This window comes from Orcinus orca, chromosome 16 (assembly GCF_937001465.1).
Source record: "Orcinus orca chromosome 16, mOrcOrc1.1, whole genome shotgun sequence".
NCBI classification, from domain to species: domain Eukaryota; kingdom Metazoa; phylum Chordata; class Mammalia; order Artiodactyla; family Delphinidae; genus Orcinus; species Orcinus orca.
The window spans coordinates 80796879-80859669 of record NC_064574.1 but is presented as its reverse complement, the minus strand read 5'-3'; the positions used below and the strand labels follow the sequence as shown (position 1 = coordinate 80859669).

Below are 62791 nucleotides of genomic sequence, written 5' to 3'. Positions count from 1 at the left end.
AAAAAAACCCCAAACAAACAAACAAAAAAACATCACATAGTCTCCAAGTTGTCAAAGGTAAACAAAGCCAGACATTAAAGTGGTAAGGACAGATTTTAATCCATAATATACTATTGCCATAGGAAAAAGAGTCCAGCATAAAGTGAACTCTACTTCGAGTTGCGCAGAAGTGACATTTTAAAGGGAGAGTAAGGGTGTAGGCAAGAGGTCAGGCAAGGGCTCAGCAGTGTTGGGAAAGTGAAAAATTACAAAAACAGGTGAGTGGTCCACATGAAACCCATCTCGATTTGCTACCTGGCACTTATAAATTTAGGCTCCTACCCTCCATAAAGGCTAGGAGACAGGAGCCCTGTCTTCAGGTGTTGGCTGGAACAAAGAGTAAGGTCTTCTGACAGCCTTGAGTTTTCTTAGGCAAGCACTTTAAGGAGGGCTGGGGTCATCATAGGGATGGGGCCTTGAGCGGTTAGAAACTATGGTAGTATCTGTTCAAGTCTTTATAGTTCAGGGTTGAGGCTTAGTGAGGAGGGGGACTCAGAGGAGCCAGGCTAGAGTTTGGTCAAGGAGATAATGTTTGTCAAAGGAAAAAAGGAAAAACTACAGATACAGCCAAAGTGGCCTGACAATCATTCCCAACCTTAGTTCATTCATGCTTCTTGAGCTAAACTTACCCCTGTTATTGGAGTAGGTGAGCCTCCTTCCGAAGTTTGAATGCACTTACGTATGTGTGTGTGTGTGTGTGTGTGTGTGTGTGTGTGTATTCATAGGAGACATACATGTGTGCGTTTTAAGAAAGCTGTTTCTACTGGTTTCACTGAACAAGATGTTCCAAGAGTCTTGCCATGATGGTACTATTATGTTTTATTTGAACGTGGTAGCCTATAGTGTGATTTGTCCATAGTCATTCTAGTTTCCTACGGAGGGCAATTTGGGTTGTTTCCAATTTCTATCGGAAATGCGACAAACTGGATGGCAATAAACACTCTCAGGAATGCCTCCTTGAAGTGCTTCTTGAACACAGAGACGGAAAGGTGGAATTACTGGGTCCTCGAGCATGCATTTAAAATTTTAACAGATGCCACCAAATTGCCTTTCTTTAAAAAAAAAATTTATTTATTTGGCCGTGCCAGGTCTTAGTTGTGGCACATGGGATCTTCGGTGCGGCGTGTGGGATCTTTAGTTGTGGACTGTAGACCATTTAGTTTACTGCATTCAGGCTCTTAGTTGTGCCATGCCGGATCTAGTTCCCTGCCCAGGGTTCGAACCTGGGCCCCCTGCATTGGGAGCTCAGAGTCTTAACCGCTGGACCACGAGGTAAGTCCCCAAATTGCCTTTTTTTTTTTTTTTTTTTTTTTTTTTTTGTGGTACGCGGGCCTCTCACCGCTGCGGCCTCTCCCGCCGCGGAGCACAGGCTCCGGACGCGCAGGCCCAGCGGCCATGGCTCACGGGCCCAGCCGCTCCGCGGCACGCGGGATCCTCCCGGACCGGGGCACGAACCCGCGCCCCCCGCATCAGCAGGCGGACTCCCAACCACTGCGCCACGAGGGAAGCCCCCAAATTGCCTTTTTAAACAAGCACAACCCCCTTACACTCCCACCAGCTGGGTAAGAGTGTTTATTTTTCCACTTTTTCCAACACTGGATAGAATCAAAGTTCCTAATACTTGCTCATCTGCTGGTCCAAGCTAGTCATTTTGTTTGATTGTTTCCACTAGCCATCTGTGTTTCCTTTTCTGGGACCTGGCCCAAGTCCTCAGATATTGAAATGACTTCTGATGGAATTCTGCATTGTTCCCTGGTACTGGTGGTGGGGTCATAGCCCCAGAGTCATGCTAAGGGCAGGATGGAGACGGGGAAGAGTGAGTGGCAGAGGGAGTGAAGAAGAACAAGTTTTCATCTCTCCCCACCCCCTGCAGCTGGGAATGAAACTAAGGAGAGGCCCCAGAGTCCAGCGTCCAAGGTCTTGGCCAAGCGTATTCTCTGTCCAGTTTTTCTAGTTCTTGGCTGGGGGCAAGGGAAGGGCAGAGCAGGGCAATGTCCTGGGAACTGCTGTGAGTGGGCCAGGCAGGCTGCGGGTGGAGCTATTCCGGGCTGACACTTCCTGGGCTTGTCTTATCTTCTAGAAAGTCCTTTCTTCCTGCAGCAGTGCCAGATACAGGGAGAAGGGGGGAACAGCGGGGCAAAGGGCGGTACAAAGGTAAAGCTACCTATGCTCAGCCCTCACACCCAGCAGGGCAGATAACTTCCAGCTGGGTGCTACTGCGCACATCGTGCTGGCTGGCTCTGCACTGCTATACCCCGTGTGCTGGCGCTGGTCCTGCTTCCAGCCTGCTCTGCACCAGATCCATGCAGCTGCTCAGGGTCCTCTGCCTCCTCTGGATGCTCAAGGTCTCCCTGGGGGCCACAGGTGAGGGAGCGAGGTGGGGGAGGGCTGGGGAGACCCTCCTGATGTTCCAGGACAGGGGTGTGTGTGTGGGGCGGTGGCTCTGAGATCTAAGGGGAGGCTGAGGAGGGGCCTCTCAGAGCTCTTTGTGCAGGGAGAGCTGTAGGCAGGGGGAGGAGAGGGAAGCTGGGTCCAGCGGTGCTGCTCTACACCTGGGACCGAGTCCGCGCGTGCATCAAAAGGGTGGGATAACCTGTTTCTGAAAGAGTGCTCTTCCCACTTTGACTCAGTTTTCTGAGCCCCCTTCCTCTTGTTGCCCCTGCTCCCCAGCACTGATGCTTCCTCCGCCCTGGATTCTATCCCTCCCTTTACTTCCATCGGTTCAGCCCTCCTGAGGGTCCCTGGCTCTGCCCCTGGGGCCCCCTCCTCTCTCTGGGGAGTCTACACCTTTGGTCCCGGTGCCCCCTCCTCCAGTCCTGCCCCTAACTCTCCCACCCCGACCTAGCCTATGTTTCTGGGCACAGCTGTCATTGGCAGGGCTGTGCGGGGAGAGCCTGATGGCTCCCAAAGGGTGGTTCTGAGACCACCTGGTGTGGGGTCCTGCTCTTTCTCTCTCCCACCCCTTTGGAACCTCGGAATTCCTCTTCCCTTCCCTTCCCTCTGCCCCCCAGTGTCTGCTCCTGAACCCCAACCTTAGACCTTCCCAACATAGAGGTCCTCTGGTCCACCCTCTCACTTATCTCCAGGGCCACCTCCTGGCTATAAGGGCTCTGGGCCAGGAACCTTCATATTCCCCTCCCCTATCTCCCTGACACCCCAGCTAAGCTGAGTAGTGAAACCCCAGCTCTCAGAGCAAAGATGTGCTGAGTCTGAGTTGAGAAAGCTGCCCCCGAGTGGACAGAGGTCTGGGTGCTTCCTGCCAGCAGCTGCCGTGGCTGCCGGTCACCCTCAGCATTGTGAGATCTTTGACTCTCACTTGTATCACCTGTAAGATGGGGATGACAACATCTGTAGAGGGAGGGGCTCATATTTGTAAACTAATTAATTCCTTGGCCAAAATAGAATAGGTGATGGAAAATATAGCTATTTTTATTATTAACACTCACTGCTACACCTTAAGGTCTTCAGGACTCACGCCTGCCTGCCAAGGTATCTCTTTCTGGAAATTTCCTTTTCTGTCCTGTTCCTCAGCCTGTGTGTGATCCTCTCTCCTTGTCCTCAAACTCAATGAAGTCTGAGCTTCAATCTCTGCTTTTCCCTTTTTTATTCTCTTTGCAACTTTCTGCTCTCTGACCCCTCGTCTCCCAAAGTCCATGATGTGTCCCCACCCTCAGCCCAGGATTGGCTGGGTTCTCTCTCTCTCTCCAAAGAGGAGAGTCAGCCCAGACAGCAGTGGGTCACAGGGAGATGGGCAGAGGTGGGCCAGAGGGGGCGGGGGTGGTGCAGAGAACCGGAAGGGACAAGGACTTTGGGGTGTGTGAGGAAGAAGGAATGGGAGTACCGATGGGAGGAGACGGGACCTTCTGCTGAACCTGCGTGCTCAGCTCGGCCGTCCCAGGGCTGCAAGGTCAGTACTCAGACAGGTGGGCAAGGGATTAAGCGCGCCCCCAACCCAATGCCCCTTGGAGAGGCTGCCCAGGGGGGAAGACATATGTTGGCCTTTAGAACCTTGAAAGACCCCAGCCCCAAACTGCCTCTGATTTGGGAGGAACTGGTGGCACGTCCTACCTCTGTGGCATGTATCTGGAAAATGGGGTATGTGGTGTTATGGCAACAAAACGACCTACCAATGAATTCCTCTGTTCTACCGCCAATACAGGGGCTTCAGCCATGGCCACATCCACCTCTAATGCGCTTTTGCACGCGGCTCTCAGCAACTCCCCACACTCTCAAGGCCCAGCAAGGCGGCCACTGAGTACCTCTGAAATTTCTCCCACTCCAGATAGTAGGGAACACATACCTATGACTATCACCACCTCCCCCCACTTGAAATCCATTTCTGAAACGTTGCTCAAATCGCCAATCAATTCCAACACCTCAACAATCCCCATGTCCAAGTTTGTCTTCAAGGTTGAGACCACTCCACCAACCGTGATTGTCTATATGGGCACGACAGAGTGCATCAATCCAACGAACCTTGTAATCACTACCACTTACCCCACCACCTCCTGCATGACACAGACCCAAGTGTCCCTCACCAGCTCTTACACCACCACTCCTGTGACAGAGAAGCCACGGACAACCATTACCAGTACTTATCCCGTGACAACTACCAAGAGAGTCACTTCAGCCGTGACCAATTCTCCCAGTACCACCACTCCGGGGAAATCTCCCACAACCATGACCCCGCCCCCTTCCTTTGTCCCAACAACCCACACAACTCTAGACACTCCGATCTCCTCTGTGACTGGTACCACACAAAGGGCTATCCCTACCGCTGCAAGTACCCACACAACCCAGTCTCCGACCCCAACAATCGTGTCTACCTCTGCTACTACCCCTTCTCTAACTACTAGGAAAACCTTGTTAACAACACTCAGCACCCGTAGCACCTTGATTACAACCATCACTTCATTTCCAGACATGGTCAGTACCTTTCAGACATCCACAGCTATCACTCAAGCACCTACTTCAAATGATATATTAACAACACCTACAACACAAGTTGTATCTGTTGCCACCTCGAAAACAACAGTATTGCCCATCACCTCAACAACACAAATAACCAAAACTGCTACCACAAATACAGTAACGACACCCACATCAACGACACCTGCCACCTCAAAAACAACAGGATTGCCCGTCACCTCAACAACACAAATAACCAAGACTGCTACCACAAATACAGTAACGACACCCACATCAACGACACCTGCCACCTCGGAAACAACAGTATTGCCCATCACCTCAACAACACAAATAACCAAGACTGCTACCACAAATACACTAACGACACCCACATCAACGACACCTGCCACCTCGGAAACAACAGCATTGCCCATCGCCTCAACAACACAAATAACCAAGACTGCTACCACAGATACAGTAACGACACCCACATCAACGACACCTGCCACCTCGGAAACAACAGCATTGCCCATCGCCTCAACAACACAAATAACCAAGACTGCTACCACAGATACAGTAACGACACCCACATCAACGACACCTGCCACCTCGGAAACAACAGCATTGCCCATCGCCTCAACAACACAGATAACCAAGACTGCTACCACAGATACAGTAACGACACCCACATCAACGACACCTGCCACCTCGGAAACAACAGCATTGCCCATCGCCTCAACAACACAAATAACCAGGACTGCTACCACAGATACAGTAACGACACCCACATCAACGACACCTGCCACCTCGGAAACAACAGCATTGCCCATCGCCTCAACAACACAAATAACCAAGACTGCTACCACAGATACAGTAACGACACCCACATCAACGACACCTGCCACCTCGGAAACAACAGCATTGCCCATCGCCTCAACAACACAAATAACCAGGACTGCTACCACAGATACAGTAACGACACCCACATCAACGACACCTGCCACCTCGGAAACAACAGCATTGCCCATCGCCTCAACAACACAAATAACCAAGACTGCTACCACAGATACAGTAACGACACCCACATCAACGACACCTGCCACCTCGGAAACAACAGCATTGCCCATCGCCTCAACAACACAAATAACCAAGACTGCTACCACAGATACAGTAACGACACCCACATCAACGACACCTGCCACCTCGGAAACAACAGCATTGCCCATCGCCTCAACAACACAAATAACCAAGACTGCTACCACAGATACAGTAACGACACCCACATCAACGACACCTGCCACCTCGGAAACAACAGCATTGCCCATCGCCTCAACAACACAAATAACCAAAACTGCTACCACAGATACAGAAACGACACCCACATCAACGACACCTGCCACCTCGGAAACAACAGCATTGCCCATCGCCTCAACAACACAAATAACCAAGACTGCTACCACAGATACAGTAACGACACCCACATCAACGACACCTGCCACCTCGGAAACAACAGCATTGCCCATCGCCTCAACAACACAAATAAGCAAGACTGCTACCACAGATACAGTAACGACACCCACATCAACGACACCTGCCACCTCGGAAACAACAGCATTGCCCATCGCCTCAACAACACAAATAAGCAAGACTGCTACCACAGATACAGTAACGACACCCACATCAACGACACCTGCCACCTCGGAAACAACAGCATTGCCCATCGCCTCAACAACACAAATAACCAAGACTGCTACCACAGATACAGTAACGACACCCACATCAACGACACCTGCCACCTCAGAAACAACAGCATTGCCCATCGCCTCAACAACACAAATAACCAGGACTGATACCACAGATACAGTAACGACACCCACATCAACGACACCTGCCACCTCGGAAACAACAGCATTGCCCATCGCCTCAACAACACAAATAACCAAGACTGCTACCACAGATACAGTAACGACACCCACATCAACGACACCTGCCACCTCGGAAACAACAGCATTGCCCATCGCCTCAACAACACAAATAAGCAAGACTGCTACCACAGATACAGTAACGACACCCACATCAACGACACCTGCCACCTCGGAAACAACAGCATTGCCCATCGCCTCAACAACACAAATAACCAGGACTGCTACCACAGATACAGTAACGACACCCACATCAACGACACCTGCCACCTCGGAAACAACAGCATTGCCCATCGCCTCAACAACACAAATAACCAAGACTGCTACCACAGATACAGTAACGACACCCACATCAACGACACCTGCCACCTCGGAAACAACAGTATTGCCCATCGCCTCAACAACACAAATAACCAAGACTGCTACCACAGATACAGTAACGACACCCACATCAACGACACCTGCCACCTCGGAAACAATAGCATTGCCAATCGCCTCAACAACACAGATAACCAAGACTGCTACCACAGATACAGTAACGACACCCACATCAACGACACCTGCCACCTCGGAAACAACAGTATTGCCCATTGCCTCAACAACACAAATAACCAGGACTGCTACCACAGATACAGTAACGACACCCACATCAACGACACCTGCCACCTCGGAAACAACAGCATTGCCCATCGCCTCAACAACACAAATAACCAGGACTGCTACCACAGATACAGTAACGACACCCACATCAACGACACCTGCCACCTCGGAAACAACAGCATTGCCCATCGCCTCAACAACACAAATAACCAAGACTGCTACCACAGATAGAGTAACGACACCCATATCAATGACACCTGCCACCTCGGAAACAACAGCATTGCCCATCGCCTCAACAACACAAATAACCAAGACTGCTACCACAGATACAGTAACGACACCCACATCAACGACACCTGCCACCTCGGAAACAACAGCATTGCCCATCGCCTCAACAACACAAATAACCAAGACTGCTACCACAGATACAGTAACGACACCCACATCAACGACACCTGCCACCTCGGAAACAACAGCATTGCCCATCGCCTCAACAACACAAATAACCAAGACTGCTACCACAGATACAGTAACGACACCCACATCAACGACACCTGCCACCTCGGAAACAACAGCATTGCCCATCGCCTCAACAACACAGATAACCAAGACTGCTACCACAGATACAGTAACGACACCCACATCAACGACACCTGCCACCTCGGAAACAACAGCATCTCCCATCGCCTCAACAACACAGATAACCAAGACTGCTACCACAGATACAGTAACGACACCCACATCAACGACACCTGCCACCTCGGAAACAACAGCATTGCCCATCGCCTCAACAACACAAATAACCAGGACTGCTACCACAGATACAGTAACGACACCCACATCAACGACACCTGCCACCTCGGAAACAACAGCATTGCCCATCGCCTCAACAACACAAATAACCAAGACTGCTACCGCAGATACAGTAACGACACCCACATCAACGACACCTGCCACCTCGGAAACAACAGCATTGCCCATCGCCTCAACAACACAAATAACCAGGACTGCTACCACAGATACAGTAACGACACCCACATCAACGACACCTGCCACCTCGGAAACAACAGCATTGCCCATCGCCTCAACAACACAAATAACCAAGACTGCTACCACAGATACAGTAACGACACCCACATCAACGACACCTGCCACCTCGGAAACAACAGCATTGCCCATCGCCTCAACAACACAAATAACCAAGACTGCTACCACAGATACAGTAACGACACCCACATCAACGACACCTGCCACCTCGGAAACAACAGCATTGCCCATCGCCTCAACAACACAAATAACCAAGACTGCTACCACAGATACAGTAACGACACCCACATCAACGACACCTGCCACCTCGGAAACAACAGTATTGCCCATCGCCTCAACAACACAGATAACCAGGACTGCTACCACAGATACAGTAACGACACCCACATCAACGACACCTGCCACCTCGGAAACAACAGCATTGCCCATCGCCTCAACAACACAGATAACCAGGACTGCTACCACAGATACAGTAACGACACCCACATCAAAGACACCTGCCACCTCGGAAACAACAGCATTGCCCATCGCCTCAACAACACAAATAACCAAGACTGCTACCACAGATACAGTAACGACACCCACATCAACGACACCTGCCACCTCGGAAACAACAGCATTGCCCATCGCCTCAACAACACAGATAACCAAGACTGCTACCACAGATACAGTAACGACACCCACATCAACGACACCTGCCACCTCGGAAACAACAGCATTGCCCATCGCCTCAACAACACAGATAACCAAGACTGCTACCACAGATACAGTAACGACACCCACATCAACGACACCTGCCACCTCGGAAACAACAGCATTGCCCATCGCCTCAACAACACAGATAACCAAGACTGCTACCACAGATACAGTAACGACACCCACATCAACGACACCTGCCACCTCGGAAACAACAGTATTGCCCATTGCCTCAACAACACAAATAACCAGGACTGCTACCACAGATACAGTAACGACACCCACATCAACGACACCTGCCACCTCGGAAACAACAGCATTGCCCATCGCCTCAACAACACAAATAACCAGGACTGCTACCACAGATACAGTAACGACACCCACATCAACGACACCTGCCACCTCGGAAACAACAGCATTGCCCATCGCCTCAACAACACAAATAACCAGGACTGCTACCACAGATACAGTAACGACACCCACATCAACGACACCTGCCACCTCGGAAACAACAGCATTGCCCATCGCCTCAACAACACAAATAACCAAGACTGCTACCACAGATACAGTAACGACACCCACATCAACGACACCTGCCACCTCGGAAACAACAGCATTGCCCATCGCCTCAACAACACAAATAACCAAGACTGCTACCACAGATACAGTAACGACACCCACATCAACGACACCTGCTACCTCGGAAACAACAGCATTGCCCATCGCCTCAACAACACAAATAACCAAGACTGCTACCACAGATACAGTAACGACACCCACATCAACGACACCTGCCACCTCGGAAACAACAGCATTGCCCATCGCCTCAACAACACAGATAACCAAGACTGCTACCACAGATACAGTAACGACACCCACATCAACGACACCTGCCACCTCGGAAACAACAGCATTGCCCATCGCCTCAACAACACAGATAACCAAGACTGCTACCACAGATACAGTAACGACACCCACATCAACGACACCTGCCACCTCGGAAACAACAGCATTGCCCATCGCCTCAACAACACAAATAACCAGGACTGCTACCACAGATACAGTAACGACACCCACATCAACGACACCTGCCACCTCGGAAACAACAGCATTGCCCATCGCCTCAACAACACAAATAACCAAGACTGCTACCACAGATACAGTAACGACACCCACATCAACGACACCTGCCACCTCGGAAACAACAGCATTGCCCATCGCCTCAACAACACAAATAACCAAGACTGCTACCACAGATACAGTAACGACACCCACATCAACGACACCTGCCACCTCGGAAACAACAGCATTGCCCATCGCCTCAACAACACAAATAACCAAGACTGCTACCACAGATACAGTAACGACACCCACATCAACGACACCTGCCACCTCGGAAACAACAGCATTGCCCATCGCCTCAACAACACAAATAACCAAGACTGCTACCACAGATACAGTAACGACACCCACATCAACGACACCTGCCACCTCGGAAACAATAGCATTGCCCATCGCCTCAACAACACAAATAACCAAGACTGCTACCACAGATACAGTAACGACACCCACATCAACGACACCTGCCACCTCGGAAACAACAGTATTGCCCATCGCCTCAACAACACAGATAACCAGGACTGCTACCACAGATACAGTAACGACACCCACATCAACGACACCTGCCACCTCGGAAACAACAGCATTGCCCATCGCCTCAACAACACAAATAACCAGGACTGCTACCACAGATACAGTAACGACACCCACATCAACGACACCTGCCACCTCGGAAACAACAGCATTGCCCATCGCCTCAACAACACAAATAACCAAGACTGCTACCACAGATACAGTAACGACACCCACATCAACGACACCTGCCACCTCGGAAACAACAGCATTGCCCATCGCCTCAACAACACAGATAACCAAGACTGCTACCACAGATACAGTAACGACACCCACATCAACGACACCTGCCACCTCGGAAACAACAGCATTGCCCATCGCCTCAACAACACAGATAACCAAGACTGCTACCACAGATACAGTAACGACACCCACATCAACGACACCTGCCACCTCGGAAACAACAGCATTGCCCATCGCCTCAACAACACAGATAACCAAGACTGCTACCACAGATACAGTAACGACACCCACATCAACGACACCTGCCACCTCGGAAACAACAGCATTGCCCATCGCCTCAACAACACAGATAACCAAGACTGCTACCACAGATACAGTAACGACACCCACATCAACGACACCTGCCACCTCGGAAACAACAGCATTGCCCATCGCCTCAACAACACAAATAACCAAGACTGCTACCACAGATACAGTAACGACACCCACATCAACGACACCTGCCACCTCGGAAACAACAGCATTGCCCATCGCCTCAACAACACAAATAACCAAGACTGCTACCACAGATACAGTAACGACACCCACATCAACGACACCTGCCACCTCGGAAAGAACAGCATTGCCCATCGCCTCAACAACACAGATAACCAAGACTGCTACCACAGATACAGTAACGACACCCACATCAACGACACCTGCCACCTCGGAAACAACAGCATTGCCCATCGCCTCAACAACACAGATAACCAAGACTGCTACCACAGATACAGTAACGACACCCACATCAACGACACCTGCCACCTCGGAAACAACAGCATTGCCCATCGCCTCAACAACACAAATAACCAAGACTGCTACCACAGATACAGTAACGACACCCACATCAACGACACCTGCCACCTCGGAAACAACAGCATTGCCCATCGCCTCAACAACACAAATAACCAAGACTGCTACCACAGATACAGTAACGACACCCACATCAACGACACCTGCCACCTCGGAAACAACAGCATTGCCCATCGCCTCAACAACACAAATAACCAAGACTGCTACCACAGATACAGTAACGACACCCACATCAACGACACCTGCCACCTCGGAAACAACAGCATTGCCCATCGCCTCAACAACACAAATAAGCAAGACTGCTACCACAGATACAGTAACGACACCCACATCAACGACACCTGCCACCTCGGAAACAACAGCATTGCCCATCGCCTCAACAACACAAATAAGCAAGACTGCTACCACAGATACAGTAACGACACCCACATCAACGACACCTGCCACCTCGGAAACAACAGCATTGCCCATCGCCTCAACAACACAAATAACCAAGACTGCTACCACAGATACAGTAACGACACCCACATCAACGACACCTGCCACCTCGGAAACAACAGCATTGCCCATCGCCTCAACAACACAAATAACCAGGACTGCTACCACAGATACAGTAACGACACCCACATCAACGACACCTGCCACCTCGGAAACAACAGCATTGCCCATCGCCTCAACAACACAAATAACCAAGACTGCTACCACAGATACAGTAACGACACCCACATCAACGACACCTGCCACCTCGGAAACAACAGCATTGCCCATCGCCTCAACAACACAAATAACCAAGACTGCTACCACAGATACAGTAACGACACCCACATCAACGACACCTGCCACCTCGGAAACAACAGCATTGCCCATCGCCTCAACAACACAAATAACCAAGACTGCTACCACAGATACAGTAACGACACCCACATCAACGACACCTGCCACCTCGGAAACAACAGCATTGCCCATCGCCTCAACAACACAAATAACCAAGACTGCTACCACAGATACAGTAACGACACCCACATCAACGACACCTGCCACCTCGGAAACAACAGCATTGCCCATCGCCTCAACAACACAAATAACCAGGACTGCTACCACAGATACAGTAACGACACCCACATCAACGACACCTGCCACCTCGGAAACAACAGCATTGCCCATCGCCTCAACAACACAAATAACCAAGACTGCTACCACAGATACAGTAACGACACCCACATCAACGACACCTGCCACCTCGGAAACAACAGCATTGCCCATCGCCTCAACAACACAAATAAGCAAGACTGCTACCACAGATACAGTAACGACACCCACATCAACGACACCTGCCACCTCGGAAACAACAGCATTGTCCATCGCCTCAACAACACAAATAAGCAAGACTGCTACCACAGATACAGTAACGACACCCACATCAACGACACCTGCCACCTCGGAAACAACAGCATTGCCCATCGCCTCAACAACACAAATAACCAAGACTGCTACCACAGATACAGTAACGACACCCACATCAACGACACCTGCCACCTCGGAAACAACAGTATTGCCCATCGCCTCAACAACACAAATAACCAGGACTGCTACCACAGATACAGTAACGACACCCACATCAACGACACCTGCCACCTCGGAAAGAACAGCATTGCCCATCGCCTCAACAACACAAATAAGCAAGACTGCTACCACAGATACAGTAACGACACCCACATCAACGACACCTGCCACCTCGGAAACAACAGCATTGCCCATCGCCTCAACAACACAAATAACCAAGACTGCTACCACAGATACAGTAACGACACCCACATCAACGACACCTGCCACCTCGGAAAGAACAGCATTGCCCATCGCCTCAACAACACAAATAACCAAGACTGCTACCACAGATACAGTAACGACACCCACATCAACGACACCTGCCACCTCGGAAAGAACAGCATTGCCCATCGCCTCAACAACACAAATAACCAAGACTGCTACCACAGATACAGTAACGACACCCACATCAACGACACCTGCCACCTCGGAAACAACAGCATTGCCCATCGCCTCAACAACACAAATAACCAAGACTGCTACCACAGATACAGTAACGACACCCACATCAACGACACCTGCCACCTCGGAAACAACAGCATTGCCCATCGCCTCAACAACACAAATAACCAAGACTGCTACCACAGATACAGTAACGACACCCACATCAACGCCACCTGCCACCTCGGAAACAACAGCATTGCCCATCGCCTCAACAACACAAATAACCAAGACTGCTACCACAGATACAGTAACGACACCCACATCAACGACACCTGCCACCTCGGAAACAACAGCATTGCCCATCGCCTCAACAACACAAATAACCAAGACTGCTACCACAGATACAGTAACGACACCCACATCAACGACACCTGCCACCTCGGAAACAACAGCATTGCCCATCGCCTCAACAACACAAATAACCAAGACTGCTACCACAGATACAGTAACGACACCCACATCAACGACACCTGCCACCTCGGAAACAACAGTATTGCCCATCGCCTCAGCAACACAAATAACCAAGACTGCTACCACAGATACAATAACGACACCCACATCAACGACACCTGCCACCTCGGAGACAACAGTATTGCCCATCACCTCAACAACACAAATAACCAAGACTGCTACCACAAATACAGTAATGACACCCACATCAAGGACAACAGAAAGTAAGGCAGACATCTCGTCTTCAACCAATTCCTCTACAGGAAGAACAATGACACTAGCCAACATTGAGTCCCCATCCTTGAGTACCACTGGTCTATTGACCCCCACCACCGAACTCAGCTCCACACTCGCTCTTTCCAGCACCTCACCCCTCCACAGAAATATCATCCCATTTTCCCCTCCATCTTCCCCAACCACAGAGCCAGTCTCCACTTCGACTGCAAACACTAGCCCTATGTCCACCCTGATTACCACCATCCCCGCTACACACCCAACTTCCGGCCCTTCAACTCCCACTTCTCCTCCCACCAGGTCCACAACAGAAATCACCACTCCCACGCACACTGAAGCTCCTGTCACCTCGATCACAGCCACTTTTCCCATTCTAGCTTCAACCACAGAAGTAGCCCAGTCTGGGACCAAAAGCATGGTAACAGCACGCACCTCAATAACAGCTCTCAGTACTTCGAGTGTTTCTCCCTCAACACCTTTCCCTGAATTGATTACTTCTACTAGTGCAATAAGTACCCCTTTTAGTACCATCATCTTGTCTTCAATACCTGAAATAACAATATCATCTCTATCTTCCATCAGCACAAGTTCACTGGTCTCTACGACAAGTAAGTCTTTTCCTACCTCCTCTCATGTGTACAGTACAGACATCACAGGGTCTTCTCTCACTGCTTTTCCTACTTTTTCCTCATCTGAAACTGCAAGAACTTCTCTCACCACTTCTCCCCAAAATGGTAGCCGTCGTCTTACCCAAACCACCACCATGTTGACTCTTTCTTCCACTACCCAATGTCCAGAATCAATATCGGTTACAATAGTGTCTGCCTCTCCCACTACACCATGTATAGAAGTGGGTCCAAATCCTGAAGTTACTTCTACGCCCACCATCCCATTATCAGTTTTTACCTCTACTACTGAGAGGGCCACCTATCCCAGTTCCACCACCAGGACAACTGTGTTCCCTGCAAAAACGGACACTTCTACTTCCGTTTTCGAAACTGACCCCACTGACATGACTGATGCACCTAGTTCTATCAGCACTGGAACCATCCCCATTAACACGGATTTCACGAGCACACAAAGACCCACCAGTGGCACCTGGATCAGCACCAACTTTGTAACTACCCCACGTGTGCCCGGCTCCACTAGCCTCCCAGTTACCATGAAACCAAGTAGCAGCTTTTCAACTACCATGATGACTTCAAGCAAGCTGACGCCTCACACCTCACACATCACCAGCGCTCCAGGGATACCAGCGGCTACCACCAAGACTCTCTCCACCCTTACGTCACCCAGGACAACTTTGACCACGACTCAGATGACCACACAGTCTAGGTTGACCACCACCCCAGGTTGGATCTCCTGCCTCCATGTGGCCTCTCCTCCCTCTCCTGCTATATTCCCATGACCAAGGTCAATTCTGTCCTGAACTTCTTGTTTTCCTGTGCTCCCCAGGCACTTGTGACAATGGTGGCACCTGGATGCAGAGCCAGTGCTCCTGCCCCAGCACTTTCTCTGGCTCCCGCTGTGAGTTTGCCGCGGAACAAATAGATGTGGGTGAGTTGCTCTCTGCACTTTCTCTCGGGAGGTGCCACTGACTCTAATGGGCCCAATCATTTTGCTGAATCCCTTCATCCTTGCTTTCTGCCTCATGCTCTCCCCTACCCCATACCATGCCTAATCTCCACCCTCACCTCCAGGAGGTCGCTGGGACCACTTTCTTTCCTGGGACCTCCTCCCAGTCTGGGCTGCTTTGAGTTGTATTAGGTTCTAATTTCTGCTGTAACAAATTGCCACAAACTTAGCAGATGAACATTGCAAATTTATTATTGTACAATTCTGTACATTAGAAGTCTGACATGAGTCTCGCAGGGCTAAAATCAAGGTGTTGGCAGGGCTGGGTTCTTTCTGGAGGCCCTAGGAGAGAATCCATCTCTTTGCCCTTTCCAGGTTCACAAGTGGCCCACATTCCTTGTCTCAAGGCCCCCTCGCTCCATCTTCAATGACAACAGCTTTGCATCTCTGTGCCTGTTTTCCATACTCACATCTTCCTCTGACTGATTCTGACTTCTGCCTCCCTCTTCCACTGCTAAGGACCCTTGTGATAATACTCGGACCACCCAGATAGTCCACATTAATTTTCCCATAATGAGGTCAGCTGGTTAGTACCCTTAAATCCATCTGCCACTTTGATTCCTCCATGCCATATAGCATAAGATATTCCCAGGTTCTGGGGATTAGACATAGGCATCTTTGGGGGCCATTATTCTGCTTCCCATTGGGGCAGACGTGGGAGAGACTACAGGCCTGACTGCTGGACATCCTGACTTTCAGTGTTTCTCACATCTCAGGACAACTCATTCCAGAATTCCTGCCTCTCTCCCTCCTGCTGTTCAGTCAGTTCTCAGGGAACATGGAGAGGGGCCACAGGATTAGCCTCTGGGTCAGGGTGGTGGTGGTGATATCAGACAGGAGTGGATGGTGAAGTGACCAGAGCAGGGAATGTTGTGTGCAGACAAAGTGGACGCTGAAGTGGGCATGGAGGTTTCTGTCGACCAGAAGTTCTCCCCGGACCTTAATGACAACACTTCTAAGGCCTATAGGGATTTCACGGACACCTTCCGAGATCAGGTGAGGGGGAAGGGGAGGGAACTCAAAGGTCTGCCCCTGGAGTTGAGCTTGGGTCCCTGGGTACCCTCTGGTCTGGATGTTCAGATGTGAGCCCAGGATCCTTGGCATTTCAGATGAAGAAGGTCTACCAAAATGTGGAGGGGTTCAAGGAGGTGGTGATCCTTTCTCTGAGGTAGGAGACCCTTCTGGCACTGTGGAGACAGTGTCAAGTGGTGGGGGGGATGAACTAAGAAGTGCTGGAGAAGACATCCCTTGCTTTTGGAATCGTCAGATGTCATAAAGAGAGGGATGGAGTGAGGATGCAAACGAAGCACTCTGTAGAGGGTATTTTTCAGTAATTTTCTGGAGTCATTTCTCTGTAGGAGGGATGTCACCCCTACTCTCAAAGCATGTTGGAAGGTGAATAATTCAGTGGGACAAACAGGGAGGCGGTGCATGAGGGATGATGCCTGGTATCTGGTCTATAGCTGGTCTCTCTCTAGTTGGCACCTGGTCTGCTGGATGGGTCAGCAAGAGGGAGGCAGAGAGCCCAGGAGGGCCTGGTTTGATTATGGCTTGAGGCAATGCCAAGAGAATGTCAATCATTCCTTGTCCCACCTACTCAGGCTGATAAAGGCAGAGGTGCTGGACATAATGTGTCTGGAATCCCAGCTCAATGCCCACTTCCTGCCAACACCCATATAGTTGTGGTTGGTCTGGAAGTGCCCTTCTACGGACCTATGATGGCCTGGGCCTGGGCACCTTTTAAGGCTCCCTGCCCCCTTGCCCCCCCTCAGGAATGGCAGCATTGTTGTGGACTACCTGGTCCAGCTGGAGTTACCCTTCAGCCTCCAGCTGGAGAGCGAGTATGAGAATGTGAAAGTGGCCCTGAAGGAGGAGCTCCAGACTTTCAGCCAGAATAGCAGCTGCGGGAAGGACCAGGGTGAGCAGAAGCTGGGGGCCTTGGGCTGCAGGGAGGGGCCAGGGTCACAGCCACCGTCCCAGCCTGCTCCACAGGGTGAGCAGAAGCTGGGGGCCTTGGGCTGCAGGGAGGGGCCAGGGTCACAGCCACCGTCCCAGCCTGCTCCACAGGGTGAACAGAAGCTGGGGGCCTCGGGCTGCAGGGAGGGGCCAGGGTCACAGCCACCATCCCAGCCTGCTCCAGCGCAGACAGGGTCCTTCTGGGGTCAGGTGCCAGCCCTGTGGTACCTCTGGCAGGTTGGGAGAAGAGACACAGGTCCCCAGCCAACTGGGTCAAGGATGGGGCTAAGGAGGGGCTCACCAGAACCTGGGTGCTGTGGAAGAGACAGTTCTGCTCAAGGTTTCCAGGGTGGCTGAGGACCCCTGACTATTCAGGGGACATGAGGGAGTCCAAAGGGGTCTTCCCTTGTTGCCCATTCACACCTCCTCCATACTGACAGAGCCCTCTCTGCCCCTCCCTGTGCCTCCCCCCAATTCCACCTGTGCCTCTGTGTCTCCCCCACCCGCCCCCAGTCTTGTGTTTTAAGCCTGATTCCATCAAGGTGAACAACAACACCAGGACGGAGCTGTCCCTGGAAGGTGAGAGGTTGGGCAAAGGGCTAAGTGGCTCCAAGAGGCCATGACCCCTCCCACAAGGGACATCTGTCCACTGAAATTCCCTAGGGAGGATGGGGAGACCTTCTGGGGAGGCAAGTGATATGGACCCGGCAGTGCTGCCTGCCTGGCCCTTGTTAGTAGCTTCCACCTGAGGACCAGCAAAGAAGGTGAGGAGAGGGTGAGGGGCCTGCCCTTCCCTCATCTAATCCCAAGGTCTACCCCTCGACACCCCACCCTCGGAAATGTAGTCCTTCTCATTCATTTTCAGAGTCATTTCATAGCCTGGCCCCAGAGTAGAGTGGATGAAGTCTTTGCCTCTGCAACCCCCTTCCTATCCCCCAGCCATCTGTCGCCACGCTGCTGCCGTGGGCTACGAGGATTTCTACTTCCCCTTGGTGAAGGAGAACAAGCTCCTCTGTGTCACCAAATGCACGGCGGGCGTGGACGGCGCCATCGACTGTCGTCAGGGCCAGTGCGTTCTGCAGAGGAGCGGTCCTTATTGCCGGTGAGGCCCCGCCCACAGCCAGCTGAGCCAATCACCCGACCCCGCTCAGCCGGCGCCGCCAGAGGCCCCGCCCCCTGGCCCCCGGGTCACCCACCTGCTAGTACCTGCGTGGTCCAGGGGCACTAGCGGACCAAGCCCAGGAGGTGGTGAGGGCGTGTGACCTGTGACACGCTCCCCGCAGCTGCTTCTCCACGGACACGCACTGGTTCTTGGGCTCGCGCTGCGAGGTGACCATCTCCTGGAAGGCGCTTGTCGGAGGCCTGGCGGGGACCGCGGCGCTGCTGCTGCTGCTGCTGCTGGGGGCGCTGAGCGTCTTCGTCGCGCGCTCGTGGAGGAGGCGCGGCCAAGGCGGAGGCCTGTGAGTGCGCTGGAGGTGGAGGGCTGAGGGCCGCAAAGGGGTCCCAGACCGGGCGGCCCTGCCCTGACGATGCAGCGCCCGCCTGGCAGGTCCTGGGACGACAGGAAGTGGTTCGAGACCTGTGATGAGAACACCGTGAAGACTTTTTCTAACCTGGGCTTCGAGAATGACAGAACAGGTGAGTCCTGTCTCCTGGGGAAGGGAGACGGGGGCTTCCCTGGGTACCATTTTGGCCTGGGCAGGACAGGAGGACCTCTCTTGCCCAAGACAGGCATATACCTCTTGCCCCAGAGTTTGCTTCGTGGCTTCCGCGCCCCCTTCTAAGGCCCAGGTCGTGCACAGGCCGTCCCCGCAGGGCAGGCGCAGGGGCACAGGAGCCCCCTTGGCCCTGCCTTCCTGACGTTTCCTTCCCTCCTCTTTGCTCCCCACATCTTCCCTCTCCCCACCACCGCCCCCCCCCCCCCCGCCCGTTCTCTTTTCTCTCTATTTAAAGATGAAAACTTCTATGTGGCCTTGGAGAACGTGGACACTAATATGACGGTGAGGGGCAAGGTGGGGTGGCGGTAAGGAGTGCTCCCAGGTCCAGTTCCCGATGCCCCCCTTCTCAGGACAGGGGCCGGGCAGGGACAAGGAGGCAGTGACCTTCTAGCCGGCCTCTGCTGGGTGACTTCCTCTTCTCACTGCCTGTCTCACAAATTCTGTGGCAGCTGCACTTCCACAAACCTGAGGTGAACTTGACCTCTCTGTGAGCTCCACACTGCCTTCTCCACGCTGCCGCGGACAGTGCAGGGAACCATCTGCACTGCCTCTGAAGAGATGGCTGTGAACTCCTGCGGCTCAGTCTCCTGGTTTCCTTGGGCAGCATCAGACTCCCCCCTGACCCCTATCTTTCTCCCAACTTGTGTGAAACCCACCTGGAGACCCAGTTCAAATCCAGGCTCTTCCACTCTGGGACCTTGGGCAAGTCAGTCACTTCTCTGAATCTCGGTTTTGTCACCTGTAAAATGAGTGTGGCCGGGCTTCCCTGGTGGCACAGTGGTTGAGAGTCTGCCTGCCGATGCAGGGGACATGGGTTCGTGCCCCGGTCCGGGAGGATCCCACATGCCGCGGAGCGGCTGGGCCCGTGAGCCATGGCCGCTGAGCCTGCGCGTCCGGAGCCTGTGGGATTATTGTGAAAACCAGATGTGCTTGGTCAGACCTCTGTCCCAGTGCACCTTCCTGTGTCGGCCCTCATGCTTACATGGCTTCTCTGAGATCCCCAGTCCCCATGTCCTTCCCCAGGGCTCAGGCCTCCATTTCTCCTTTTCCTGGGCGCATGCCTACTGCCGGGTCCTCACCCTGTACATGCAACCAGCCTGCAGCCCGCCCCATCCTCCTACCCTCTCCTTATATAACTCCCCTTGCACCCCTTGCCCCCATCCCTTAAACTTTCTCCCCTCTGAACCCACTTCTTAAGTCACTTCTCCCCCACAGCCCAGTGCCCAGCCCTGCATCTCCCCCAGTTTCCGTACTTTCCCCTTCCCCATCCCTGTACCCTCAGCCCTAAATACCCCCCTGCCCCCCGCATCTCAGTGCCCCAGTCCTAAATCCTCCCTCCTCTTCTCCCCCCATCCCTAGCTAGGTACAGATGCCCTCTGCATCTTAGGACCCCCAGGTGGTGCTCCCTAGGCCAGGTCCCCCATTATGAGGCTCCATTCTTCCTGTTACCCCCAGGTCCCTGAGGATGAGAGGAAGTGGGGTCCTGAGGTGGGAGAGCTCCTCCAGCACCTCCTCCTCATTCCCCTAACTCTCCCTCCCCTCCCTCAGTGCTTCCCCCCATTCCTACCCCCTTCCCCACCCCTTCCTCCCTTCCTCTCCCTGGTCTCACCCCCATCCCTGCAATAACCTCTGGAGACAGAAGCCCCCAACCTCCTTTGCAGGAAGACCTCACTCACCTGGGGACAGGAAGTCTGCAAGTCTCCCGTTCTCCCAACTGAACATAATATAGCATTTATTGTAAAAGAAACTGCTCTGTGTCTTTCTTTTTCTCACACTCTGGTGCTTCCACTCGGTTGAGGAACAAGGATGTCAGGAGATGTAGGAGGGCCTGGAGCGCAGGTTTCTCCCAGCAAGGAATGAAGGGTTCCGTGGGCAGCTCTCAGGGACCATGACTGTCCTCAAAGGGAACGTCGAGATCGGAGGACCCATTTTCTCAGGGAATGGGTGGGAGCAGGTGGTGGGAGCCTGTTGGGTTTGTCATCTGTGCCCCTTGACGTTAAGAGCTTACGGCTGAGTCAGGGAGGTGGGTGACTCCAGCTGAGCCAGCTGTCATTGGCGCTGATAGGTGAGCCAGGCATCCCGAAAGACCTTGAGACTGCAAACCTGGGTGGCAGACACACTCACGCCAGGGCCTGCCACGCCGGGGGCTGGGGCCCTCTTGTTTCCACTTCTGTGGGCAGCAGCAGACTGTCGGACTGAGCTGAGGGTGGTCAGGGCTGGCAGAACGAGGTTCTCCGGGTGGGGGTGTCGGAACGACCCCCGGGACCTTTGTCCAGGACAGGAGAGAGACTGACAGTGGCCAGTGTGTGGGTAGAGACCAGGACCATGAAGCCTCAGGTGCGAGCGGAAGTCCCACCCAGGAGAAGCGCTGGTGGTCAGAGGGGGCCCGGGGGAAGGCACTGCCCTTCTTCAGAAGGGGCCCGCTCAAAGTGGGTGATGAGGAAGGAAGACCCGAAGGGGGGCCTCTTGGGAGTAAGGGCGGAGGGTCCTTCACTTGGCCTGGTCCCTCTGGCAGCTCCTTCTAGGGTTCTGTTGACTCTCCCTCCATAGTCACCGTCTCCCTGGGTTTCTTGGCCCTCGCATCTTGGCAACCATCGCGCACTCACGCCTCTGCTGCCTGTCCCTTCCTCCTGCCCTGCCCCTCCCATGACTCTGGCTTCCACACTATAGAGATCCCGCAGAGGGAGGTTCAGGTCTCTTAGAGAGGAGGAGGGTTGACCGGCTGCCCTTTGGCCAACTCCCCGTGTCACCCACCAACCCCATCGTCTCACCTCCACCCGGGGCCAGGCAGTGTCCTTCCTGAGGCAAAGGTCTCTGGGCTCCTTTATATGGTTGACCCCTCCCTGGGAGGCACTCGTTTCTTAGTTTCTTCTGATGTGCGAAGATCCTACACCCAGGGCCTCACTCTCAGGGAGATGCTGGCGACCTGGATCCTGTCAATGGCTCTCTGGCTCTGGGCGTCCGACGCTGCCACATCCACGACATCAGGTGAGTGAGATACAGCCCGAGCCCCGCGGTGGTCCCGGTGTGTGCCGGCCTCAGGCAGGGCTGCAGGTGGCTAGCCTCCCTTCTTCCTTCCCTCCCTCGCTTTTCAGGGGAGGGGGCTGCCCAAGGGCTGGACACCCAGGCCATGACCTCATCCCGCCTCTGGAAGCTAAAGGGGTCACCCCGGAGACCTGCGGGTGAGGAGGAAGAGGCCTGGACTGTGCTGTTGAGAGTTTGCACCAAGCCCCACCCCGGGGCTGAGTGGGAGCTGGAATCCACCCATTCTGTTCTCCAGGCTTCCCCCTGGGAAAACAGGGGGCTCTGCCTGCCCTCATCCTGGGGTCTGCCCCAGCCTAAGGGTCGGCTCTTTCCAAACCTCACAGAGACACTGCACAGGCTGCCAGCCCTGGCCAGGGAGAGCAGGAGTCCACGGGGTGTCCAGCAGCTTCCCTCCTTGCCTGGGGAGAGCCTCAGGGGTGCCAGGGACAGCCCCTCTGGTTAGAAATGGCTGAAAGGCTGAGGGAGAAACAGACTCTGTGGTCCGTGTTAAACCTTTTCACGGCCGTTTGTCTGGGAAGAGACTGGTTACAAGCTGAGTCCCATGGGTTCCCTCATGCGGAACAGACTTTCTGGTTCCCCCGAGACAGGGAAGTGCCCTTGGGAAGGGGTGGGCAGGGCAGATGCTGGGGTGAGGGGCATTGGGGGAGTGAGCCCAAGGTGCCAGGTGAAAGAGGCATCTCTTGAGTTGAAGGACATGCATGGTGTGTGATGAGCGGTGGCAAGTGGGTGGGTGGGTGGGAGGGTGGGAGCTGCGGCCGGGGGCCTTGGAGGTCTTCAGGGCGGCTGTGAGAGAAGCCACGCAGGAACTTAGGCCCCTAGGGGCCACCTCAGCTGACCATGCCTTAGTGTACTTCTTCCTCCCCTACCAAGACATGTTGGGGGCAGCAGCACTGGCTGGGAGAAGCCAAGGGGAGAGGAGCCAGGACTGGGGGTGTGAACTTCGTGGCTTTAGGGACATTATGAAAATATGTTAATTAAAGACATTTTAGCCTTAAGCTAATATACAGAGAAAAGGAAGCTATGGAAGGGGGTCAACCTTAGGAGGGGTCCTCCCATCCCTGCTCCCCAGGCAGATGCTGAGGAGGGGGATGGTGGGGATGACGATGACAGTGATGAAGGACCCAGAAATCAGCAAGGGTATTGCCTCTGTTTCTCCCGCCATGCCTTCGAGACAGCCACCCACACAAATTATTGCAAGGTGCTCATAATCGCATGGAAAAGACCATGTTGAATCCATTAGAACGCCAAGGAGTCAAAAGCATCTATCTTTGATAAATGCACAGAGCCATCAGGAGTGGGGAGTTCAGGCAAGTAGGGCCATTCTGGGGGACACCAGGTCTGATGATACCCCAAGCCCCCCAGCCCCCTACTCCCAGAAGGCTCTGCTATTTACAAAGCCATTTCAGAGCATGTAGCCTGTATGACTCATCAGGAAAATTATGAAAGGAAAGGAAGGCAGACAGGAAAGAGAGACTCAGAGAGGGTGAGTGACTTACCTGGGACCAGCATGACCCATGATTATATGATAATTAGCAGGACCTCACCCGTATGATACTAGGTTTGTGCTGCCCTGACCCCGCACTGGAGGCCCTCCGCCCTCTGCAATACCTCCATCCCACTGCGTGCATTCTGGGTCCTCTTCAGAAGTCAGATCAGAGACCGCTGGTGGCATATGTGGTTTTCTTTGTTTCTCATCTGCTCCCTCCTCTTGGTACCCCAGTTCACCAAGAGGACTGATGAAGTCTTGGACAACTGAACAGTGGGGAGAAGGAATGGCAGCCTGAGAAAGTAGAAAAACACTGCAGGGCTGTGCAGGGGAGTCGAGGTGTAGGAATGTCCCAAAGGTGAGGGGCATGTGCCCGGTGGGGAAAGCAGGTTGGTGAGGGAATACCTTTGGGTAACAGGAGCATCAAAACCAGGTGGAGGCTTTTAGACACCAGAGGACCTCCAAGGACAGAGCAGGGGTGGGTCACCCCTGCCAGGACAGATGCAAAGAGGGACGTTGGGAGCCATCCTGGCATGAGGCCATGGGGGTCCAGCTGGGAACCCAAGTTCCTTGGAAATAGAGAGGAAGGTCCCTCTTGATGATGGGCACCAAGATAGATGGTTCTAGAACCTGTGTGACTGGGGAGCAGGAGATTCTTTTTGGTGGTTGACAAAGGGCTCCAGGCAGGCCTGTTGAGCTTGGGCTGAGCATGGGATTTCTGGAGGGAGCTTTCCTAGAGGCCTGGGACTCAGGAAGGAGGATAAAGAGAGGGACATGGTCTAGAACTCTCCATTCTCCATGTGCTGCAAGGGCCGCAAAGACCACACAACACCAGGGATCAACTTGAGGATTGGAGTCTGTGTCCTGTTTTGTGTACATGAAGCTCCAGAGTGTTCCTAGGAAGGGTGGGGGAGAGGACTGCTCAGGATGGCAGCAGGGAACCTCAAGGGGTCAGAGTTCTGGAGTCTAGAAAGGTGAAAGTGGAAGTGGAAACGTCCGGTGTATAAAAGTGTGCTGGGGCTTCCCTGGTGGCGCAGTGGTTGAGAATCTGCCTGCTAATGCAGGGGACACGGGTTCGAGCCCTGGTCTGGGAAGATCCCACATGCCGCAGAGCAACTAGGCCCGTGAACCATACTGAGCCTGCACGTCTGGAGCCTGTGCTCCGCTACAAGAGAGGCCGCGATAGCGAGAGGCCTGCGCACCGCGATGAAGAGTGGCCCCCGCTTGCCGCAACTAGAGAGAGCCCTCGCACAGAAACGAAGACCCATGACAGCCAAATAAATAAACAAACGTGGGGTTTAAAAAAAAAAATAAAGTGTGGTGAAGGCCACAACAGACTTGTTCACAGTAGACAAAGGGGCAACCTTTGAAGCGTAGGTGACATAAATTTAGAGCAATTAAAAGGCAGTAGTTGTATTTTTTTGTTTTTTTTTTGTTTTTGCTGTTATGGATAAAGCCACTACAGGTCTTGTACACATTTTTGGATGGACACGTGCACTCATTTCTCTTGGATTTATAATTGGAAGTAGAATCACTGAGTCATAGGGGGGGCTTACGTTTAGTGTTTTACGCAGAGTAATAAACTTACTCATTCAGCAAACACAGGAGACCTGGCTCTTCCCAGGCAGGTACTCTGAACCAGGTAGGATGAATAAGGCCAGTTTATAGTCTTGTTTATTAGACAGAAACACGGGAACGGGGCAGAAAGAACCACAACCCAGGGCTGCTGCTGAGGCTCCGAGAGGGGCCCCGGTGGAGGAGGGTGAAGGGGGTACCACTCAGAGGCTGTCCGCCTGGGCTGATCTGGGAGCCTGTAGGGAGAGGTGACACTGGAGTTTGCTGGCTGACGGGGAGTCCAGGGAGGGAGTAGTAATAGATGCTCAAAGCCTTTAGACAATTTCAGAACTGACAAAGCCATACGTAGCTATGGACAGAACTGGAATAGTGACAAACAGATTCCCTGGGTACAACACATCAGGAAGCCACGCCTCCCGCTGTCTGGGTGTGACACTAATGATCAGAGCTGCTGGTGTTCACTGAGGGCCTACTATGTGCTAGACAGTGTTCTAACTGATATCTCAGTTAAATTTCCCAGCGACCCTGGGAAGAAGCACTGTTACTGATTTCTGTTTTATACATGGGGAAACTGAGGCATGGAGATGTTAACTAGTTCAAGGCTTCCCATCTATCAGGTGGAGGAGCCAGGATGGGAACCCCCGCTGTCAGGCTCCAGAGCCCACATTCTTTACCACTTGCTCTAACTGGGGGTGTCCGTGTGTGTTAGTTTCCTGAGGCCGCTACAACAAATTACGATAGACTTTGTGCTTCAAACAACAGAAATTTATTCTCTCATAGCTATGGAGGCCAGAAATCCGAAATAAGGTATCATCAGGGCCTGGTCCCTCCAGACGCTCTCATTGTCCCTTCCAGCTTCGGTGGTTCTTGGCGTTGCTTGGCTGTGTGGCATCACTCCAACCTCTGCATCTGTCTTCTCATAGCCTGCTTCCCTGTTTGTGTCAAGTCCCCCTTGCCTTTCTCTTATAAGGACACCAGTCATTGAATTTAGGGCCCACCCTAAATCCAGGATGATCTGATCTTGAGATCCTTAACTTAATTACATCTGCAAAGACCTTATTTCCAAATAAGGTCACCCTCAAGGGTATATGGGGATTAGGACTTGGACATATATTTTTGGGGGACATAATTCAACCCACTCTACCATGCTTCTACAGTAATCAGAGCAACAGCCCTTCAGGGAGGCAGTGAGCAGGGGCAGCGGCAGGTGGCACTGGCTGCTGGTGCTAGAAAGCCGGGAAGCCCATTCATTCGCCACAGGTGTGTGCAAGGCAGGGGGTGGGGGGCAGAGGCAAGGTGGCCCCGGCCTTGTCTCACCCCTAAGGTGACTCTGCCAGGTGGGAATGACCTTCCAGAAAAGGAGACAGGCCCAAGTCACTGAGGTTGTGTGTGGCAGGGCTGAAAGTACACCCAGGACTGAGTGACACAGCCTAGTGGCCCCCACATGGCTTCTCTTGTAGGATATTCTAGAACAGTGGTCCCCAACCTTTTTGGCACCAGGGACGGGTTTTGTGGAAGACAATTTTTCCACGGACAGGAGGTGGGGAGCGGGGGGTTGGTTCAGGCGGTATTGCAAGCAATGGGGAGCGACGGGGAGCGGCAGATGAAGTTTCGCTCGCCTGCCCGCGGCTTACCTTCTGCTGTGCGGCCCGGTTCCTAACAGGCTGCGGACTGGTGCCGGTCCACGGCCCGGGGGTTGGGGACCCCTGTTCTAGAATGAGAAGGGTGGTGAAGGCAGGCATCATTCATCCCCATTTTCCGGGGGAAATGGAAGTTCAGAGAGGTTAACTGCACAAGATCCCGTAGCCGGGTAGCACCTGCCCTCACAGGTGTGCCCCCCGCTCCACACCCCACCCTTCAGGGCTGCTCCCATGGACCCCGCTGAGCCACCACAAGCAGAAATGTGTTTTGGAGGTGGTAGGAGGGGACCGTCTCCTATCGAGGTGGCGATCTTCAGACTTGTCCCAAGGTGTTTTCGAGGGCTTTTCCCCAAGAATGCCACCAAGTGAAAAACTTGCTTGGCAAACCAGCCGCCTAACTCAAATGATTATCTTTTAAAGAAAGAAGCAATAAGAACTGTACACAGGACAAGAAAGTAAAATTTTACTTGTTTGGTAGGAGAGCTGGTATCTTGGATGGCTAGTGCAACACAGACATTAGATCATTTTTGTTAAAGCATTTTGATCACAAAGGTGTGGGGAATCCCAGCTTGGGAATTATTAGTGATTTTGCATGAGTTCTCCAAGGTACTGGGCACACCTAAGTTTTAATTTTTACAGCATATGCATTTATTATGTTTAGACATTATATCGTGAATGCCTATTTATGGTAGAACATTTAGAAAATATAGACAAACAAAAGGAGGAAAATCTCTCTTAAACTTACCACTCAGATAAACATTGCTAACATTTTGGTCTTTTTCTGAATAGATATTTAGATTTATTCTAGGGGCAGTTTCTGTTTCAATGGCTGATTAATATTCTATTTTATGGAATACGCTAGTCCTCTAACTGGTCTCCTATTCTTTTATTCTTGGACAGGTTTTCCCCAATCTTTCATAGATAATGATGCAATAAACCTTCTCGTAAAACATTTTTTAAAAAAATCTGCATCAGATTACTTTACTTTAGGGTCAGTAACTAGAAGTGGAATCATTAAAATGGTATGACTCTGCCACAATCCCTGATGCACATTTTCAAAATTATCCTTTAGAAATATGATACTAAGCTAACGTCCATCAGCATCTTATTCCCCAACCAATACCAGCTACGTTACTTAACATCACAGAGGGGGGTGCAATGTGATACGCTTACCAGTGAAGTTGACCATTCTCTTCTCATAGGCTTATTGGCCATGTACATTGTTTCTGTGGAGAATGTCTGTGTTTTTCCTTTGCTCAGCTTCCTGGTGGAACATCTTCTGACCCTGGAGGTTGACTTTGGGAAGGAGTTTGCTCAACTTCTCTGACGCATCCTTTGGGGATGACGTGACCACCGGAATCTCAGGCTGGGAAGGTTCTGAAGCTCTTCACAGGGCACTGTCTAGGGTGCCTTTTTCTTGTCCCTCCCAGAAATGAGTGAAAGCCTTGGGCATGGACGAGGCTGCTGCCGGGGAGGTGGGGGATATGGCAGAGCCCTTATCTTTTTTTTTTTTTTTTTTGCGGTACGCAGGCCTCTCACTGTTGTGGCCTCTCCCATTGCGGAGCACAGGCTCCGGACGCGCAGGCTCAGCGGCCATGGCTCACGGGCCCAGCCGCTCCGCGGCATGTGGGATCTTCCCGGACCGGAGCACGAACCCGTGTCCCCTGCATCGGCAGGCGGACTCTCAACCACTGCGCCACCAGGGAAGCCCCAGAGCCTTTATCTTGAGGGTCTCAGTTAGACAGTGAGCAGGAAAGAACAGCACCAGGGAGGAGAAGGGTGGTTAGGAGGCAGTGGTGTCTTAGGACCTGAAGGAGATGAGAAATTCCAGGAGGAACGGCAGCCTGGTGAAAAGGACAGGGATTTGGGCACTCAAGCTGGTCGGCAACTATAGCGAAGACGTGAGTGGCAGTAAAAGGGAGTAAATGGTGTGAATTCAGGAATAAAGACCAAAGACAGCCTGTCCAGAGGCCATGCCAACGAGTGTCCTGGCCTTCACTGGGGCCCCCGGCGTCCCACTATGTAACTGCCGTGGGCTCATCAGTCAATCTCCATGCCTCTGCCCTCACTGCCCTTCACTCCAGGGCTCTGCTCCTAAGGCACAGCTGTGATCATGGCCTTTTGCTGGATGTTCTCCACTGTTGCTGAGTCAAGTCCAGAGCTGGCTTCACACCCACCTTGCCAGCCTTCCTTCTGCCCCCTCTGGTCTCTCAGTATTTAGCTCTGCCCCAAACATGTACTCTGAGCTTCCACACATGCTGTTCCCCCCGCCTGAAACGTTTTCTTTGCTCTTCGCCACTCGAGAAACCCTTTTCTTGTGCTAAAAGTAAAACCTACCTTCAGATTGTGCTTGAATTCTACCTAACCAGCTGGGTGAACTTGGAAAGTATTTAACCCTTTCCTTGTGCTAAAAGTAAAAGCTACCCTCAGATTGAGCTTGAATTCTACCTTCCAGCTGGGTGAACTCAGAAAATATTTAACCCTTAGACCCTCAATTCAGGTGTGAAACAGGAATATTCATGTCTACCTCCCAGGGTTGCATTAAATAACTAAGAAGAAGTGTCAGGTAGACGTTCCAGTATTCATTCTCTCCTTTACTCAAGACGTGCTCATGGAGCAGCCACTCTGGTTCAGGCTGAACGGGGCAGAAATGTTCTCTATGTGCTCAGAGAGGGGCAAAGGGAATTACATACACAGTCATTGAGTTACAGTTGTGATATGGCTACACAGGAATTTGATAGGCCGCCAATAAATGTCACCTCTCCCCACCCCTATTTATTCTTTGTGACTCAGTTAGGGACACGATAATAAATTGCCTTTATATGCTTTCTCATTGTTTGACTTTCTCAGCAAAAATAGTCTACTTTTATAACTTAAAAAGTCCAGTAAAATTTGTAATGCCTAAGTCCACAAAACCCCTTCTTTTCAAAGAAGAAGGGAAAAAGACAGCTTCGATATTACTTTCTTTTCAAAGCCTTCTGAGAAAGGCAGAAGGGTGGTTCCCTCCCTCTCCCACCCTGTTGACTCCCACTGTCCCTTCAAATGGGCCTTGACTGCCCCCGAATTGCGCTGGGGGGCCAGGACACCCCGTGAGGGGTAGGGGCTCATTTGTCCGCCAGCCTGGGTTTACTCTGAGCCCTGCTACCCTCTGCTTTGGGTTGACCAGAGGCCCCATGTGTGGTCTCTCTCTCTCTCTCTCTCTCTGATCCTCTTCATACCCAAGCCCCAGGGAGGCCCCACCTCCACCCTTGGCAGCCTCTCAGCTCAGCCGCTTCTCTTCCCCATGCTGAATTAGGCAAAACCTAACTCCGTAGGCAGGAGAATTGGGCAAAACAAACATATCTACTGACTTAAAAACAACCAAGCAATCTTGTCAATTTTTTACATTACTTTAGAATTCCACAAATCATAGGCATTATGCCACCTTTGACCCGAACTGCCTTAATCAACGATTTGATATCACTCTTCCCCTAATGTTCTTTTTCTTTTAAAAATTTTTTTTTTATCTGCCTGCTCCTGGTCTTAGTTGCGGCATGCGGGATCTAGTTCCCTGACCAGGGATCGAACCTGGGACCCCTGCATTGGGACCATGGAGTCTTAGTCACTGGACCACCAGGGAAGTCTCTCCCTTAATGTTCTGATGGTAGCTCTGCAAAGCCAACGATCCAGAACTGTTGGTGTGAATGACATATCTTCGCTAATTGTCTACTACCCTGGCCTCCAGTCCTGGTCCAGCTCCTGGCCTCTCCCTGTGACTGTCTGCCTCTTTTAGGACCCTGTGAAAATGGGAGCATCTGGGAGGGCGGAGGGTGCCACTGCCTTGACGGCCTCCACAGTCCTCTCTGCCAGGGGCCAAAGTCCACCTTCCTGAGATGTGAGAAAGATGCAGCCCCAGGGCATCTTTGCAGAGGAGTGGGGGACCGACAGGAGGGACAGGAAGTCACATGCCCTGCCCTCTCAAGGAGGTTTCTATACACCATCCTGTGGAATTCCTAATAATCCCTAGATTTATGGCACAATTGTCACAAAGATTCTATCCATATTCCATCTTATTCGTCTTATAGGCAGGGTGAAGAGGAGCCAGAGATTATAGTCCCAACTTCCATAGGAAAATAGAGTCTCACATGTGCAGTCACATGTTCTTAGTGGCACAGAGAACACAGAAGAAGCCCTCCAGTCCCAGGGTGCAAGCCCAGCTCCCATTATCAGAGAGCTGCAGCCCATCGAGGGGGCTGTGGGACCAGGGTGGAGGAAGAGCTCATCTGGGCAGTCGCCGGGGTCACAGGACAGCCAGGTAGTGGTGGTAGTATTCCAGGTAGAGTGGCTAGCCTCTGTGTAAGTATATCTGGAGAGAAAGGACAGGGGATGAATTATCCACAGTAATGGGTGACTGCCTTAGCTCTCCTGTTCCTCCTGGGTCAGTGGGAAGTGCTGGGGTAGAGGAGGAATCTCACATGTAAAGGATTGTGAAGAGAGATTTGTCAGACTAAGTGTCAGTCACATGACGGAAGGTGAGTGTGTGGCCTGCAGATCACAGGATGTGAGGGGCAAAAGGAATGTGCAGGGGGTGTGTGAGTACTAATATCAGCTTGAATTTATGCAGGAGTGCCAAAGGAAATGAACATGTCTCTGGGTGCCTGGGAGGAATGTACAGGCAATATTGGGTAACAGTATACATATATATTTGATATGGAGGCATTCTTATTTAAGGTGTTTGCAGATGACACTGTGGGTTGAGAAAAATCATATACACGTATATATGTATATATATGTGTGTATGTATATATGTGCATATATATGAACATACAGATTTGTCAAAATCCACAGCCATACAACTAACAATTCAAGTCATAAATCACATTAACCCCCAGAATATTAGCTAGTGATACTTTGCCCTATAAATAAACTACTATACTCAACAGAAGAGACAAAGGTCTAGATCACCATTGGTAAATTATCCATATCTACAGATGCCCCTGACATAGGGGCATCCTATACCCCTGAAAAGGAAAGCCATGCTTCAGTGTCATAGGCTGACAAGCTATGTCCCAGGCAGCCTGGGACAGACTGCCATTAAACTCAGTAACAAAATCACATACCAAAGTATCATCTCTGAGTTTTCCCAATTCACTGTGTCATCTGCAAACACCTTAACCAAGAATGTCCACAAAACAAGTCCCGGTGATGGACCGTCAGCCATAATTACTACCGGGCAATCCACTTTTCCTACAATACTCTAAGAATTATCAGTTCCATCTGCCACCTTCCATACTACTGATAATATAAGAGCTTCATCACCTTCTGGTTCTGGTGAATCAACCACCACTCAAGTCTTTGGACAAACAGCCATGACATTCACTAAAGAAACAATTCTCTAGACACGTTTCAGATTTGTTAACAACAGTCCTCCGACCACCTATACCGAAAGTGATGGAAGAACTGCATCCCCTGCAAGTCCTCATCAACTGTCTACCACTTATTTTATTCCAGGAGAGACATCCACAACTTGCAATCCAAGTTCTGCTTCCAGCGAAAGCACTGTGAGTTCCACCACGACTTCCACTTGGTCAGAATCCACCATCTCTTCTGAGGGTTCCCACATCACAGGCCTTCAGAGTTCCACCACCACTTTGGGCTGGACTGAATCCACAGTCTCTACTGAGGGTTCCCCAACCACAGGGGATGGGAATTCCCCCACAAATTCTGGATGGTCTGAATCCACAGTCTCTTCTGAGGGTTCCCACACCAGAGGCTCTGGGAGTTCCACCACCACGTCTGGTTGGTCTGAATCCACACTCTCTTCTGAGGGTTCCCACACCAGAGGCCCTGGGAGTTCCACTACCACTTCTGGTGGGTCTGAATCCAAAGTCTCTTCTGAGGATTCCCCCACCACAGGCCCTTGGAGTTCCTCCGCCACTTCTGGTAGATCTGAATCCACAGTGTCTTCTGAGGGTTCCCACACCACAGGCCCTTGGAGCTTCACCACCACTCCTGGTTGGTCTGGATCCACAGCCTCCTCTGAGGGTTTCCTCACCACAGCCTCTGGGAGTTTCCCCACCAATTCTGGTTGGTCTGAATCCACTCTCTCTTCTGAGGCTTCCCCAACCACAGGCCTTCAGAGTTCCGCCACCAATTCTGGTTGGTCTGAATCCACAGTCTTTTCTGAGGGTTCCCACACCGCAGGTCTTCAGAATTCCACCACAACCTATGGTTGGTCTAAATCCAGAGTGTCTTCTGAGGGCTTCCCCACCACAGTTGATGGGAATTCCACCACCACTTCTGGTTGGTCTGAATCCACAGTCTCTTCTGAGGAGTCCCCCACCACAGGCCCTTGGAGTTCTGCCACCACTTCAGGTTGGTCTGATTCCACAGTCTCTTATGGGGGTTCCCAAACAACAGGCCCTTGGAGTTCCACCGCCACTTCTGGTTGGTCTGAATCTACAGTGTCTTCTGAGGGTTCCCACACCACAGGCCCTTGGAGTTTCACCACCACTTCTGGTTGGTCTGAATCCACTGTCTCCTCTGAGCATTTCCTCACCACAGCCTCTGGGAGTTCCCCCACAAATTCTGGTTGGTCTGAATCCACAGTCGCTTCTGAGTGTTCCCACACCACAGGCCCTCTGAGTTCCACCACAATATCTGGTTGGTCTAAATCCACAGTCTCTTCTGAAGTTTTCCTCACCACAGCCTCTGGGAGTTCCCCCACAAATTCTGGTTGGTCTGAATCCACAGTCTCTTCTGAGGGTTCCCCAATCACAGGCCCTGGGAGTTCCACCACCACTTTTGATGGGACTGAATTCTCAGCGTCTTCTGAGGGTTCCCACACCACAGCCACTGGGAGTTCCACCACCACTTCTAAATGGTCTGAATCCACAGTCTTTTCTGAGGGTTTCCACACCACAGTTGCTGGGATTTCTACAGCCCCATCAAGCAATGGAGAGACATTCACTGGCCCAGCTGGATCAAGACAGACTGCCACTGTTGTTACTCAGAAAACCACAGATCACAACACCATATCTGATTCTCCTCAGCTCATGGACTCACCTACAACAACAGTTTCTAAAGGGGATGGAAGTCTTGTGTCCACTTCACGTCCAGTTGAATCCATTACCACATCCAGTGGTGATGAACAAACACCGACATTTTATATTGAAACCACTGTGTCCACGACTCTCTCAGCGCCGTCAACACACACACTCTCCTCTTACTCCTCATCTTCTACACCTTTAAGTTCTGAGCAACTTTCTACCACCACCTCCAGCACTGGACACAACACAACAGCAATTACTGAAATGCCCTCGGCCCTCACAACAATTTCCGAATCATCTAAATCAACCATTTCGTCTGGAACTTCCTATCCTGGGCATTATGGTAGCGTTGCTTCCTCTTCAAGCTCCAGCCAGCTGTTTACCACCCCCTCTGTCTCTGCACAGACAACCACAGGCCTCACCAAGGAAACCACATTTTCTACCTCTACTCCTGATTCATCAAAACCTACAGGTACCTTGAACAGCACTGTTACTGAAGGGAATGAAATTTCTGCTTCCACATCAAGGCCTAGAGAATCCTTAATCACTTCTGGTGGTTATGGACACATGATCACATCTTCTCCTCCAGGATCCACTTTCTACACAACCTCCACAGAGGGGTCCACACCATCATTCTCTATCCCTTCTTTGCATAGTACATACAATGCAAGTCCTTCCGCATTAAGCCCCAGTGAGATCTCTACCCACATTGTGGTCTCAGAACCTATCACCATGACTGCCAAAGAGGAGTCAACTTCTGGCTTTTCTCCTCCTCTGTCCTCCACTTCACCTGGCTCCACTGGTGCTCCAGTCCCTGGTTTCAGTACCATTTCAACTCTGTGTCCCCCACTCGCTGGTACACACACAGCTGTGATGACAACCCACTCTCCAGCTATGACAACAAGTAAGTCTCCTCGTTTGTCACTCTATGGGTTCCTCCTGCTCATCTTCCCTTATCAGCTAATCAGTTTTGTACTCCTTGTGGTCTTGTTCCACACTTCCAGTGCCTTTTTGTTACCAATGTACATCATCCATGCAGATGATGTTGCTCCCTTTCGATTTGTAGGGCCCTTGTTTTCTTTGTGTGTCCTCTATTTTTTTTTAATTTATTTATTTTATTTTTGGCTGCTTTGGGTCTTTCCTGATGCACGCAGGCTTTCTCTAGCTGTGGCGAACCAGGGCTACTCTTCGCTGCGGTGTGTGGGCCTCTCCTGTCACGGAGCACGGGCTCTAGGCTCACGGGCTTCAGTAGCTGTGGCTCGCGGGCTCAGTAGTTGTGGCACACGGGCTTAGTTGCTCCACGGCACATGGGATCTTCCCAGACCAGGGCTCAAACTCGTGCCCCCTGCATTGGCAGGCGGACTCCCAACCACTGCGCCACCAGGGAAGCCCCTTTGTGTGTCCTCTTTTATCTCTTGCTTCCTTCCTCTCTGTTGTCCCTCTTCCTTTCCCTACTCTCTCCTGGGGGTTGAGGTGGTGACAAATGGATCTCGGTTGCTGCATGATCATCTGGTCCCATCCCCATCTTTCAATGCAGTGTCTGAATGATGGGACTTGGAACAGGAGTCAATGTTTTTGTGTTTTGGGCTTCCATGGTAACCTCTGTGAATGTTCTACCCCTTCTCAGGGCAGTGCTACAATGGGGCCACTTGGAACGGAGAAGAATGTGCCTGTACCCAAGGCTACTTTGGTTACCAGTGTCAGTCCCTCTTGGAATACTTATTCATAGGTAAAGACCTTTCCTGAGACTTGTAGATCATCCCCACATCCCTTAACCACTTAAAATAGGAGGGCAGCACTGGAAGGATCATTTGCTACCACTGCTTAATTGTGCAGGTAGAGGAGAAAATGTGACTTTCACCCAGACCAAAACGCAGGTAGAACATGGACCTTCTGCCTCCCCCTTCTGGGTCCTTTTCACTAGCTAACCTGCCTCTCTCATCAGGATGATCATCTAGAGGCCTCCATTTAGGTCTCACTTGGTTGTGATCCTGGCCACTAGCTCTTCCTGGTATACAGAGGCAAGGGGCAGAAGTTTCAGCTACTCCTACCTGCCTTTTGAGTTTCCATCCTCCCTCCTACACACTTCCTCTACTTCCCCAAAACCAATAGATGAAGAATTAACTAATCCTGCAAGGCATTACTGGGAGGTTGCTGTCTCATGCATAATGTGTCCTCTTCCCACAGAAGTCCCAGAAAAAATCAATGCCACTGTAGAACTGAGAGTGAAAGTAACTAACAGAAATTTCACAGAAGACCTAAATAACATATCCTCCCATACATACCTGAATTTTGTTCAACTATTCAAGAGTCAGGTAAGAGCAGAGGAAGCCTAGATTCACCAATGTGAGAGGGGATGCCAGGGCTCATCTTGACTTACTGTTCAGGGCTTCTCAGCTCTTGGGTCCCTTCAGCCTAAGTCCTGAGAGGGGGGCGGTTCCTCTGAGAGCCTCCTTCCTTGAGCCATACCCCTCCAACACATCCTGGAAGAGGGAACATCCCTCTGCCTTCCCTTCCTTCTTTCCTATGGGCTAATACAGGGGCTCCTTGGGGAAAGAGAACAGGGGCTGCTGCACACTCCAGGCTTCTATGAGCTCAGCTGTCTTGTTTCTTTCAGATGGATAAAGCTTACAGGAGCAAAGACTTTCCACAATACAGAGGCGTGATCATTAGGAAACTACTGTGAGTATGGGGGTGGAGAGATTTATAGACTATGGGAAGCTCCTTCTCTCTTGCCTGCTCTCCTGTCTCCTCCTATCATGAATGATTCGAGTATCAGTACCTGGCTGGGTCAAAAAGGTCCTCAGCTAGAAGGCAACACCTGAGGGCTCTGAGACCATGCATTCATTCATTCAGCACTCATCCAAGTAACAAACTAGTATTGAAAGCCTACCCTGTGCTAGGTGCTGCGAGCACAGTGGTTCTGGTCTTCATGGAGCTTAGAGTGGCAGAACACAGGTAGCAGAATGGCTGTGCAGTCTGTCTAGAATTATGGTAAGGGACACCCAAGGTGCAGTGGGAGAGGTCCTGAATGCAAGCTCAGTGAGATGGAGGGAAATCCTCCTGGAGGAAGTGACAGCTAAGCTGAGGCTTGAAGGATGAGGAGAAATGAGCCAAGTAGAAGGAAAGGAGGAGGAGAGTGTTACAAGAGGAAATCAATGACGATGGGCCTAGAGGTGAGAGAAAGGAGGGTAGATTCCAAGAACATAAAGCACACTTGGCTGCTTGAGGACAAAGGGGTCATGGTGGGAGAGGAGGTTAGAAAGGTAACCTGTGCCAAGCTATTTAGATGTGAAGCAATTGTGGCCCATTGGGATAGTATCCGATCTGCACTGCAGACAACTCAATTTGGCTACAGGGCTGAGAATGGGTGGACAGAGGAGGGAGATGATAGCAGCCTGGACCTCAGAGGTGATAATGAAGAAGAAAAGTATCCAGTGTGAAAGGTCTTTAGGGGGCAGGACCAGCAGATCATGGGAGTTTGATGGGTGTTTTGAGAAAAGGAGGAACGACACCAGATTTCTGGGCTTCTGGGAGTGCGGGGTGCCCTTTGCTGAAATGAGGAACACAAGGAAGAGCAGAATGGGAGACGAAGATGATGAGTTTGGCCTGGGGGCCCAGCCACGTGGAGTGGCTGAGTGATGGAGCAGCTGATGGTCAAACATGGGATAGGAAGGGTCTACAGTGGAGGCACTGGTGTTGGCATCCCTAGATAGACATCGCTGGAAGCCCTGGGAGTAGACCAGATGGCCGGGGCCGTCGTCACAGCACAGAAGCGAAGATGTACCAGGGAAGGAGCATGGGAAGCCCCAACATTGAAAGGATAGGCAGGAGAATCAGAACTCTGAGAGGAGAGTGCAAAGAAGCAGACAGAGGGGTGGGAAGGGAGCCTGGGGGTGTCAGGTCCCAACATGTCCAGGGCCCTTTGTGTTCCATAGCCTAGTGTCCTCCACCCCCACCCAGCATCAGAGCCATTGTCTCCATCTCCCTTCTGGCTCAGGATTTTGTTGTTTCAAGTCCTCCTGGGTCCTGCTCCTGACTTCTCTGTCACAATGGCTGTGACTAGTGATGGACCTTGTCTCAAGTTCTCTCTGCTGAGAGCATTGCTGACTGTCTAACAAGAAGCTTCTGGGTTGAAATCCAACGTTTCTAAAGCAGCTTCATGTTTCTTCATTTCTGAACGCTTACTTTTTTGGTTTTGTAAATATAATCCAATAGCTTCTACTTTACATTTTTTAATTAAAAATTTTTTCATTGTAGTAAAATACCCATAACATAAAGTCTGCCATTAATCACTGAATTCGCCATTTTGAGTGTACGGTTCAGCAGCATTAAGTCCATCCACATTGTTGTGCAACCACCACTGTCCTTCTCCAGAACTTTTTCATCTTCCCAAACTGAAGCTCTGTCGCCATTCAACAATAACTCCCAATTCCTCCTCATCCCACCCCTGGCAACTACCACGTTACCTTCTGTCTCTACAAATTTGATTACTCCAGGGACCTCATATTGCGACTCATAAATACTCATAGAGTAGTTGTTTTTTTGCAACTGGCTTATTTCACTTAGCATAATGTCCTCAAGGTTCATGCATGTTGTAGCGTGTCTCAAAATTTCCTTCCTTTTTGAGCCTGAATAATATTTCATTGTATGTACAGACTATATTTTGTTTATTCATTCATCCACTGATGGGCGCTTAAATTGCTTTCACCGTTTAGTTTTTATGAATAACACTGCGATGAACATGGGTGTACAAATATTTCTTCCTGCCTCTGCTTTCAATTCTTTGGGCTAGATGCCCAGAGGTGGAATTGCTGGACCATATGGTCATTCTGTTTTTAAGTTTTTGAGGAACCATCATACTGTTTTCCACAGTGGCCGCACCATTTTACATTCCCACCAACGATGCACGAGGGTTCAGTTTCTCCGCATCTTTGCCCAACAGCTTCCATTTTTAGGAATGAATTCCACCCATTGGCATATATTGTTATCACAGGTTTACTCTGTAGCCTCCCTCTAGGTTGTTACCTGCTGGAGGGAAGAGTCTCTATTCTGTCCTGCCTCTGGGACATATGGCTAATTGTTTCTCATCACCTCTCTTGCTTCTTGGGCCCTGCTTGCTGGGAGGGCGGGCAACACAGGGTAGCTGACGATTCCTAATTCCAGCAAAGGCAGCGTCGTGGTGGAACATGAAGTCGTCATGGAGGCAAACTTCACTTCAGAGTTTCAGGAGCTGTTTGCAAACCTCACTAAGATCATAAAGGCCAAGGTTATGAATGAGACCGGAAAGCTACCCAGTAATTCTGAAGCGTGCAAAAGTAAGCCCATCTAAAACCCCTTGATGTTGGTGGGGAAAGGATGGGAGGGGTCGCTTAGGGAGGTCTCAGCCCCATCCCCACACCTCACCTCTCTCCTCTCTTCCGGAGCTCCAGAGACCTCCCTCCCCAGCAGTCATGCCCGGATACCTTCCGCAGACTCTGTGCTGCGGCCAGCAGTCCCTCCCAGTCCCGGGCTGAGGTTGTCACCAGCCCTAATGTCCCCATCTGAGCAAGCTCACAGGCCCAGCTGCATCTGGGGATGGCCAAGATCCTACTAGCCTTGTTCCCAGCAAGGAGGAGGGGAAGGCTGGCTGCCCCCAGGGGGCAGAGGCGCCATATCTATTTTGTTCTTTCCCACCACCCTGGGCAGACATCTCATTCCTGTGCTACAATGAGAAGGACACCTTCGTGAATGAGACCGTGAAGCTCGGCTTTGACGTGCAAGGTAAGCAGCTCCGCAGAGTGTGGATGGTAAACCTGAGGGCTAGAGGGCGTGTTCACCAGGCTGACGCTTCCTGCCCGCCCCCCACCCCCAGGGCAATGCACTCAGAAAGTTGCGAAGGAATTCGCCCAATTCTACTACGTGGATGATCTGAATGGGAAGCTGGCCTGTGTGACCAAGTGCACCCTGGGGACGAAGTCGCAAATGAACTGTCACCACGGCAGGTGCCAGCTTCAGCGAAGTGGCCCCCGTTGCCTGTGAGCCTCTACCCTCTCTGGTGGCAGGGCCCCACTCTCCCCGACAGTCACCCAAGGCGGCAGGGTGGGAGTGGGCAGAGCTCGCAAGGCACCCCTCCCCCCTCCTCTACACCCCTCTTTCTTCTACCCAGGTCTCCCATCTTCCACCCCACCAGAGGGAGAGGGAGGTGCAGATTACAGACACAGGCATCGTAGCACTGAGCAAGCCCCTTCCTGAAAAAGTTCCAGTTACCAATTTCCAAATCTGTATCCATGGATCTCATCTCCATCTGTCATTCGTTTCCCTGACACCATCCCAGCCACCGTGCCATTATCACCTCCCGCTGTAGCTGGGACGCGACATTCGGGAGATCATAAATTAAAGTACAAAATATAAAACACGGTAACAGGCTGTCAAAGTGCCAACTACTTAGTGTTTAGATGGGTGAACATCACGTGTTTGGGACGAGGTACCGGCGCTCTCGGATTCTGAATTCCTGCTCCGCAGATCTGTGGTCCCTGCACACCCTCCCCGCCCCTTAGCCTTGAGAGTCAGGGAGAGCACCCAGCAACCGTCCTCAGAGGGAGAGCTGGTTTCCTGTGCTTTGATATTGATTTTTTTCTTTCGGGAGACTGGGTGGGTGAGGGATGCTGGTGGGCTGGCCTGAGCTTGTGTGTGTCCCCAGGTGCCTGAACTCGGACACGCACTGGCACTGGGGAGAAAGCTGTGAATTCAGCACCAGCAAGAGCATGGCGTATGGGATCGTAGGGGCCGTGGTGGTGCTACTGGTGGTCTCGGTGGTGGTCCTGGCCATCTCACTCAGCCAATCCCAGAGAAAACTGCACAGGTGAGCTTCTGGGGCTGGGGCGGGGCCTGGGGAGAGGGGACCACAGTCAGAATAACGTGAGGCTCTGCTCCTTCCAGCTGAGCAGTCAGCTGAGGCCCAGGGCAGCCTGCTGATCTGACAGGACATGTCTGTTTGGCAGAGAAATGGAAACAAAAACATATGTACTGAAATTGGATTATGTAATGAAATTACCTGGTGCTTCTTATCACCTTGGCTTCCCTAGAGCAACACCGTCACACTCGGACACTGGGAAAGACCGCCGTCGCTTTCCCCCAATTGTAAAATGCATAAGACCCACCTGAGAAGGTTGAGTAATGCTCAGCACAGCACCTGGCCGGCAATCGAAGGGAACTGCCCTGACTCTAGTCCAATGCCCCCATCTCACAGATAAGGACACTGAGGCCCACTGAGGCGTTGGGGGGGCCAGGCCGTGGTGACATCCCCAGGAATGCTTTTTGTTTTCTGCGGCTGTCGCTGGGGGAAGTCTCCTCCCTGACTCAGGGCTTGGCCAGGACAGCCCCTTCCGGAAGCCCGAGGTTCAGAGGCCTCTGAGCCCCCTCCCCCGCCTCTCTGCCATGAGCTGCTCACGGCATTTCTGTTGGCAGGCAAGAGAACAACCTGTCTCGAGACTGGCAAGAAGAAGATGTCCTTGTCAGCTTCCAGAGCGCCGGCGTCTGGGAAGGTAGATCTCGTCAGGGGCCAGGACGGGGCAGGCTGGAGGGCGTAGAAGTGCCAAAGTCGGGCTCAGTGGGGTTGTGGGTGACACGCGCGCACATCCTGCCAGGTCGCCCCACCTCTGCTGCAGAAGCCAGGCTCCTCTGCAGCCTCCTGACCCCGAGCCTCCACGGGCAGCCCCTGCTGGCCCTCCGGCCTTTTCTCGCTCCTCCCCGTCAAGTTCCGTGCACTCCAGTCTGTGGCCCATGCCTTTGCATAGACTGGGCTGCTTCCGGTGGTCTGAGTCTCTGCTCACCCGCATCCCACCCTGTTTCCAAAATCCGGTTCATAAGCTGCCCCTCCGTGGAGCTCCACGTGGGTTCAGCCTGCTCTGGCTCCCAGAGCTGCTCCCGGCCCTGCACCCAGCTGCGGTGGAAAACCCTTCCCAGTACTTCCTGACAAACATGATGGAGGGATTCCAGGGATGGCTGAGAGCCTGATCCTGCCCCCGGAGACCACCCCCAGCACACCAGACGCACACAGTTAATAGGATGATAGGGCCATGGCCAGGGCTTGACGGGGCATAGATATACCTGCACCAGCCCAGAGTGGGGCGGGGGTCAGACAAGACTGCGGAGGGGCATCCCCTAGGCTGAGAGCCAGGGCAGTGGTGGGGAGTAAGCCATGTGTTTCCTGCTCCCATGAACATACAGCCCAGTGGGCAGCGAGGCCTTGTCCCACGATGGGAAGGGAAAGGGCTTTCCCGGCAGGGGTCCCTACTTAAGAAAGGACATGGAGGTGGGAAAGAGCACAGTCTGTGGGGGTGTCTGACCCTCCAAGGGCGGATCAGTGGGACGGGAGAATGACAGGGCCAGGTCAAGGCTGGTCAGTGTGCCATGATGGGGGGACACACAGGAGGGGCTTTAAGGGAGGGGGACCAGACTTCGTTTTGAGCAGCTCACTCAGGAAGATCTAAGCGGGACAGCATGAAAGTGGGGAGTCCAGGGAGGGAGAAGCACAGTACCACAGGTGAGGGACGATGAGGCTGAGTGGGGGTGGCATAGACCGGGAGGCGTGGACAGCAGATGACATAGCTCAGATGCCAGTGAGTCAGGCAGGGCGTGTTGTTTGCAGGCTCTGGGCGGGGATGACGGGGCGCAGTGGGGAGAAGCAGCAGGTGGGTTGCGCTGGGCGGGGGTGGGAGGGCAGGGTACAGGGAGGGGGAGGCACCCCAGATCTGGCCAGTCCGAAGCCTGGGGACAGGCCTGCGGCCTGTGGGCAGCACTGGGGGTCAGCCTAGCCCACGGTGGGGAGACAGTGGGAGAGGAGGGCAGGTGGAGGGCCGCGTGGGGGATCTTGAAGGAAGCAGCAGGGGAATGTTCTGGAAGATGCCAGGAGGACCCGGAGCCTGGGGCCCGGAGGCCGAGGAGGAAGTCTGTCTGCAAGATGGGCACAGTGGGTGCTGGACACGTGCCAACTCAAACAAGAGATTCCAGTCGCAGCTGCTTTGTGTCTGCTGTGGCTACCGTTGCCATGAGGAAGTGTGCACGGTGACCGCAAGCAGTCCCGTCCTCCTGCCCCACCCAGACCAAGCGGCCCCTGGGCCTGGGGCCCCTGCTCACCAGCCACGACTTTTGACCCCAGAGCATGTCGGAGGGCTGCTGCTCTGGTGCCCTCCTGTTCCCACGTGACCCTGGGCCAGCTCCCCAGGTCCCCTCCCGAGCCTCAGACAAGCTGTGCTGCTGGGAGGACGGATGGGCAGTGGGAAGGGAGTTTAGGGCAGCTCTGGGGCTGACTCTTCAGAGCTGGTCCTTTTACTGGAAAAAAACCCTCCTCTGGGCGTCTTTGGCTTCCCCCAGGCTCACTCTCACCCCAGTACCTCTCCCTACAGGTCAGAATCTGCAGGGGGACACGTTTGGCCTTGAAAATGTCTACAGACACTTCCAGCCTTCCCTGCAGAATGTGGACCCCAGCACAGAGGTGACTCAGGAGCTACCCCCCCCAGCTAGGGGCTGCTCCCCTGTCCCCCACCCCCTGGGGCTGCCTGGGGAGGGCGGGGCACCCTCGGCCCAGAGGGCAGGTCGCTCCCCGGGGACGCAGCCATCACTACTGGCCCCTCAGCGGTACCTCCTCTCTCCCACCCCCCAGCTCCACATTCAGAGGCCCACGGTGGTGACAGCTGCTCAGTGAGGGGGACAGGGGCTCTCACCCCTCACCCAGATCTGGACGACGAGATAGCGGCTGACAGAGCCCTCCACAGGTCCCGGGGCCGCCAAGAGGAATCAGACGTCAGGGCCCAAGGACAGTCCTCTCAGGGCTGCTGGGTTTGCCCCATCCCCACTGTTGTGACCACACTCTGCTCCCTTGCCCTCCATCCAGGAGCCCCAAGGCATCTTGTTTGCTCTATGGTGACACCCACTCTGGAATTTCCTACCATAAAAGAGCAAGTCTTAGGGCTTCCCTGGTGGCGCAGTGGTTGAGAGTCCGCCTGCCGATGCAGGGGACATGGGTTCGTGCCCCGGTCCGGGAAGGTCCCACATGCCGCAGAGCGGCTGGGCCCGTGAGCCATGTCCGCTGAGCCTGCGCGTCCGGAGCCTGTGCTCCGCAACGGGAGAGGCCACAACAGTGAGAGGCCCGCGTACGGCAAAAAAGAAAAAAAAAGAGCAAGTCTTAAAGTGCAGAGTGTAGCCTGAGTGGTCTCCTCCCCTCCCCTGCAGGGCAGGGGCCTGGTTGCAGGCCTGCATGTCTGGGAGGGTCCTTCTCAAGAGAGCACTCCTTCCAAGGTTGGAGGCTCGGCCCCTTCCTGTGCCCCACATGTGGGGCAGTGAGCCCTTTGTCTGCTCCAAGCAGGGGCAGTGGCGGGCCCACCTCTGCCTGAGGTCTCTGCGGCCGAGAGTGGACCTAGGGCCCAGGGAGGGGGGGAGCCCCCAGAAAGGCCAAAGAGTGAGTGCTTTGCCCTGCTGATCTTGAGAGGGGCCTAGGTCACTCCAGATGACCAGAGGGGCTGTGCTTACCTGTGAACCCACAGACCCAAGAACTCTCAGTCATCCTGGAACTGGGCACTGTCCCAGCTGCGTCCATGACCTGCACCCTGTGACCTGGTGGGGTACCCATAGCGGCGGTAAAGCTGGCTTGAGAAGAGGGGAGAGGGGTCGCATTCCCTGGGGCTGGAGTCGAAAGCAGGGCACCCTTCTCCTCGGAGGCTCAGGCCCACCCTCTCCTCCACCTTCCACCTCCCTCCCGGGGTCCCATTAGCTCTTCCAGGCTGCTTCAGGCCCTGTGCCTGTCCCTTCAGAGCGATGGCAAATCTGATGGCCTGTGTGCCTATGTGCTGCCCAGCCAGGGAGGGGCTCCCCTTCCCTCTGCCCTTTGGCCTGGAACAGAGCTGAACCTCCAGTCATTAGTGAAGCTTCCACGCTTCCTCAGATGACCCCCAGCTCTCCGGTGTCTCGGGATCAAAGGGCTTGGGGCCCATTTATTTCTGGGATTTCTTGACCGACTTTCATTTCGCCAATTCCCGAAAGGGTGTAAGGCAGGTACGCTGCCTTCCAGACTCAGTCACCAGTCTCCAAAGTCGAGACTGGTGACAATGACACTCTGCCTGCTGCCTCTGGTCCTTCAGCTCCCACCCCCACATGGTGAATGACGCCCGCCCACCCACTGCCCTCACAGCCCCAGCCCTACCATCTCCTGGACCTGCCCACGCCCAGGGAGGGCTGTGTCTTGGGGCCACAGTTGGGGGTACCCTCAGCCTCCTGCCCCTTGCCTACTCCTCTCCCCTCCCCTGTGAGATTTGGGGGAAGAGCCAGGGCTTTGGGGCTCATCTGAGTTAGCCTTAGCCTCTCTGAGCCTCAGTTTCTGCTCCAGAAAGTGAGAATAAGAAAACTGACTTGCGGACTTCCCTGGTGGTGCAGTGGATAAGACTCCACACTCCCAATGCAGGGGACCCAGGTTCAATCTCTGGTCAGGGAACTAGATCTTACATGCATGCCACAACTAAGAGTTCGAATGCCACAACTAAGGAGCCCTGGAGCCACAACTAAGGAGCCCGCCTGCCTCAACTAAGACCTGGTGCAGGGCTTCCCTGGTGGTGCAGTGGTTAAGAATCTGCCTGCCAATGCAGGGGATACGGGTTCGAGCCCTGGTCCGGGAAGATCCCACATGCCGCGGAGCAACTAAACCCGTGCGCCACAACTACTGAGCCTGTGTACCACAACTACTGAAAGCCCTTCAGGGCTTCAGCAGGCACAGCCCCTTATTTATTTTTTAAAATAAACATTAAAAAAAGAAAAAGAAAAAGAAAACTGACTTGTCAGGGATGGAGAATCAGACAGAGTGCCCCAGTCATGATCTGTGGCACATGACGGCTGTTCAGTCAATGGTAGGGTCTGTCCTTACCCCGCGAATATGCCCCTCCAACCCCCTCGCACCTCCCACCCCTGCCCCAGATGCCCGGGGCTCTCCTTTACATGACACAAGACAAATGTCTTACATCTCAGCTCTCTCCAACTCTTGTCCTGGCCATTTCTGCGTCACCCCGTCCCTGCCTTGTGCCCTGAGGTTGTCACAGGGCTGTCAGGCAACCCGGAATCAGGGGAAAGGCCACTGTTGTAGCCAAATGGGCACAAGATAGGGTTTGGGGACAAACCCTAACCCTAACCCAGATTCTAATCCTGCCATGAAGCAGCCGTGTGCCATGGGGCAACTCAGTTTGTCTCTGGCCTCAGTTTCTCCCCCTAAAGGACAAAGGTTGGGGCCTCTAGGATTCCTTCCAACTCAGCTGCCCTGGGCTCCATGGCCGTAGGACTGGGTTCAGGTTGGCAGAAGATGATAACGGGTCCTCGTTGGACCCTCCAGGATCTACTCTGCCCCTCACCTGCCCCCAGAGAAAGAGGGAAGGGAATAAAGGCTGAAATCAAACTGTGGCCTCAGGATTCCCACCCTCTAGGGGTGTCATCCTGGGATCGCCTGGGTGAGGAGGGAAGGGAGTTTGGGGGCCGAAGTGGAGGGCTTATGCTGGGCCCTGTAGATGTCATTCAAACAGCCATGTCCTGGCCTGTGTCCTGCCCTAAGTTCACGACCCCAGGAGCAGTGGGGGCTCCTGACACCCTGTCCCCGACCCTGGACAACTCTCCTTCAAGGAGGAAATGGGGTGAGGGAGGGGGAGAAAGCACACCTAAGCATAATCATGGAGGCTGTGGCCTCCTTGGTCCAAACCTGCCCACAGGAGGCAGGGCCTTCTCTGGGGGCCAGCCTGAGGACTGACTGGGCAAATGAAGAGGATGGAGGTGGGAAGAGGGTGAGGGAGGCTGGGGCAGGGCGGAGCAGTGGCTTGGCTTGCTCTAAGGCGGGGAGTGCGGCACTGATTTGAACCCTGCCACTCCTTCGCATAGATTCCCAGGGTAACAGAACCAATAGCTGCTATCTTATCTGTAGTAAGACTGACACCCTCTTTCCGGAACTTTCAATGCCTTCCAGACTCTTAGTCACTTATCTCTAATGGGGGCACTTGGGGCACTGTGATGTGCCTTTCCCGCCTCCCTCTCAGATGCCTCCACCCTCCCCTGCCCCGCCCTCTTTCTTCCTGCTTCTCCCTTCCCTTTTTCTGGCCCTCTCTTCCCTTCCCTCTCCCTTTCTTCCCCTTCTATTCTCCCCACCTTTCCTCCATCAACCCTTAGCCTCTAACCACTTTCTGCACACTGGGACTCATCGCATCTCTGGCCTCAGTCTCCCCCTCTGTGAAATGGAGCCTTTCAGACTCTCTGCTCCTGTTGCCCAGGATTCTGTGGCCTTTTCTCTGGGCCTGGCATTCACTGGTCTGGAGACCCCTGACCAGCTCTGAGTGGCATCTGACTCTCCCATGTTTCTTCTCTGGGGACCCGGAACCATATACCTCCTCAGGCTATGGGGCTAAGGATGGCAGGATGGGGCGTGGGCCGTGAGCTACATCCTGGTGGCCTGTGCTCGGCCTTTCCCTTTCCCAGAAGACACACCCTCTCCCGCTGCCCCCGCTTTCAGCACACCCCAGTTATATTGTACATGAAAGAAACACGAACCATTTCAGCCCAGGGCAGCCCTGTCTAGCCTTAGCAAGTGCCTTCTCGCCTTCCACACGAATGGGACCAAGGCCTGGTTGCTCAGTCCTCTGTCTACAGCAGGTCCCTCTGTCCTTTCCGCCCTCCCCCTTATCCTCACCTGCCTGACATCATCTGACCTGGGCCCTTTCATTTGCCCCTGGTCCCTGTTTCCACCACCATCCTACCCTTGTCCTCCTTCTGAGAGTCTGGGGAAGACAGACTCAAGCGTCTATCCCTCCCACACCCCCTATCCCACCCCGAATAAGGCCCACCTCCTCTGAGGGAGCTTCCTGGGGGTCTCCACTAACTTCTCTCCCCTAGAACCCACCCCTGCGACCACAGGTGACCAGAAAGAGATTGTATGTGCTTCCTGTGGTTGCTGTAACACATTCCCACAACCCGAGTGGCTTAGAAGGACAGGAGTTTATTGTCTCACAGTCACAGAGGCCAGAAGTCCAAAACCAAGCTGTCAGCAGGACGTGCTCCCTCTGAGGTTGGCAGGGAAGTGTCTGTTCCGGGCCTCTGTCCTGGCTTCTGGTGGCTGACTGGCGATCTTGGTGTCCCTTGGCTTGTGGCCACAGCACCCTTATCTCGCCCTTTACCTTCACGTGTCCTGCTGCCTGTGTGCATATCTGTGTCCAAACATCCCCTTTTCATAAGGAAGCCAGTCGTTTTCAATTAGAGGCCCACCCTACTCCAGTGTGACCTCATCTTAACTAATTATATCTGCAATGACCCTATTTCCAAATGTCACATTCTGTGGTACTAGGGGTTAGGACTTCACCATATGAATTTGGGGAGGGGGACACAATTCAACCCATAACAGAGGCCATGAGGAGTTTCAAGCACGGGAGTAATCTGACAGATGTGTTTTGAAGAGATCCCTCTAGCTGTGGTGTAAAGGACTGTTTGGTGTGGGAGCCCAAGTGGGAAGCAAGGTGGGCGGCGATGATGCTGAAAACTCCAGCCTCTGTGCACTGGTGCCCAACTGAATCTCAGAGACAGAGTTTTGGGTGAAGTAGAAAAGAATAGCTTTATTGCTCTGCCAAACAAAGGGGGACACAGCGGGCTTGTGCCCCTCAAAACTGTGTGTCCCAACCTGGAGGGATTTGGTGAGGAGTTTTATAGCAATGTTTCAAAGGCAGGATTGGCGGTAAGGATTAGGGTATGTGAAGGGCCTGCACTCATTTAATCTGATCTCAGGTAGTCTCTTGATGAGCTTCTCTGGTTCCTTTAGTCTGGCCTCAGGTGGTCTTCTCTGGAATGAAGAATACTAACGTCTTCCATTTGTTGGGGGTTTTAGTTCTGTAAAGAGCTCACAGGTATTGTTCTGTGTATTCCTTGCGGTGGAACCAGGACCTGCCCCAAGGCTGCACCATTGTTTCTCGGCAGCTTCTCCCTTGTCTCTGCATCCCCTCCCTTCCCTGATTAGCAACTGTTCGAATCTGTCCTTTGGGACTCAGGGAAGGTCGTGGAGGCTGGAGTCTATTCCCTACAAACAAGAAATGGGGGACACAGAAAGGCTTCCATGTCCAGGGGCTCCACAGGGTCCTGCTCAGTTCCAGGGAGGCTGTGGCAGTAATCTGGGTGGGAACTGACAGCAGTGCTGACCTGGGACTTACAGGAGAAATGGAAAAAAGTGGGCCTGTTCAGGATCTACTCTGCCGGAAGCTGGCTCATGGAGCAGATGAAGGAGGTGAGGGGGAAACAGAACTGGGATGCCTTCCAAGGTGCTGGGCTTCAGCAGCTGGTAGAAGGTTGCTTTCTGAGAGGTTGTCTAGCATAGAAGATAGAAGTCAAGAGTTCTGTTTTGAACAAGGCTGGGATGCCTAGATCATCACGTGATGTCTGCCATTGAGAGGGGAGGCCAGAGCAAGAGATACACAAGGGAGTGGTCAGAATGGCCCGGGGTGTTGGGATGGGGAGGGGGCGGGGTGGGGGGGGCAGAAACTGAGGGAGTCCAGCAACTCAGAAGCCAAGGGAAGACTGTTTTTCAAGAGACAGGGAGTAAAAAAAAAAAAACCAAACAAAAAATAGGGCTTCCCTGGTGGCGCAGTTGTTGGGAGTCCGCCTGCCGATGCAGGGAACACGGGTTCGTGCCCCGGTCCGGGAAGATCCCACATGCCGCGGAGCGGCTGGGCCCGTGAGCCATGTCTGCTGAGCCTGCGCATCCGGAGGCTGTGCTCTGCAATGGGAGAGGCCACGACAGTGAGAGGCCTGCGTACCGCAAAAACAAAAAAACCAAAAAACAAACAAAAAATAAACAAGAGGGAGGGGGTATAGGCAGAGATAAAAATTCAAATTACGGGAGTTCCCTGGCGGTCCAGGGGTTAGGACTTGATACATTCACTGCATGGCCCTGGGTTCAATCCCTGGTGGGGCAACTAAGATTCTGCAAGCCCCACAGTGCAGCTAGAAAAAGAAAAAAATTTCAAACTACCAAGAGGTCCTATCTTTAATCCGTTACCTGGCTCCAGTCCATTCGTTTCCTAGGGCTGCTGTAACAAGGTAGCACAAACAGGGTGACTTAAAACAACAGAAATTTATTGTCTCACAGTTACAGAGGCCAGAAGTCCAAAGCCAAGGTATCAGCAGGGCTGTGCGCCCTCTAAAAGCGGCAGAGGGAGGATCTGTTCCAGGCCCCTCCCCTGGCCGCAGGTGATTGGCTGGCGACCTTGGCCTCCTTGGCTTGTAACCTCATCACCCTGATCTTTGCCCTTCATCTTCACGTGTCCTTCTCTGTGTGCGTGTCTGTGTCCAAACTTCCCCTTTTGACAAGGACACCAGTCATTTTGGATTAAGGTTTTTCCTAACAACCTCATTTTAACTTAATTACCTCTGTAAAGACGTATCTCCAAATAAGGTCAGGATTTCAGTACATCTTTGGAGGGGCGGGGGGAGCACAATTCAATGTGTAACAATTGCCAAGGATCAAAAAGCTAGATAGCACATTGAGTGTGGGAAACAGACACGGCTGCAGAGGGGCAGAGGGAATGCAATTGCTATAATTCTATAGAAAGAAGTGACACAGTATTAAATACTTATGCCCTTTCACAAGGCAATTCTGATGTTTAGGGATTTACCCTATAGATACACTCACAGACCCATCCAAGGTCGTGTGTACAAGGATATTCAGATTCCCTGCAGCAAAGGAGAAGACTTGAGTCTATTGGCTTTCTATTGCTGCCCTGACAAAGTACCACAAACTTAGTCAGTTAAAACAACACCCTCTGATTATTCCACAGTTTCGTGGGTCAGAAGCCTGGGCATAGGCATGGGTCGGCTGGGTTCCCAGCTTAGGCTCTCACTAGGCTGAAATCAAGGTGTCAGCAGGGCTGTGTCCCTTGCTGGGGGCTCTGTGGAGGAATCCGCTTCCAGACTCATTCAGGTTGGCAGAAGAGAGTTTGCCGGGGGGCCCCTCCACCTGCAGAGCCAGCATTGGCGGGTCCTCATGCTTTGAATTTCTCTGATTTCCATTTTGCTCCTTTCCTCTGCTTTTAAGGGCTCCTGTGATAACACTGGACCTGCCTTGATAATCCACAAAAATCTCCCTATTTTAGCCGATAGGTCAGCTGACTAGTAACAGGGATCCTGTTGCTCTATTTTGGCCAGAAGCAAAAGAATGATTACTTTGATTAAGGCCTTTGATTAGTGTTTAATCTATTTTACATTCTTGGTTAATTAAAGTCCATGAACCGTTGCATTTATAAAACGAATACATTACATTTCCTATTTAAAGTTTTCCTTTTTTTTTTTTTTTTTTTTTTTTTTGCGGTACGTGCGCCTCTCACTGCTGTGGCCTCCCCCGCCGCGGAGCACAGGCTCCGGACGCGCAGGCTCAGCGGCCATGGCTCACGGGCCCAGCCGCTCCGCGGCTTGTGGGATCTTCCCGGACCGGGGCACGAACCCGCGTCCCCTGCATCGGCAGGCGGACTCTCAACCACTGCGCCACCAGGGAAGCCCAAAAGTTTTCCATTTTTTGATTAACAAACAAAATCTTTCCAATGACTCAAGAAACTCCACAAATCTCATACGATTAAATATATGTTTTTTTAAGCTTCCCCCAACCTAAGGTAATTCTACTAACCTAATAAATTAAATGCATCTATATGATGAATCCTAAGTTCTTCTAAGTGTTCTGATACTGTTTATAACCTTAGCAAGGTTTTAATGTAAAATTACAAGTCTAAGTCACTCACTTAATTATATATTTTATATTGAAACAAGGTTGACATTCCAATAGGCCAAATTCTCTTGAATGTTATAAATATATTAAATCCCAAATGCGAAGAGATTATTTGATACAAAAATATTAATACTAATACTACAGGTCTGAATTTATTTGGGGCGACTAGAGTCATTCTGTTCCTGGGGTTAAGCGGCACCCTTCACTGTAGCAGTCAGGACATTTTTGTATCTGCTATGACAAGTATGCCCCAAATGTATAATGACTCCACCACAAAAGAAGGTTCTTCTTCTTGCTTATGTAACAGTGTTCCTGGTTGGCAGCTAGCTTTCCTCCATGTGGTGCTTCAGGGATCTAGGTTCCTTCTTCCAGAGGCTTTGCTATTCCCTTGGATCTCCTCACCACGTGTCTCTAACTGGCAGAGCAATTAGTACCATCAGGGAAGTTGTATGGACCAGGTCTGGAAGTGGCGTCCATCACTGTGGTCACATTCCATTGGAAGGGACTTCGTCATGTGTACTTACTAACTTCCCTGAAATCTGGCTCCTGAATCGGGCACGAGCTCCCCTTCTTACAGCTTCACGATTGGACATTGCTCCCACCTCCCCAAAGACCTGCAAGGCCTCACCCCCCACCCCAATCTTCTTGCTTTGCTTCTGTGTGGGTTAAGTTCTGATGCCCGATTTCTCGGCTGTGAAATAAACAAGGTGGCTGCAGTGCCAAAGCCCCTCCAGGGGGCAGTGGGGGCCCCATAGGGCTTGCGAGAGAATGAAGGGCCCCTCCGCCCAGAACGCGAAGGAGCGCTATAGCTCCAGGAGCTCTAACTTCCCTTTCTCTTTCAGATCGCAGTGAGCACAGGGCTGTCTGGGATGGAGAAAGGTATGTATCCCAGGAAGACCCCCAGTGCCAGCATCTATGGACGAGCTATGAAGTGAGGTATTGCAGCCCTGGGGTACTGAGAAGGGGGCACCTTCATGCAAAGGGATTGGAACAACCCCCAGTAGGCTAGCAAAGAACCAGATTTTATAGTCCATGGCAACTGCTGGTGTTGGTCACCTCTCTAAAGACGATGGTCTCCCTTCTGTCTTCCTGTACGCCTGAACTTACCAAGGAGGGAGAGGAGAGAGACCACAGTGTTTGGAAACTCTCAAGTAGAAACACCATGGAAGCTCTGATAGGCTTGTCACGATATCAGGCGAAGGCCTCCCTCTCATTCCAGGAAGGTTCTTCCTCCTGCTTGCTCAGTTTCAGCACCAAGGACAGCGCCCCCAATCAACTCGCTTACAGCCGTGATCGCTTAACACTGGACTGAACTTTCCATTAGACAGAATGCTCGCGTAAGATTTATTGCATTCCATTTCTATGAAAAACATATGTTTTAAAGTATATAGTGTTTTCTTTGAGTATATAGCATTATGAGTATTTTTTAAGTTCTTATTTTTATCAGCAGGTTCTAATTTTTTTTTTTGTCAATGTAATCATCTCTGCTTAATAGCTAAAACAACAAAACAACTTCATTAAATTTTTCATGGTTCCCAGACTTTCTCCAGTCAATGCCCTATGCAAGCTTCCTTTTATCACTTGTTTGTCTCTCTCTCCTCCTCTCCCCCGGGATGTAGAGTCTGATAAGTTTGGCTTCAAGATGACCAGAGGGAAGTCTGCAGCCAGGAAGAGTGCCAGGCCCTGACCTCCCCCATCATCATTTGCTGACCGACGAGGATGCCCCGAGTGAGGCAGAACCCACGCGTAACTCACTCACACGATACAGGGACTTACTTCCTCCTGTGAGAGAACTAAGTTCTCCTTCTGGAAATGAGCTCATGTGTCTTTCCATAGACTGAAGAGGTGGAGTCTTGGGTTCTCTTTCCAGCTTTCTCATCAAATCTCTGGGTTAAGTTCGGGAAAGTTCATATTTGAGCATTTGGACTCAGTTTTGCCTTCTGCTGAATAAAGACTTGGCTGTTTCTAAAGTCCCCCTCATTGCTATCTTTTTTTTTTTTTTTTTTTTGCAGTATGCGGGCCTCTCACTGTTGTGGCCTCTCCCATTGCGGAGCACAGGCTCCGGACGCGCAGGCTCAGCGGCCATGGCTCACGGGCCCAGCCCCTCCGCGGCATGTGGGATCTTCCCAGACCGGGGCACGAACCCGTGTTCCCTGCATCGGCAGGCGGACTCTCAACCACTGCGCCACCAGGGAAGCCCTGCTATCATTTTTAACATTATTAGGATGCTTTATCACTATCCCTGTCATGCAGCTCAGGATTCATTTTGTTCTGCAAGGTGTCTCCCACAGGCCACTCCACTTAAACCTTAACCTAAGAAAGAGGCTAATCTCTGCTGCCCCCTCACGGACACTTACAGCATCTGCAGGCACCGTTTGGCTTCTCCCCCATGTCTTTAGCCTTCCCTTGGTTTCTTCTCATATTTGCCATCAAACTACTCAGCTCCTAAAACTGGGGTGTCTTGGTCCATTCGGGCTTATATAGTAGGGCTTATATATATTAGGGCTTATATAGCCATATACTGGATGGCTTAAAAGCAACAGACCTTTATTTCTCACAGTTCTGAAGATCAGGAACTCCAACATCCAGGTGCTGACAGATTCAGTGTCTGGTGAGAGCCCATTTCCTTGTTCATAGTCAGCTGTCTTTTTGCAATACACTTCCCACACCTTCCTCTCTAGAACCTGACTCATCCTGAAAAGCCAATTCCGCTTCCTCCAGGAAGTCCTCTCTGATACAACCCTTCACAAATAATCTCTCTCATCTATGTCTTTCTGGCTGCTACAACAAAACACCATACACTGGGTAGCTTAAACAACAGACATTGATTTTCTCACAATTCTGGAGGCTGGAACTCCAAGAACAGGGCGCTGACAAGATCGCTTTCTGGGGAGCGCTCTCTTCCTGGCTTGCACACTGGTCCCTTGCTTGCCGTGTGCTCACCTGACCACTTTTTTGTGCGTGCACACACTGGAGGTGGGGAGGAGTCAAAAAAAGCAAAAGCTGTCTGGTGTCTCTTCTTATAAGAGCATTAATCCCATCAGAAAAAGGCTCCACTCTCATGACCTCAGCTCACTCCACCTCCTAAAGGCCCCATCTCCAAAAGCCATCACATTGGTGGCTAGGGCTTCAGCGTAAGGACTTGGGGAAGGGGCACATTCAGTCCATAGCACCCCTTAACACTGCTATGTATACTTCTTACATCACATTCTTAATTTTCCCTACACTGTCCCCTCAGGGTGAGGTTGTGGCTTTGTTCCCTTCTGTGCTCCCACAATGCCTAACACGGTGCCTTGTGCACAGAAGATGCTATTAATGCTTGTTAAATTTAATTGAATCAAGACTCATCTCCACAAAGTTCCTGCCACATTCATCCCATCCCTCTCTAGTCTCCTTTTGGCTTGTGTCAGCATGACATAACTGAATTCTTATGTGTTCTCTAATTGTTTCATACGTACTTATCTCTGATCCTACAGAAAGCCCCACGTTTGGGGCCATGGTATCCAATTCAGGCCATGCATGCCATGGGCACTTGTACATCCTTCCCTCCCACAGCCAAGCCTTGCCCTCTCTGGAGAGATCAAGACCAAAGGAATGGTCGGCAAAGGCTCTTTTTCCATCACAGGGGCGCTGGGGTTTGGGAATAAATAAACAACCTGATTGCCTTTCTTCTCCTTCTCTGGATCTTTCCGGGTCAGATCCAGTCACCCTGAGACCCTGGGAATGGGTCAAGTATGAAATAAGGCTGGAAGTTCAAGGACCACTCCCTGATGATAAACTAAGACCGATGCCATTAGCCTACCCTCACAACGTGTAGAGACGAGGGAGATTTTCCAAATCTTCCTCTAAAAGTCAGCTCTGTGCAGGCAGATTCTAGTGTCATCTTTCGGATAACAGTGAGGGTCTTGGCATTTAGAACCCCAGAGATTTTACTAGACCTGGGAAGACGTGACAATTGCGTTTTGCTGCTGAGGGTGATGTGACTCTGTCGATGGCGTTTAGATTACACCCCCCAGGTTGGTCAGGCCTGATTCATCTGTGATGATACAGCCGGCAGGGAGCTGGCGGCTTCCTGAGTCGGGCTGCCTGACAAGAGGCAGGGCTCACAGGGGAGCCCGGCGGCGGAGGAAATTTACTGCGCGTTGTAGCCAAGGAAAGTGGAATTGGACCTGGGCAATAATCAGCCTGATTAGCTCAGTGCCTGGAGAGAGCCAAGGGCAGGGAGGCAGCGCGGGGTGGGGGCGGGGAGGACAGGTCAGCCAGCATCAAGGTGGAGCCCCAGGGGCTGGGGTTTGCTAAGGTCAAGAGCAACTCAGGCCCAGAGGAGTGTATGGAGCAGCAAACTCAGCGGAAACAAGCCCAACGCCCAGTCGTGGGAGTGAAGGTGAGTCAGAAGCAGCAACCAGGCTGAAGGCTAGTAGGGGGACATGCAGCGGTGGGGGGGGGAAGCCAGGATCGAGGAGGAGGACAGTGGGCAGAGCTGTGGTGTCCATAGTGCATCCCCTCACGGCGCAACTTCTGGCCAAGTTAAAGGCTGAAGATCTGCCGTCAGCAACCCGCTCTCAGGTCCCAGCCCTGGAGACTCAGCCTGTGCCAGATGTGTCTGTCCAGAGCAGAGCTCACCAGCGTTGATCTTGGTGGCAGGCCACAAGGTTCTCTTGGTGTGGCTTCAGGAATCCCAGCAGGTCTGGTTTTCGAGATAAAGTGGCAGCCTGCTGGCTCTGCCCTCCCCCTCCCCCCCGTTTCTACAGGATTCGATTTTTGAATCTTCAAGAAAAGAAGACCCGTCATGTCTGTCCAGCGCTGAGTGACTTTCTCCCCCACAACCATTACAGGCTGTTGGTGACCCCTGCCAGGTGGCATCTCCAGATTTCCACAATCTTCCTGATCGCCGTCACAGCTCAAGCATTTGTGAGGCTTTGCTCTCTGCCAGGCCTGGTGCCAAGCATGCATGTGCATTAAGTCATAGCTTCCCAACCTAGGCGCCTCAACCCAGTGTGCCCTGAAAGGGTCACAGGTGGGTGGAGAGAGGGAGCCCCCTGCCCTTGGACCACCCACCACGGGGCTTGCCAGAGACTGGTGCCCTACCCTCAGGTGACCTGTTACCAATGCAATCATGTTTTCACGTGTGCCACTCATGGAAAAGGTTTGAAAGCACATAGTTATTTCATTTGATCCTTACAATAGTCCTAGGAGGCAAGGACCTTTAGCTCCTTTTTACAGATGAGGAAACTGAGGAGTTGAAGGGTTAAATCACTTGCTCGTGGTTACCCACGTAGGAAGAGGTAGGTTTGCATTGGGCGTGTTTAGTCTGAAAGCCAGCTATGTGAACAAGCCTTTAGGAAAGCAGACTGCCCTCTCTCCCACACCAGGGCCACTAGGTCCTGATCGCTTTCAAGGCCAGCTTTCTCCCAACACCTCCATCAGGATGAAGGTTCTCTGCCCGGTAGGATGGGGGCCCTCTTTCAACAGCATTGGAGATGTCTGTTTCTATGTTGCAGGGTAGACCAGATGGAAATGAAAGGGAAGATGCTCCTGGCTCTCTCATGCCCAGGGTTGAGCTAAAACCTTCCGGGGTGGGGAGGTAGGGGAGTGGGACACAGGTACTCGGCTGTTTTCTCTTCAACTTCCTCCCTTACTGAAATGGGGCTGTCTGCACTGCAGAGACCAAGGCTGAGAATATCCAGGGCTGGGATTTGGTCCAATAAGTCAGAGACGCCTAATTTGATGCTAGAGCAACTAAGCATTTGCTGTGCTTTCCCCCACTCTTGAACCTAGAAGGCAGGCTGAGCCCAGGAACCCTGATGCTCTTCTCAGGAGCAGCCCCACAGGTCTGGCCGACCCCCCAAGACTTACCAGGCACCAGCTCAAGACCCCCCACACACACACACACTCCAAGGAGAGGCTAACCCCCTGTATTCGTTTCCTAGGGCTGCCACGACAAAGCGCTACAAACTGGGTGGCTTACACAACAAGCATGTATTCTGCAGCAATTCTGGAGGCTGGGAGTCCAAGATTAAGGTGTCAGCAGAATTGGTGTCTTCTGAGGGCCATGAGGAAGAATCTGTTCCATGCCTCTCTCCTGGCTTCTAATGGTTGGCTGGCAATCTTGGCATTTTTGGGCTTGTAGAAGCATCATCCCTTCCGCCTTCACCTTTAGACGGCATTCTCCTTGTGTGCGAGTCTCTGCGTCCAAACTTGCCCTTTGTGTAAGGACTCCGGTCCCATTGGATTAAGGCCCAGCGTACTCCAGTATGACTTCATCTCAATTTAACTCACTACATTTGCAAGACCCTATTTCCAAATAAGGTCACGTGCTGGGGTACTGGAGGTTAGGACTCCAAAATACAAATGGGGAGGTGGGGGGACACACTTCAACCCATAGCATGGCTCTTCTCTTGCAACAGTTGTTCTCACACTTGGGGGAGGAGCAGAATCACCATCAAAGAACACAGAGGCTCAAGTCTGTTACACAGGATGGGGACCAGGTGATCGTGATAGCACCAAGTGTGCCAACTCTCCTGGAGCAATTTTAACTGGACCTCAGGTGCAGAGGGCTGAGCTGGTTACACATCTCCCATCACCCCACAGTCAACAATCCAGGCAAGGGTCATTTCTTATCAACTTGGCCCTCTGTTCCCTGCCTCCTCTTCCCCCTCCTCCATCAGTGCCCACTCCAATGTGCCAGGTAGATATTAATTATACATTAATATATTAAGGTAGGCTTGAAAGTTATATCGTGCTGTTTCATCTACGCAAGTGTTTTAAAATTATATATGTGAACGTGTTCTGTGGATCTTGTCTTTTTCTGTGTCTATTCTTTTAGGCTTTTAAGGCCAGTCCACACGAGAGTTTCTCTGGGAGTTGCATTTCTAGGTCATCAGATTTACACATAACTTAGTTTCGCTGCTTTGCCGGATGGCTCTCCCGAATGGCTGTGCCCATGTTTACTCCCATCAGTTCCCATGTCTCCATAGACCTGTCTTTGGATGGGTGCAAAGCTACCAGTGAACATCTTCGAAAATGCTTGCTAGCCATTTAACTTCCATAATCATTGCCTATTTTTCTTCGGGTGGCTTGTCTTTTAAAAATTGATTTGCAGGAATTTGTTGGATGTGAATCCCTTGTCAATTTCAGATATTGCAAATATGTCCAGCTGGACACCCATATCTTAATTGTCTCTGCAGTGCCCTTCGTTGAACAGAAAAAAATTTTTTCTTTCCCTTATATGGTTTGTGTTTTGGAGCTCCAGTTCAAAAAGTCTTCCCCTATACAAAAATCTCGAAGATACTCTCCTGCATAATCTTCTATTAGTTCTGTAATTTTATTTTCCACATTTAGGTCTGGGCCTATTGGGAGTTCACCTCTCTGTATGGTGAGTCAGGGGTCTGTAGTAGTTTCCCATTGCTGCTGTAACAAATTACTACAAATTTATTGACTTAAAAACCACACAAACGTGGTGGAGTAGGAGGATGCGGAGTTCACATCTTCTCACAACTAGGGCACCTACCAGGCACTGGTGGGGGACCTTGGACACATAAAGGGATGAGAGGAACCCCTGCATGACCAGGTAGGGGGGAGGAGAAGTGGAGGCCAGATGGGACCAGTGCCCCTGAGGGGTGGCTGGGGGAAGGGAAGTGTTCCCACGCTGGGAGAGGCCCACTCACCATGAGGGGATCAGTGGGGATGGGGATAGACCTTCGGGGGATGGGAGGACTGGAGGGGAATGCAGCCAGTGTTTCCCCTGCCTGCTCCGTCCCCGGGGTCAGCTTGCTGGGGCCCCAGGCCTAAACCTCTGCCCTCCAAGGTCCCCTCCAGCCATGCTGAGCCTAAGCCCTGCCCCTCCCCCTCCCCTTCCCCCCTCCCCCTCCCCTTCCCCCCTCCCCCCCCTTCCCCCTCCACCCCTCCCCAGACATTTTCCAATGCCTGGTCCTGAGCCTAGGCCCTGCCCCTGCCTAAGCCCCGCCCCCTACAGCCAAGGCCTTTTCTGGTCCTTTTCTTTTCTTTTTTTTTTTGCTGTTGTGGTTCTGTTTTGCCTTGTTGTTTCATTTATATTTTTATTTTTTCTAATATATTTTTTACTTTTCTAGTATTATTTTATTTTTTTATTCTTCGTTATTGTCCTGCTCTTCTTTTATTTTTATTTTTTTTGTCATGCCACACAGCTTGCGGAATCTTGGTTCCCAGGCCGGGTATCAGACCTGAGCTCCTGTGGTGGGAGCACTGAGTCCAAACTGCTGGACTAACAGAGAACCTCAGATCCCAGGGAATACTAATTGGAGTGAAGTCTCCCAGAGGTCCTCATCTCAGCACCAAGACCTGGCTCTACCCACTGCCTGCAAACCCCAGTGCTGGATACCTCAGGCCAAACAACCAGTAAGACAGGAACACAGCCCCACCCATCAAAAAAAAAAAAAAAAGAGACGACAAAAAATATGTTACAGACAAAGGAGCAAGGTAAAAACTTACAAGACCAAATAAATGAAGAGGAAATAAGCAACCTACCTGAAAAAGAATTCAGAGTAATGATGGTAAAGATGATCCAAAATCTCAGAAATAGAATGGAGGTATGGATTGAGAAAATACAAGAAATGTTTAACAAGGACCTAGAAGAACTAAAGAATAAACAGTGATGAGCAACACAATAACTGAAATGAAAAATACACTAGAAGGAATCAATAGCAGAATAACTGAAGCAGAAGAACGAATAAGTGAGCTGGAAGATAGAATGGTAGAAATAACTGCCTAGGAGAAGAATGAAGAAAAAAGAATGAAAAGAATTGAGGACAGTCTCAGAGACCTCTGGGACAACATTAAACACACCAACACTCAAATTATAGGGGTCCCAGAAGAAGAAGAGAAAGGGAAAGGGTCTGAGAAAATATTTGAAGAGATTATAGTCGAAAACTTCCCTAACATGGGAAAGGAAATAACCACCCAAGTCCAGGAAGCACAGAGTCCCATACAGGATAAACCCAAGGAGAAACACACCAAGACACATATTACAAAATAACAAAAATTAAATGCAAAGAAAAGATATTAAAAACTGCAAGGGAAAAGCAACAAAAAACATACAAGGGAATCCCCATAAGGTTATCAGCTGATTTTTCACCAGAAACTCTACAGGCCAGAAGGGAGTGGCAGGACATATTTAAAGTGATGAAAGGGAAAAACCTACAACCAAGATTACTCTACCCAGCAAGGGTCTCATTCAGATTCGATGGAGAAATCAAAAGCTTTACAGACAAGCAAAAGCTAAGAGAATTCAGCACCACCAAACCAGCTCTACAACAAATGCTAAAGGACCTTCTCTAAGTGGGAAACACAAGAGAAGAAAAAGACCCACACAAACAAACCCAAAACAATTAAGAAAATGGTAATAGGAACATACGTATCAATAATTACCTTGAATGTAAATGGATTAAATGCTCCAACAAAAAGACACAGACTGGCTGAATGGATACAAAAACAAGACCCGTATATATGCTGTCTACAAGAGACCCACTTCAGACCTAAGGACACATACAGAGTGAAAATGAGGGGATGGAAAAATATATTCCATGCAAATGGAAATCAAAAGAAAGATGAAGGGGACTTCCCAGGTGGTGCAGTGGTTAAGAATCCACCTGCCAATGCAGGGGACATGTGTTTGATCCCTTAGAGCAACTAAGCCTGTGTGCCACAACTACTGAGCCTGCACTCTAGAGTCCATGAGACACAACTACTGAGTGCATGTGCCACAACTACTGAAGCCCATGTGCCTAGAGCCCATGCTCCACAACAAGAGAAGCCACCACAATGAGAAGCAATTGCAAGGCAACAAAGAGTAGACCCTGCTCACCGCAACTAGAGAAAGCCCGCGTGCAGCAACGAAGACCCAACACAGCCAAAAATAAATAAATATAATAAAATAAATTAATTTAAAAAAAAGAAAGCTGGAGTAGCAAAACTCATATCAGATAAAACAGACTTTAAAATAAAGACTGTTATAAGAGATAAGGAAGGACACTACATAATGATCAAGGGATCAATCCAAGAAGAAGATATAAGAATTATAAATATTTATGCACCCAACATAGGAGCACCTCAATACACAAGGCAAATGCTAACAGCCATAAAAGGGGAAATCGACAGTAACACAATAATAGTAGGGGACGTTAACACCTCACTTACACCAATGGGCAGATCATCCAGACAGAAAAGAAACAAGGAAACACAGCTTTAAATGACACAATAGACCAGACAGATTTAAATGATATTTATAGGCCATTCCAC

The 62791-nt window shown here is 51.6% G+C and overlaps 2 protein-coding genes and 1 long non-coding RNA gene across 4 annotated transcripts; all 3 read left to right on the top strand.

The window, feature by feature from the left end:
- The first annotated feature begins 2053 nt into the window (after positions 1-2053).
- On the top strand, positions 2054-44706 carry LOC101278554 (mucin-12). The gene is made up of 12 exons (XM_012532671.2): positions 2054-2403; positions 36383-36484; positions 36943-37070; positions 37373-37437; positions 39922-40073; positions 40444-40518; positions 40610-40772; positions 41438-41599; positions 41903-41905; positions 42205-42281; positions 44145-44233; positions 44402-44706. Exons 1-12 carry the CDS (start codon positions 2343-2345, stop codon positions 44441-44443), a joined length of 1119 nt encoding a protein of 372 aa, XP_012388125.1. The 5' UTR covers positions 2054-2342; the 3' UTR covers positions 44444-44706.
- Positions 14427-21707, top strand: LOC117200941 (mucin-3B). 2 transcript variants are annotated; one of them, XM_049699777.1, is made up of 10 exons: positions 14427-16024; positions 16128-16229; positions 17188-17303; positions 17417-17475; positions 18080-18225; positions 18777-18842; positions 19203-19365; positions 19547-19723; positions 19813-19901; positions 20431-21707. In XM_049699777.1, exons 1-10 carry the CDS (start codon positions 14635-14637, stop codon positions 20448-20450), a joined length of 2328 nt encoding a protein of 775 aa, XP_049555734.1. In that variant the 5' UTR covers positions 14427-14634; the 3' UTR covers positions 20451-21707. The 2 variants fall into 2 exon arrangements, 1 of the variants encoding a protein (XP_049555734.1); XR_004482770.2 differs by lacking the exon at positions 20431-21707 and adding an exon at positions 20217-20266 and having other exon boundaries at positions 19547-19901.
- Positions 44707-56909: 12203 nt separating the features above from the next.
- LOC117200940 (uncharacterized) lies at positions 56910-59303 on the top strand. Its single transcript, XR_007472150.1, has 2 exons — positions 56910-57962; positions 58447-59303. It is a non-coding gene; the product is annotated as an uncharacterized LOC117200940 (long non-coding RNA).
- Positions 59304-62791: the final 3488 nt, after the last annotated feature.

Bases quoted from the DNA above. Each gene is read 5' to 3' on its own strand.
- LOC101278554 (XM_012532671.2), top strand. From the start codon at position 2,343: ATGCAGCTGCTCAGGGTCCTCTGCCTCCTCTGGATGCTCAAGGTCTCC. The intron at 40,773-41,437 runs GTGAGCCTCTAC...GTGTGTCCCCAG, and splicing joins CGAAGTGGCCCCCGTTGCCT to GTGCCTGAACTCGGACACGC. The intron at 44,234-44,401 runs GTGACTCAGGAG...CCCACCCCCCAG, and splicing joins ATGTGGACCCCAGCACAGAG to CTCCACATTCAGAGGCCCAC.
- LOC117200941 (XM_049699777.1), top strand. From the start codon at position 14,635: ATGACACCCACATCAAGGACAACAGAAAGTAAGGCAGACATCTCGTCT. The intron at 16,025-16,127 runs GTTGGATCTCCT...TGTGCTCCCCAG, and splicing joins TAGGTTGACCACCACCCCAG to GCACTTGTGACAATGGTGGC. The intron at 18,843-19,202 runs GTGAGAGGTTGG...CCTATCCCCCAG, and splicing joins GACGGAGCTGTCCCTGGAAG to CCATCTGTCGCCACGCTGCT.